Source organism: Gossypium hirsutum, chromosome A08, assembly GCF_007990345.1.
Source record: "Gossypium hirsutum isolate 1008001.06 chromosome A08, Gossypium_hirsutum_v2.1, whole genome shotgun sequence".
Lineage (NCBI taxonomy): Eukaryota > Viridiplantae > Streptophyta > Magnoliopsida > Malvales > Malvaceae > Gossypium > Gossypium hirsutum.
This window is the reverse complement of record NC_053431.1, coordinates 11,846,931-11,919,019: the sequence shown is the minus strand read 5'-3', so window position 1 is coordinate 11,919,019 and position 72,089 is coordinate 11,846,931. Positions and strand designations below refer to the sequence as shown.

General features: G+C 34.0%; 2 protein-coding genes across 2 annotated transcripts; one reads left to right on the top strand and one right to left on the bottom strand.

Annotated features, from left to right (window-relative positions):
• Positions 1 to 38,359: 38,359 nt before the first annotated feature.
• On the top strand, positions 38,360 to 46,356 carry LOC107951295 (uncharacterized). Its single transcript, XM_016886296.2, has 8 exons — positions 38,360 to 38,510; positions 38,608 to 41,346; positions 42,005 to 42,140; positions 42,289 to 42,371; positions 42,885 to 43,123; positions 43,778 to 43,864; positions 44,264 to 44,363; positions 44,752 to 46,356. Exons 2-8 carry the CDS (start codon positions 38,791 to 38,793, stop codon positions 45,793 to 45,795), a joined length of 4,245 nt encoding a protein of 1,414 aa, XP_016741785.1. The 5' UTR covers positions 38,360 to 38,510; positions 38,608 to 38,790; the 3' UTR covers positions 45,796 to 46,356.
• A 1,365-nt stretch (positions 46,357 to 47,721) lies between these two features.
• On the bottom strand, positions 47,722 to 48,649 carry LOC107889192 (transcription repressor OFP12). The gene is made up of 2 exons (XM_016813578.2): positions 48,170 to 48,649; positions 47,722 to 48,137 (listed from the first exon to the last, which is right to left on the bottom strand). Exons 1-2 carry the CDS (start codon positions 48,459 to 48,461, stop codon positions 47,863 to 47,865), a joined length of 567 nt encoding a protein of 188 aa, XP_016669067.1. The 5' UTR covers positions 48,462 to 48,649; the 3' UTR covers positions 47,722 to 47,862.
• Between the last annotated feature and the right edge of the window lie 23,440 nt (positions 48,650 to 72,089).

Here is a 72,089-nt window from a genome sequence, read left to right as displayed (position 1 = left end):
CAAATATGAACCCTAGGTTAAATTATTGCTAGAATAAGCTAAATCAAGTTATCGAGACTTCAAAAACGTAAAGAACATTAAAAACAGAGCTTGAAATCACTTACTATGAAGCTTGGAAGCTTGAAAAAACCCTAGCTATGGAGAACCCTTCAAATTTTGGCCTAATGAAGAAGATGGGCACATTTTTCCATCTTTTTCCCTTTTTTAATCTTTTTATTACCAAATGACTAAAATACCCTTCATTAAAACTTTAGTTATTTTTATCTATGTATGTCTATTTTTGTCCATGAAAACTTAATGGTCTAGTTACCATTTAAAGACCTCTACTTCAATTATACTCTTCAATTTAATCCTTTAGCATCTAAAACTCATATTTATCAACTTTTGCAATTAAGCCCTAGTAGGTAAATTAAGCATGCTATCTATAAAATTTTCCATCGATACTCTAACACATGTATCTAATCATTCGGTAAAATTATAAAAATTATTCAGAATAAAGTTTTCTATCTCGAATTTGTGGTTTTGCAACCACTGTTCCGTTTAGGCCCTATTTTGGGATGTTACATTTCTCCCCCCCTTTATGGATTTTCATCCTTGAAAATCTTACCTGTGAAAAGATTTGGATACTGTTTTCACATAACCTTTTCAGGCTCCCATGTAGCCTCATCTACCCCATGCCTATTCCATAATACTTTCATAAGTGTAATACTTTTGTTCCTTGGTTGTTTGACCTCTTGAGCTAAAATCTTTACCGGTTCTTCACCATAAGTCATATCTTGCTGAATCTCAACCTCTGTCTGTGAAATCACATGTGAAGGATCAGAACATTAACGACGTAACATGGACACATGGAACACATCATAAATCTTCTCTAACTCTAGCAGCAAAGCTAACCGATATGCTAATGGTCTAACTCTTTTAGTCACCTCAAACGGTCCAATAAAACTTGGACTTAGTTTGCCTTTCTTGTCAAATCTAAAGACTTTTTCCACAGGGATACTTTCAAGAACACTTTGTCACCAACTTGATACTCAATCTCTTTTCTTTTCAAGTCTGCATAAGACTTCTGTCTATCTAAAGCTGCTTTCAAGCAATCCCTGATAACTTTCACTTTCTCTTCAGTTTCTTTAACTAAATCAACCCCGTAAATCTGATTTTTTTTAAGCTCTATCCAATACACAGGTGTGCGACATTTACGTCCATAAAAAGCTACATAAGGTGTCATTTTCAAACTCAACTCATAACTATTATTATAAGCAAACTCTACCAACGGCAAATATTTCTCCCAACTACCTTAAAATTCTAAGACACAACATTTGAGCATATCCTCAAGTATCTGAATAACTCTCTCTGACTGACCATCGGTCTGAGGATGGAAAGTTGTACTAAAACTCAACTTTGTGCCTAAAGCTTCCTGTAACTTCTTCCAAAACTGCAAAGTGAATCTCGGGTCTCTATCTAAAATAATCGATAACTGTACTCTATGTAGTCTGACTATCTCTGAAATTTACAACTCGACCAACTTGTCAAGTGAATAATCCATACGAACTAGAATAAAACAAGCCGACTTCTTTAGCTTATCAATCACAACCCATACTGCATCTTTCTTTCTCGGTGTCAACGGAAATCCTGTCACAAAATCCATGGCAACTTGCTCCCATTTCCACTCAAGAACTAACACAAGCCGCAATAAACCTGAAGGTATCTGATGTTCGACTTTTACCTGCTGACAGATCAAGCATCTAGAAACAAACTCTAAGATCTCTCTCTTCATTCCTACCCACCAATACATTTTCTTCAAATCATTATACATATTTGTACTACCTGGATGAATAGACAAGGAATTGCGATGTGCTTCCTCTAAAATCTTTTGAATAAGCTCATCATTCTTTGGTACACATATCCGATTTCTGAACATTAAACAACCGTCAAAATTGATCTAAAAATATGACTCTATACCCGACTCACGCTGAGCTCTTTTGGCTTGCAACTCACTGTCATCTTTCTGAACTTCACAAATTTCATCGGGAAACATTGGCTTAGCTCTTAATTTGGCTAAGATAGAACCATCATCCGATAAGGTTAAACTAGTGTTCAAATCTCTTAATGCAAATAAAGATTTTCTACTCAAAGCATCAGCAACTACGTTTGCCTTACCCGAGTGATAATTGATCACTAGTTCATAATCTTTAATCAACTCTAGCCATCTTCTTTGCCTCAAGTTCAAATATTTCTGAGTCATCAAGTATTTCAAACTTTTATGATCAGTAAATATTCGGCACTTCTCACCATACAAGTGGTGTCTCCAGATTTTCAATGCAAATACAATGGCAGCTAGTTCTAAATCATGTATCGGATAATTTTTCTCATGAAGCTTTAGTTGTCTAGAGGCATAAGCAATTACCTTTCCTTCCTGCATAAGTACACAGCCTAGTCCATTCAATGATGCATCACTGTAAATCACAAACTCTTTACCCGGTTCTGGTTGTACTAAGACAGGAGCTTCAGTCAACAATGCCTTTAACTTGTCAAAACCCTGCTAACACTTTTCAGTCCATTCAAGCTATCATGGAAAACCACAATAACCGGCGAGACCAAGAAAACTTTTGACCTCTAATACATTCCTGGGAGGCTTCCTATCAACAATGGCTGAAATCTTGCTCGGATCAATTGTAATACCTTCACCTGAGACTATATGTCCAAGAAAACCAACTTCCCGTAACCAGAACTCACTTTTGCTAAACTTGGCATAAAGTTGATTATCTCTCAAATTCTGTAAAAATGTTCTCAAATGCTCTGAATGCTCAGTCTTATCATGAGAATAAATCAAGAGATCATCAGTGAACAGTAAGGTCTAAAAATTTGATTCATTAAGTCCATGAAAATGGCAAGAGCATTAGTCAAGCCAAATGGCATCACATGGAACTCATAATGGCCATACCTAGTCCGGAAAGCAATTTTCAGAACATCTGACTCTTTAACTCGCAACTGATAATATTCGGATCTCAAATCTATCTTGGAGAACACAGTCGCTCCCTTCAATTGATCAAACAAATCATCAATTTTAGGCAGCGTATACTTGTTCTTAATAGTCACCTTGTTAAGCTGTCAATAATCTATGCACAATCTCATCGAACCATCTTTCTTTTTCACAAAGAGCACCGATGCACCCCATGGTGAACAACTAGGTCTTGCAAAGCCTTTCTTTGTTAATTCCTGCAACTGAACTTTCAATTCTCTCAATTCTATTAGAGTTATTCTATAAGGATAAATAGAAGTGGGTGTTGTTCCCGGAACCAATTCAATACCAAACTCAACTTCTCTGATAGGAGGCAAACCTGGTAGTTCTTCCGGAAACACATCAGGAAACTCACGTACCACAAGCACTGATTCAATTTTCAACTCTGGATCCTTAGTATTCAACACAAAAGCAAGATAAGCTTTATATCCTTTTCTCAGGCATTTCTGAGCTGACATAACAGAAATCATGGCAATTGAACTATCTGAATCATCTGAATTAACCCGAAGAATTTCACTATTTTCGCATTTCAACTTAATGAATTTCTTTCCACAATTCACTATCACGTCATGCGCAGTCAACCAATCCATACCAAGAATCACATCAAACTCATCAAATGGCAATAGCATGAGATCGGCCAGAAAACAGTAACCTCTAATCATCAAAGGGCAATTTTTACATACTTTGTCTACTAATACATACTGATTCGATAGTTTAATCAAAAATCCCGTAGACTCTATGGACATGTTCATACTAGGCATCAATTTCATACAAACATAGGAATCGGTCGAACTCGGATCAATCAAAGCAATAACATTAACATCATGAAGAGAAAATGTACCCGTAATTACATCGAGAGAGGATGCCTCCTCACGAGCACGGATAGCATAGGTCCTTGCAGGTGCTCTAACATCTGATCTCGCTGCTGAATCTCTAGATGCACCTCTACTTGCCCCTATTCCCAAACTTCTCTGAGGTTTGCCTCTAACGGGGGCATTGCCTGGTCTTACACTCGGTATTACTTCTCTTTTAACCATCTCAGGACACTCCTGAATGAAATGATCTGATGCACCACATAGGAAACAACTAGTTTCAATTGCTCAACATTGACCTGGATGACACGACCACATTAAGGTCACTCGGGTCTATCAGACTAAATACTGCCAACACTCGCAATTGAAGTGGTCTGATCTTTCTGACCCATAAATCTTTTACTTCTATTTCGGCTAGAATACCCTGCTGGAAAATTAGATCTCGTAGAGAACTCTCTAGGCCTCTTGGATGTAGACTAAAACGATTTGCTCATCTATCTTTTCTTCATGTCTTGCATCTCAATTTCAACTTTACCCTTTCTTTTCAGCAACTCCTCTACCTTACAAGCTCTTTCAACTAAAATGACGAACTATTTTATTTCTAAAACATCGACTGACAGTTGAATATTATTATTGAGCCCATCCTTAAATCTCTTGCACATAATAGCTTTAGTAGACTCACACTCTCGAGCATAATTACTGAGTCTGACAAATTCACATTCATATTCAGTTACTGTCATCTTACCCTGCTTTAGTTCAAGGAATTATTTTCTTTTCTAGTCAATGAACCTCTGACTAATGTATTACTTACGAAACTCCTCCTGAAAGAAATCCCAAGTAACCCTCTCTTTCGGTACTACAGACACAAGTGTCTTCCACCAATGGTAGGCCGAGTATCGTAAAAGTGATACAACACACTTCATTCACTCTTCAGGTGTCCAGGATAACTCATCAAAGACTCTGATAATATTCTCAAGCCAAAATTCAGCTTTCTTTGTATTGTCATCTTTTGTAGCCCGAAACCCTTCAGCCCCTTGTTTTCTAATTTTATCAACTGGTGGCTTATCTCTTCTGACTGTATCTGTGACTGGGGAAGCTACATGGGTAGTCTAAGGATCATAAGAGGGTGGAGGTCTAACGGCCGGATTCGTACGAACGAACTCGGCAAACCATTCATTCATAGCTTGGAAGAAGGCCTCTTGAGCCCCTCCTCCCTGACTAACTGTAATGGGCCTTTCACTACTATCTAGTGGCACCGTCCCTTCTGCGGGAGTGGGCGCGTTACTTTCTACATCATCTACACTAACTCGTTCGAGATCCATGACTATGAAAGAAAAACATTTTAAAATCGTCAAGAGTTGTCACACTATCAAAATATAAGTATGGCATGTATAACTAGACTCTTACTCATACTGAATATACTGAGAATTGACTAAAATCTTGCTCTGATATCAATAAATGTAACACTCCTTACTCGAGACTGTCGCCGGAGTCGACCACTAGGCATTACCAGACTTATATTACCTATTCAGAGCATAAAAAAATTTACTTTTAAAAAAATTTAATTTGCTCACATTCATCCAATAAATCCCTAAAAAGGTCCCTCGAGGCCTAAAACATGCAATTTGAATGGTTCGGGACCAAAGCGAGAACATTAAAAATTTTTCGATTACTTACACAAATCAAAACAATTTATTTCACTATTCATAATAAAACTGTCCATCTGCGTAATAGTCACTAAATTAATTATAACTCGAGTTATGAAACTTGAAAATTTAAATCTGTAAATTTTTCCTAAAACTAGACTCATATATCTTCTTACCATAATTTTTCTAGAATTTTTGGTTTTTCCAATTAGTACAGTTTATTCATTAAACGTTCCCCTATTTTGTAGTTCAATAGACCTGACCTCTCTTCACTAAAAATCAATTATCTCATTATACAAAATTTGGATAAATTTTTGTTTGTTTCTAATGAAAATAGACTCAAACTAGGAAACTAGACATATAAAATTTGACTTATAATTCTTTTTTTACAATTTCTAGTGATTTTCCAAATTTGGAATAGGGGATCACGAAGTCACTCTGAACTAGTCTAACAGAAATTTAAATATCTCAAAATATAGACTTCCTTTGCTTGTTCTGTTTCTTTCTTATGAAAATAGACTCAATAAGCTTTAATTTTATATCTTATTCACCATTTAATTCCATTTTTAAAATTTTTTGAGATTTTTTTCAAAACCACGTCACTACTGCTGTTTCCTAACTGTTCCATGGTCAACTCTTATTCGTTCATAATTTCTTTACATCAAACCTCTTTTAGGTATACATAATACCAAAACATGTTCTTATTTATCTATATCATAAGTTAATAATTACCCAGTATTCACATGTCATTCTTTAATCATATCATAAGGACATACATACAAAATAGCCAAGTCCCTATACAAGCCATAACTTAAAGTATTTCTAGTCACAAAATACCGAGATAACTCATTGATAATGTGAGGCGATCTCTGATGTACTTATGATTTTTCGAGTTGGCTTTGCGATACTATAAAACAGAGAGAAAATAAAGGGAGTAAGCATAAAGCTTAGTAAGTTTTCATGTAAATAAATAACAACATTCTAAATGAATTATCAAGATAACATGAACCTTTCGAACATGGACTTATCTTTCCTTCCCTTTGGTACACTTTTTAAATTTTCCGTTGAACCACTTGGAATATTAAGGATGCACGGGTACCTTTCCTTTTTAAACTTACCAATGCCATGCCTTGACATGGTCTTACGTGGTATCATTGCGTTATGAACTCACCATTGCCATGCCTTGGCATGGTCTTACATGGGATCATTGCCGTATCGTAGTTTATCAATGCCATGTCTTGATATGGTCTTACATGATTTCCTTGCCTTGTAAAACTTACCAATTACATGCATTGGCATGGTCTTACTTGGTATCCTTAAACCCTAATGTCATGACATTTGTATCCTACACATTCCTAAGGTTCAACTGGGACTTTTAAGTATCATTTCTCCGTCAATTCTTGCTTGAATCATCAAGGAATAAATCTAAAAAATAAATATATAGATGCTGAAAGATAACATCATTAATTATAAATAATAAAACATTGCATTTATTTACCGCAAACTTACCTCGATACAAAATACAATCAAATATTTTGATTTAGTCCTCAACCTTTTTCTTTCTTCGGTCTAATCCCGAATTTCATTCTTCTTGATCTATAATAGCAAATTTAACTTATTTAATATTCACATTTATCAAAACAGTCCTTAACTCTAACTTTGGAAAAATTATGATTTTTCCCCTAAACTTTTGCATATTTATACTTTTGCCTCAAGGCTCGAAAATGAAACTTTATCCCTAATTCTTATGTTTTATGACATGCTGATCATTTGTTTATCTATAGCAACATCAAATTCCCACTTTAACATGTACTTATGACCATTAGGTATTTTTACCGATTATGTCGTTTTACTCATTTTCGCTTAAAATTGCTTAGCTCAAGCCGTTTAACATAATTTCAAGCTTCATATTATACCATAAAACATCAAAATAAACACATTTCACCTATGGGTATTTTTCCAAATATGAACCCTAGGTTAAATTATTGCTAGAATAAGTTAAATCAAGTTACCGGGACTTCAAAAACGTAAAGAACATTAAAAAAGGGGCTTGGAATCACTTACTATGAAGCTTGGAATCTTAACAAAACCCTAGCTATAGAGAACCCTTCAAATTTCGGCCTAATGAAGAAGATGGGCACATTTTGCCATCTTTTTCCCTTTTTTTAATCTTTTAATTACCAAATGACTAAAATACCCTTCATTAAAACTTTAGTTATTTTTATCTATGTATGTCCATTTTTATACCTAATGGTCTAATTACCATTTAAGGACCTCTACTTCAATTATACTCTTCAATTTAATCCTTTAGCATCTAAAACTCATATTTATCAACTTTTGCAATTAAGCCCTAGTAGGTAAATTAAGCATGCTATCTATAAAATTTTCCATTGATACTCTAACACATGCATCTAATCACTTGGTAAATTATAAAAATTAATTGGAATAAACTTTTCTATCTCGAATTCATGGTTTTGCAACCACTGTTTCGTTTAGGCCCTATTTTGGGATGTTACAGTTATGAACTGATTAGAAAGAATAAAGTGCAATACTTGACCCTTAGAGGAACATTAATAGAACGAGAGCATCAAATGATTTTAGATCAACTTTTGGAAGATGTTGGTATCACAAACTTATTGGAATATAGTTATATACTACATGAAGTTTATAATCTCTGATGGACTAAGGAAAATAACGAGACCAAGTGTAGGCTCACGAAAGTTGACTGGGAAGCAAAATGTCTTTAACATGCCATGGATGGAAAAGTTAGTTGTTAGGAATTTACCAAGAGAATTTATAGGTTCAATACCCGTTATAAAGATGGAAGAGGAAGAAGATCCTGAGAAATTTCCAAATTGGATCGTATAAAATGAATTTGAAGAGATTTTAGAACTTAATATAGAGAATTTTCTAGGGGAAGATACAGAATCAGATATGGAAGAAGACGCAGAAATAGATTTAAGTGGTTAAAAGTAAAAGTTAGGGACTAGTGACTGTGAAGGAAAATGAATATATATGTATATATAGTTGTACATGTACAGAATGAGAACTTAGAAAGTCAGAGCTTTTAAATGAAAAGTTTTGTATATTAATATAAGGTTAGTCTTTTTGAAATAGAAGAGATAATAGAAATATAAGAAGCAAAATAGAATAGTAATATTTTCCAATTATGAAGATCAGAAAATGAAATTTCTTTTAGAAAGAAATAAAGACCTTACTTAAGAAAATAATCAATATTAATAATAGAATAAAAAAATAGAGGTTCTTGAATGAAGAGTATATAATAAGTCTAAGAGATTGATTGTATATAATATTATAATGTATCAATAGAGATAAGTTCTAGTTAAGAAGCGTAGTATTTTTGTTAAAAAAATGTGAAAATTATCAATGGTATACTTTTAAGATATAAATTTGAGTGAGAAGATGAATTGGAGATTTTCTTGAAAAAATATGAAAAAAAGAGAAGAGAAAAGAATTAGGTAAAAGAGTGACGACAAGTTCAATTCTAACACGATCAACTAAGAAAGGAAAAGAAGCTTGAGAATTTGTACTTGTATACGAATATGAAGAGTAACATAAAATAGGGTCTCAAGTTAACTCCAAGGCAAATATTAAAGGTTTAAGGAAAAAAAACTATTCGACCTTGTGATAAATGCAAAAAAGAAAATCTTATTTAGGTAAATATTGGATATTTTCTGAAAGATGCTTTTAAGTATGGCTCTAAAAGACATGAAATAAAGGATTGTTAAGAATTGTTGAGAAAACCAAGAAATAGTCTGTAATAGGCATTAATAAGATGATAAATTGAATATAAAAAAATTCAAAATAGATTATAGCAGATAAGAATAGAATTAACCATGAAAAATAGTGTAAGTACTTTAGAGAATATAAAAAGGTAGCGAAATGATTTTAAGAATTAGTGAATAAAGAACGATCTACAGTGTGAAAAGAAGAAGAAGAAGAATAAATAACAAAGTTGAAAATTGTGTAATAAAAGAGGCAAACGTAAGAAAGAACAGTTACCTCGAGGAGACTATTGGCAACGGCCGGGCCAATAGATTTCTAAGAGGTTGGATTAAGAGTAATAACTCTGATCCATAACTGGAATAATCATTGTTTGCCTCGAAAAAGAGAAAGAAAAGAAAGGAAACGAAAATGAGAATATAAAAGTATAACAAAGTAAAGCCTAAAAAAAATTGTTAAAAATAATAGTGTCGTGATTTGTATAAGACAATTGTGATAAGAATAATAATAAAAAGAAATGAAAAGAAAGGATAGAGAACGAATATAAATGATAAGCTAGGTAAATATGTGCAAAAAGGAACTATAGAATTATAGAGATGATTTTATGAAAACTAAATGAAGAAAAACTTCTGGTTAAGTGGAAAGAAAAGAAATAAGAGAACAATTGAGTAAAAAGGAAATATAGGTTAATAAGAATAACTCCAAAGGTAATCTACTAAGGGTTTTCAATTCTTATGGAAAGAATTTTGTCATTTATATTGATGCTCCTTGAGCGGTCTTAGTTGTGTTTTGATGCAAGGCGAAAAGTGATTGCTTATGCATCTCGTCAGCTAAAAATGCATGAACCCAATTATTCGACACACGATTTAGAACTACCTGTATGGTGAAAATTGTTATATTTATACCGATCATAAGAGTCTCAAATATCTTCTATCTTAAAAGAAGTGAATTTAAGACAGTGTTGTTGGATAGAGCTTTTGAAAAATTTTGATTGTTTATTGATTATCACCCTGGTAAAGCTAATGTTATAGCTGATGCATTGAGTAGAAAAAACAGCGATTGAATTACAAACAATGTTTGCTCAGCTTAGTATCAATGATGATGGATGCTTATTGGCCGAATTAAAAATCAAACCGATCATGTTTGATCAGATTAAGTCAGCACAGTTAGAAGATGACAAATTGGTGAAGAAAAGAGAAATAGTTCAGAATGGTATATTAGAAAAATTCAGCATTAATAATTATGGTTGCTTGAGATTTCACAATTGAATTTGCGTTCTTGATGTTTCTAAATTGAAAAAGTTGATACTTCACGAAGCTCATGATAGTCTTTTTCTTTGCATCCTGGAGGAACAAAAATGTATCGCGATTTGCGAGAATCTTATTGGTGGCCAGGAATAAAAAGAGATGTAGTCGAGTATGTGGCTAAATGTTTAACTTGTCAGTGACTTAAGGAAGAATATCAGGTTCCTACCAGATTACTTCAACCTATTACTATTCCTGAATGGAAATGGGATTGTATCACAATGGATTTTATAACGAGGTTACCTTTATTGGCAAGAAAAATGCTATTTGGGTGATTGTTGATCGACTTACGAAATTGGCTCATTTTATTTTAGTCAGGACTGATTGGTCACTTCAAAAACTTGCTGAAGTTTATATTCAACAAATAGTGAGACTGCACAGTGTCCCTATGTCAAAATTTCTAATCGAGATCCGTGGTTCACTTCGAGATTGGAAAAAGTTGCATGAATCTCTTAGTACGCAACTTAATTTTAGCATAGCTTTTCATCCATAGACTGATGGACAATCTGAACATGTTATTCAGATTTTAAAAGACATGTTTTGTACTTATGTTATTGATTTTGACTCAGGTGTTGATCACCTGTTTGTTGGATAGAATTGAGTGAAAGAAAAATGATTGGGCCGAAATTAATTCAAGAAATAGAAGATGTTGTTAAGAAAATTCGAGATAGATTGAAGGTGGCTTTTGATAGACAGAAATCATATGTAGATTCGTAATGTCTATGTAACACCCCTAATCCGTATCCGTCGCCGGACTAGGGTTATGAAGTATTACCAATCATATCACAATTTTTACAAATAAGTATTTTATTTTACAATTCAAAATATTATTCACATCAATGCTCGTAGTATCATCTAAAATCAAATCTTAAATTTCATATCATTCATATGGTGACATAATTAAGATTTAATTTAGTATATATATAAAAACAAATTACACACATATATATAACATATAACAAATCATCTTCTTTAATTGCATATCAGACCAATTTATATATATATTTTTAAGTCCTACGCATGTACATATTACATATCATTTAAAACAAGTTTTCATGCTAAGCTTTACATTCATTTATACGGCATAAAAGAATTGATTAAAATGTACTTACATATATCATACATTAATACATATATCATGCATTCCATTCGAATATATATACATATATATATATAGGCATTTAATCACGTTCAAATAAAAATTTATGGCAATTCACATTATGATTAATATACAACCATCACATCAAAGATATAACCATGTTTCACCAATTTCAAATACATTTCACCATATTATCATGGACCACTTTTAAAACACAAATAATAACTCAAAACCAAACCATGCACAATTTCTTATATCTACTACCCGACTTTTAATCACAATTAACATATCGTTGTATACCTAATTTGCTTACATAATAACGAATTTAAAACTTTATATTGCACATGTTATCAAATCCTTTATTCGGTTATCAAATATAACCTCAAACGGTCACGCTAATACCAAGTCACATACCTAATAAGTAAACACACACCAAAATTGAATTTGGTACCACATATTTTTAGCACATACAATTATCAATCATTCGACTAGCAACTTGGCCTTTTAATACCAAATCATAAACATCACGTCATTGCATGTATATGTTTCATTCTTCATCAGCCAAATATAAAGGCACATCCCTTACTATTTCCAAGCTAACTCACAAGACAAAATACACATCCAATATAAGTCAATATGGTAAACAAATTCACATATGCCTCTATCTATGTAAAACTGTGGCTGAACCATTCCCATGTATATCTAAAATCACCAACCACTTCAAGCATATACTACCTACCAAAATTACCATACATTCATCTATGACACTTAGCACAATAACCAATATAGACTTAAACCATGATCAACCAAAACCGAATTCAAGCTAGGAAGTTAGGCCATTTTCGCATGGCTCATATACATGCACTTTCAAAATAAACTATCTCCAAGACTAGCCTATACATGCCATAATTCGAGTTTAACATATTAAATACCGAAACAGTAGATAGTGTGATGAACTTTGCTGACGATCCCCGAGCTCGTAACTTGATCCAAATTCTATAAAACAGAAGCAAATATACACACAGTAAGCTATTATAGTTTAGTAAGTTACAAGAAAATAAACAACCAAGTGACATATTCAACTTATTATAGTTAATCGAATTATACTAACATTAGCATGCTTGACCTCATAACCTCAAATGAAATACTTAAGATATTTCCATAGAACATTTCTTCCACCTAGGCCGAATACTCACATGATCATTTAAACATATTAACAATCAACTTTCAAAATAAACAACTAGTTATAATAAAATCATGCCTACGTATACTTATATACATAAGCTCGAAAAACATATCATAACACCACACACATATATATATCACCTATAAGGCCGATTATACATGGTCATACACACTTGCACTTAATTATGAATCATTTCATTGATACTCAACTTATTTAGCCACAAGCCGAATACACATGCCAATCTCACTTATATTCACCATTATCAATTACACATGAATAGAACAAATATCAAGTACATACTTATTTTATTACTAAAAGCCAACAAGCTAATTCATACCTGGCCATTTAGCTCGTATTACACATTTGTCCATGATTTACCTTTGCCCGATGAACCAATCAGAATTGGATAGGACACTCGGATAATCACACAAATCGTACAATGCCAACGTCCCAGACATGATCTTACATGTAGCCACATATCGATGCCACTCTTCCAGACAGGGTCTTACTCGCACACACATATCAGAATCACATACCGATGCCATGGTCTTACTCGCACACATATACCGGAATGTCATGACATATGTATCCTAAATTTTCTTAAGGTTCATATGGGGCCTTCGAACGTCACAACTCGGTCGAAATGAATTCGGAAATGTAGTAGCCAAGCTTATTCATATTCAGCCATAGCATGTATAAATTCATACATTTCATACCAGCATGTATATTTAACATTCAACTACAATGTAACACGTCTGTTTGATTATAAACTTACCTTGGACGATATAAAATGGAACAGGGCAGCTAGTCGACAACTTCCGTTTCCCCCGATCCAAATCCGATTTCTTTGGTTTTTGATCTTAATCTAGCTTGAACAAGGCCGAACCCTAGCTTTCTTTTTCTTTTCTTTCTTGTTTATGTTTCGGCAATAGTGAAAATAATATAAACCATGGTTTTAATTATGTTATTATAAGATATATTATAACATATTATTTCATTTACAATTTTAACCTTTTAATTATAATATAAAATCATTATAATCTAAGGTCATTACTGTCCACCACTCATAAGTTTGGTCTAATGGCCTTATAAATGCCTCCATTTATAAAGACAACTACAATTAAGCACTTTCACATTTAACCACCAACTTTTCCTTTTATGTGATTAAGTCCTTTTATCAAATCGGACACTCAAACAATAAAATTAAATCACGAAAATTTCACATATATAAATTCACACAAAATAAACACAAAAAATAATTTTAAAATATTTTTTTGACTCGGATTCATGGTCCCGAAACCACCGTTTCGATTAGGGTCTAAATCGGGCTGTTACAACTCTCCCCCCTTAGGGATTTTCGTCTCTAAAAATCTTCCCAGTAAATAGGTTCGGATAACGTTCTCTCATTGCATCTTCTGGCTCCCACGTTGCTTCCTCAACACTGTGCTTATGCCATAGTACTTTAACTAACAGAATTTTCTTATTTCGTAACTCCTTAATCTCACGAGCCAGAATGTGAATCGGTTCTTCTTTGTACGTCATATCAGGCTTAATCTCGATCTTAGACGGACTAATCACATGTGAGGGATCAGATCAATATCTACGAAGCATCGAAGCATGAAATACATTGTGGATCTTTTCTAACTCAGGTGGCAACAATAGTCTATAAGCAACCGGCCAAATACGCTATATAACCTCATACGGCCCAATAAATCTCGGACTCAATTTGCCTTTACGACCGAATCTGAGTATTTTCTTCCACGATGATACTTTCAAGAAAACTTTATCTCTGATCTGAAACTCTATATCCTTGAGTTTCAAGTCCGCATAAGATTTCAGACGATCCGATTCTGCTTTCAGACTTTCACGGATTACTTTCACTTTCTGTTCAGTTTCTCTGATCAAGTCGACCCCGTGTATCTTATTTTCACTGAGCTCTGTCCAGTATAACAGTGTACGACATTTACGACCGTACAAAGCCTTATAAGGTGCCATTTTGATACTCGATTGAAAGCTGTTATTATACGCAAATTCAATTAGAGGTAGGTATCGTTCCAACGTACCTTCGAACTCGAGAATGCAACATCTTAACATATCCTCAAGTATCTGAATGATTCGCTCAAACTGGCCATCTGTTTGCGGATGGAAGGCAGTACTAAAATGTAATTTCATAGCTAGTGCATCTTGCAGTTTCTTCCAAAACCGCGATGTAAACCTTGGATCTCTATCCGAAACAATAGATTTAGGCACAACATGTAATCTTACAATCTGAGAAACATACAATTCAGCCTACTTATCAAGTAAGTAGTCTGTACGTATCGGAACAAAATGAGCTGACTTAGTTAATCTATCCACAATAACCTAGATTTCATCTTTCTTACTCGGTGTCAACGGTAAACTAGATACAAAATCCATAGTAACTCTGCCCTATTTCCACTCAGGTATCATAATCGGCTGAAGTAATCCGGAAGGTACCTGATGTTCGGATTTTACTTGCTGACAGACTAAACATCTTGTAACAAAATTAGAAATGTCTCGTTTCATACCATGCCACTAATAAAGTTGTTTCAGATCATTATACATCTTTGTACTACCTGGATGAATAGATAACCGGCTGCTGTGAGCTTCATTCAAAATCATCTGAATCAACTCTGAATTCCTCGGGACACATATTCGATTCTTGAATCTCAAACAGACATCAGCATCAATTTTGAATTCTAAATCAGCATTTGTCTCACACTAAGCTCGTTTTGCCAATAATTCATTATCAACCTTTTGGACATCACATATTTGTTGAACAGATAACGGTCTAGCTTTTAATTTAGCTATTATCGAACCATCATCAGACATAGCCAAATGCGCATTCAGTGCACACAAAGCAAAATGTTATTTTTGGCTTAAAGCATCAGCAACAACATTAGCCTTTCTCGAGTGATAGTCAATCACAAGCTCATAGTCTTTTAACAATTCTAGCCAGCGGCACTGTCTTAAACTTAGATCTTTCTGAGTGATCAGGTATTTTAGGCTTTTGTGATCAGAATAAACATAACATTTCTCACCGAATAAATAGTGGCACCATATCTTTAATGCAAACACAATAGCTGCCAATTCTAAGTCGTATGTTGGATAGTTTCTTTCATGTGGCTTTAACTGTCTCGAAGTATAAGTTATAACTTTGCCTTCCTGCATCAAAACACAGCCCAAACCATTTAAAGATTCATCACTATAAATAACAAATTCTTTACTCGATTCTGGTTGAACTAGCACTAGAGCTTCAGTAAAAAGGGTTTTCAACTGATCAAAACTTTTCTGGCACTTCTCTGACCACTCGAACTTAACATCTTTCTGCAATAGCTTCGTCATCGGAGCTGCAATCATAGAGAAACCTTTCACGAACCGTCTACAATAACCAGTAAGTCCTAGAAAACTTCAGACTTTAGAAACATTCCTCAGAGGTTTCCAATCGAGTATACTTTGCTCGGATCAACCCGAATACACGATACTGACACCACATGACCCAGAAAACTGATTTCACTTAACCAAAACTCACATTTACTGAATTTTGCATACAACTGCTTATCTTGCAAAGTCTGTAACACAAGTCTCAAATGTTCGGATGTTCAGCTTCATCATGAGAGTAGATCAAAATGTCATCTATAAACACAACCACAAACCGGTCCAGATACGATCTGAAAATTTGATTCATCAAATCCATGAAAACAGCAGGTGCATTAGTGAGTCCGAATGGCAGAACTAAAAACTCATAGTGTCCATACCTCATTCGAAAAGTAGTCTTCGGCTCGTCTGAGTCTTTGGCACGTTTGAGTCTTTAACCCGCAACTGATAGTAGCCTGATCTCAAATTTATCTTTGAAAATACTGTAACCCCTTTCAATTGATCAAACAAATCATCAATCCGTGGCAAAAGACACTTATTCTTTATAGTCACCTTATTAAGCTGTCTATAATTGATGCACATTCTCATAGTTCCGTCTTTCTTTTTCACAAACAACACAGGTGCACCTCACAGAGAGAAACTCGGTCGTGCGAAACCTCTATCTGTCAATTCTTGCAACTGAGCTTTCAATTCTTTTCGTTCTGTAGGTGCCATTCTGTATAGAGGTATAGATATCGGAGTCATCCCAGGCATTAACTCAAAACCAAACTCTACCTCCCGAATAGGTAGCAAACTCAGTAATTCTTCAAGAAACCCATCTGGATACTCATATACAATTGGTACTGATTCTATATTTCTTTCAGCCACTTTACTGTCAAGCACGTAGGCAAAATAAACTTCACAGCCTTTTCTCACATATTTCTGAGCTAGCATCGAAGAAATCACTGCTGGTAACCCATCCAGGTCGTTAGATTCAATCCAGATAATTTCATCATTCTGGCACCGTAAATCAATAGTCTTTCTTTTGCAGTTTACAACAGCATTATGTAAAGTCAACTAGTCCATACCCAAAATTATATCGAACTCATCAAATGGCAACAGCATCAAGTCAGCCAAAAAGCACGAATCTCGAACCATCAAGAGACAATTCTTACACACTTTGTCAACCATAACACACCGGCCCAAGGGGTTTGACACTCTAATCACAAACTCAGTAGACTCAACAGGCAGAGTCTTGCTTATTACTAATGTCTCACACACATAAGAATGAGTAGAACCAGGATCAATCAATGCAATTACATTAGTATCATAAAGAGTGAATGTACCAGTAATAACATCTGGGGATGAAGCCTCCTCTCGCGCACAAATAGCATAGGCTCTGGCAGGTGTACGAGCCTCCGATCTGACTACTATATCTTTATTTCCTCTTTGACTGCCACCCATATTACTCGTATTTCTAAGTGGTCTACCTCGAGCCGTAGTATTACCCGATCTCTTGTTCTGCACTAGATTTTCTTCAGCTAACCCTAGGCAATCTCGGATATAATGATCTACCGATCCACATTTAAAATAGGCCTAAGCATGCAATCTGCAACTACCGGGATGTCGTTACCATAGTGTTTACACTCGGGTTGATTTGATCCCACACTAGCTACTGAGGTAGCTCTCGAGCTCACAGGTGGTCTATTCTGATCCCATCTATAGTAACCCGAAGTGGCTCTAGAATGACTGAATTCATCTCAGAACTTCTTTGGTGTTGACTGGATTAACTTGCTGAATGATCTCTTACGCGAGTCTCTAGCTTCAAAATCAGCTTTTCTCTTCTCTTTCCTGAGCTCTTCAGCTTTACAGGCTCATTCAACCAGTATTACAAACTCATTCATATCAAGTATGCCAACTAACAGTTTAATATCTTCATTCAGCCCATATTCGAATCTTTTACACATTATGGCTTTGATAGAAACACACTCTCGGGCATACCGACTGAGTCTCACAAATTTCAGCTCATACTCCGCCACAATCATCTGACCCTGTTTCAGCTCCAGAATTTCTTTTCGCTTCTGATCAATAAATCTTTGGCTGATATACTTCTTACGAAACTCTGCCTGAAAGAATTCCTAGGTCACCCGCTCTCTCGGAACCACTAATACTAGGGTATTCCACCAGTGATATGTTATGTCTCGAAGCAAAGATATGGCACACTTCAAACATTCATCTGGGGTACAGGACAGTTCATCAAACACACGGATAGTATTATCAAGCCAAAACTCAACCCGCTCAGCATATCATAATTCATAGCTTTAAACTCTTCTGCCCCATGTTTTCTGATTTTATCAACAAGTGGCTTATACAATCTCAACGGGTCACTTACTTGAGGTACAGCAGGCATCGAAGATGGATTAATCAGGGGTGGAGGCTGTTGTGCAGCCGGGTTAGTCCGGATATATTGAGTAAATCAGTCATTCATCATTTGGTAGAAGGCTTATCTAGCCTCTCCTTTCTGGTTACTCGAAATCGGTCGAGAATCAACCTGCGCTATCCCTTGCGCGGGAGCTGGTGCTACACTCTCGACATCATCAACTATAGCTCTGTCGGGATCCATTTACTATATGAAAACACATTTTCAATTGTTAGAAGTCATCACACTATCACAGTATATAATATGACATGTATAGCTAGACTCACACACGCTACGTTAGTCCTAGAACCGACTAAACCGTAGCCCTGATACCAATAAAATGTAACACCCCTAACCCGTAACGTCGCAGGACTAGGGTTATGAAGTATTACCGATCATATCACAGCTTTTACAAATAAGTATTTTATTTTACAATTCAACATATTATTCACATCAATACTTGTAGTATCGTCTAAAATCAAATCTTAAATTTCATATCATTCATATGGTAACATAATTAAGACTTAATTTAGTATATATATAAAAACAAATTACACACATATATATAACATATAACAAATCATCAACTTCTTTAATTGCATATCAGACTAATTTATATTTTTTTTAAGTCCTGCGCATGTACATATTACACATCATTTAAAACAAGTTTTCATGCTAAGCTTTACATTCATTTATGCGGCATAAAAGAATTAATTAAAATGTACTTACATATGTCATACATTAATACAAATTAATGCTTCCATTTTGAATATATATACATATATATAGGCATTTAATCACAAATAAAACTTTACGGCAATTCACATTATGATTAATATACAACCATTACATCAAAGATGTAACCATCTTCCACCAATTTCGAATACATTTCACCATATTATCATGAACCACTTTTGAACACAAATAACAACTCAGAACCAAACCATGCACAATTTCTTATATCTACTATCCGACTTTTAATCACAATTAACATATCGTTGTATACCTAATTTGCTTATATAATAATGAGTTTAAAACTTCATATTGCACATGTTATCAAATCCTTTATTCGGTTATCAAATATAACCTCAATCGGTCACGCTAATACCAAGTCACATACCTAATAAGTAAACACACACCAAAATTGAATTTGGTACCACATATTTTTAGCACATACAATTATCAATCATTCGACTAGTAACTTGGCCTTTTAATACCAAATCATAAACATCACATCATAGTATATATATGTTTCATTCTTTATCAGCCGAGTATAAAGGCACATCCCTTACTATTTCCAAGCTAACTCATAAGACAAAATACACATCCAATATAAGTCAATATGATAAACAAATTCACATATGCCTCTATCTATGTAAAACCATGGCTGAACCATACCCATGTATATTTAAAATCACCAACCACTTCAAGCATATAATACCTACCAAAATTACCATACGTTCATCCAGGACACTTAGCATAATAACCAATATAGACTTAAACCATGATCAACCAAAACTGAATTCAAGCTAGGAAGTTAGGCCATTTTTGCATGGCTCATATACATGCACTTTCAAAATAAACTATCTCCAAGACTAGCCTATACATGCCATAATTCGAGTTCAACAAATTAAATACCGAAACAATAGATAGTGCGATGAACTTTGCTGACGATCCCCGAGCTCGTAACGTGATCCAAAATCTATAAAACAGAAGCAAATATACACACAGTAAGCTATTATAACTCAGTAAGTTATAAGCAAATAAACAACCAAGTGACATATTCAACTTATTATAGTTAACCGAATTATACTAACATTAGTATGCTTGACCTCATAACCTCAAATGAAATACTTAAGATATTTCCACAGACCATTTCTTCCACCTAGGTCGAATACTCACATGATCATTTAAACGTATTAACAATCAGCTTTCAAAATAAACAATTAGTTATAATAAAATCATGCCTACGTATACTTATATACATAAGCTCGAAAATCATATCATAACATCACATATATATATCACCTATAAGGCCGATTATACATGGTCACACACACTTGCACTTAATTATGAATCATTTCATTGATACTCAACTTATTTAGCCACAAGTCGAATACACATGCCAATCTCACTTATATTCACCATTATCAATTACACATGAATAGAAAAAATATCAAGTACATACTTACTTTATTACTAATAGCCAACAAGTTAATTCATACCTGGTCATTTAGCTCGTATTACACATTCGTACACGATTTACCTTTTCCCGATGAACCATTCGGAATTGGATAGAACACTCGGATAATCACACAAATCGTACAATGCCAACGTCCCAGACATGGTTTTACATGTAGCCAATATCGATGCCACTATCCCAGACAGGGTTTTACTCGCACACACATATCAGAATCACATATCGATGGCATGGTCTTACTCGCACACATATACCGGAATCCTATGTCATGACATATGTATCCTAACTATTCCTAAGGTTCATACAGAGCTTTCGGATGTCACAGCTCGGTCGAAACGAATTCAAAAATGTAGTAGCCAATCTTATTCATATTCGACCATAGCATGTATAAATTCATACATTTTATACCAGCATGTATATTTAACATTCAACTACAATGTAACACGTCTGTTTGCTTATAAACTTACCTCGGACGATATAAAACGGAACAGGGCAGCTAGTCGACGACTTTCATTTTCCTCCGATCCAAATCTGATTTCTTTGGTTCTTGATCTTAATCTAGCTTGAACAAGGTTGAACCCTAGCTTTCTTTTTCTTTTCTTTCTTGTTTATGTTTCGGCAATAGTGAAAATAATATAAACCATGGTTTTAATTATGTTATTATAAGATATATTATAACATATTATTTCATTTACAATTTTAACCTTTTAATTATAATATAAAATCATTATAATCTAAGGTCATTATCGTCCACCACTCATAAATTTGGTCTAATTGCATTATAAATGCCTCCATTTACAAAAACAACTACAATTAAGCACTTTCACATTTAACCACCAACTTTTCTTTTTATGCGATTAAGTCCTTTTATTAAATCGGACAATCAAACAATAAAATTAAATCACGAAAATTTCACAGATATAAATTCTCACAAAATAAACACAGAAAATAATTTTAAAATATTTTTCTGACTAGGATTCATGGTCCCGAAACCACCGTTTCGATTAGGGTCTAAATCGGGCTGTTACAGTCTAGATATTCAATATTTTGTTGGCGATAAAATATTCCTTAAAGTTTCGCCTTGGAAGAAAATTTTGAGATTTGGTCAAAAAGAAAAACTGAGTTCTCGATTTATTGGACCGTATGAAATCACGGAAAGAGTGAGTTCAATTGCGTATCGTTTAGCTTTGTCTACGGAATTGCAGAAAATACATGATTTTTTTTCACGTTTCAATGCTTAGAAGATATTGATTGGATCCATCTCATATTATTTCGATGGAAGATATTGAGCTTCAACCTGATTTGTCATATAAAGAATAACCGATTAAAATTTTGGCAGGAGAAGTGAAAGAATTGCATAATAAGCTAGTTTCGTTAGTGAAAGTTTTATGGCGTAGTCATAGTGTTGAGGAAATGGCTTGGGAACCAGAAGAAACTATGAGATCTCAGTACCCTACCTCTTTTCAGTAAATTTCGGGGACCAAATTTATTTAGGGGGAGAATTGTAATGACCTGTAACGACCCGATAGTCACGGGTAATCGGAAAGTGTATTTTTGAGTCTCTATTTTCGTAAAACGGACTCGTAAATATTTATTAAAAATATTTACGAAGTTAGTTGTGTAGTTAACTAGGTTCTGGTTAGGTGAATTTGCTTGAATTAAGAGTAATTAGGTAAAAGGACTAAATTGCATATAGAGTGAAAGTTGAATTATAAATTAAAAAAAGTAAATGGACTAAAGAAGTAAATAATCTTTATCCTAACAAGTGTATGGTAATGGTAAATAACAAGTGTAAAAATAATATACATAAGTATAAAATAATAATATATGTATTACTTAATATTTAAGTATATATATAATATTATATTATATTATATTATTATAATAATACTAAGTAAATGAAATAATAAATAAATGAAATGAAATAAAAGAAACAAAAGAAGGAACGAAACAGAGAAGCAAAATGAAAGAAAAGAAAAAGGGAAAGAAAGGAGAAAAAGTTAGGGTTCAACGGTTCAAAGCTTAATTGGTAAGTCAATTTAGCCCATTTTCTTGTAATTTTTATGTTTTTAAAATTTCGGTATTAAATACTAAAAAACCTATGTTGAAATTTTAGAAATTATTGAGTTTTTAAATGTTGCCTATGTTGAATAATTAGAGTATTAGGGACTAAATTGATAGATTTTTAAAGTTAGAATTGAAAAAGTATTGAATTATGGAATAAATTGTAAATTTTGAGTATTAGGGACTAAATTGTGAGAATTTTGAAATTTAGGAATGTGAATGAAATTAGAGAGTTGAATTTAGTTTAAAGTGGAAATTAAATGAAAATATGAAATTAGTTTTGAAGAAATAAAGTTAGTCTCGGTTTAGGGATTAAATTAGAATTTAGGCAAATATTGAATAAAAATTGAAATATTTAATGTGAAATTGAATTATATTGTATTGATGAATTTTAATTGTTTTAAAACGTTGTGCCGAAAACCTCAATTAAGAAAGGAAAAGATAAAGTCGACGAGGAGTAGCTCGGAAGTTTTGGTTTGTATTTCTATAATTTGAATCTAATAATTAATTGTCGTATTTTGATTTAATATTTATGGTAAGTGATTGAGATGAGTAATTAGTATTTTGATATTAAATTGAATTTATATGAATTTGTGAAAAAAAAAGTGAAATATGGATAGTGGATAATGATTGTTTTTGAAATGTAGAATTAAACCCTATTAACTGTATCTAGTTATAACACCTCTAACCCGTATCCGCCGTCAAAACAGGGTTCCAGAGCATTTCTACCATTTGTAGATCACTTAAAAAAATTCACTTAAATATTTGTCGATTCAATGCATCAATAAATATATTATCATTCAATCAATGGCTTGGCACTTGCCTAAGCATCAACAACAACACTTGTTAGTGTACTTACACATATTTCATATAAATTCTTATTTTCTCAATATGTCATATTTGAATTTAATACTCATCTTAACTTACATATTTTCCTTATATTAACATATAAAAGATAATCTCATATGTACATGTCATGATACATATCATTCTCTTACCGTTTCTTTAATAACTTTCCACAGCATGTATCCATATAACATGTACAAATCATAATATAAATTCAATACAAAGATAAATGATTGATGAGCTCATTAATTCCATAATTTTCATGTTCTTCCATTTCTTATATTCATCCCGTTGAATTTCTCAGAATTTCGATAGATTTTCAGAGGTACACTTTTAGTGTACAATTTCTGGTCTGTCAATTCGTACACATGTGGATATACCCTTTTTCCAGAGAGCACACTCCCGCGAACCTCATCCTTACAGCGGGATTATCAGTCCAGGCTAAATCCCCTATAACATAAACTCATAGAGTATTGTCGGGATTACCAGTCCAGGCTAAATCCCCTGCAACGACAATTACTCTAATGAGCTTGGATCTGAATTACCAATCCAAGCTAAATTCAGACCCTAATTCGGATTTACCCGTCTGGGCTAAATCCATTTTCCACATATTCTTCGGGAGGGCTATATCAGGATAGGATCACCCGTCCGGGCTAGATCCTTTTTACCGTCTCGAGATATTTAACAGGAAGCTCATAAAGAGCAATATCGGGAAGCTAATCCGGGCTATAACGGGAAGCTCAATAGAGCCGAAATTAGGTATTTCACAAAGAACCATATCGGGAAGCTCACGAAGAACCTATCAGGAAGCTTCGAATAGCCATATATCGGGAAGTTCAAGCGAGCACTATCGAGAAGCTCACAAAGAGCCTATCGGGAAGCTCACAAAGAGCCTATCAGGAAGCTCACGAAGAGCCATATATCAGGACGCTCTTAAGAGCTACAGTGTGTCCACAACACATGCGACTCACAATCTATCAGGACGCTCTGAAGAGCTATAATGGGAAGCTAGCAAGAACCATATAACGGGAAGCTCGAGAGGGCTAATATCGGGACGCTCTTTCGAGCTATGGTGTGTCTGCAACATATGCAGAACTACAACCAATTCGGGATGCTTACATCCATCGATTTTACTTTGTTCAATAGGATTTATCATTTTATCGGGCATTATCAAATATATCCATATCAATTTCATATGCATGACAAAAATAAAATTCACAAGTATAATCATGAATTTCGTTCCATTCAACCGGGATTTATTTTCAATTTATATCGAGTATTATCAATATTTCATCAATTATCATGAATTGAACATTCAAAATCATATTTTCATCAAATAACCACATATTTCAAGTGTTTAAAAATACAATTCAAGTTATACAAACTTACCTCATTGATTGTTTGTGTTTATAATTTCATTAATCCGATATCTTTTCTTTTCCACGATTAAGTCCCGTATTTGTGTCGTCCGGATCTTTATAAATAAATTTGATCATGATTTTCATTCATTTCATATTCTAATGCATTTAATTAATGCTCTAGGCAAAATTACCATTTTGCCCCTAAATTTTAATTAATGACGATTTCATCCTTAGGGTCAGGAAAATAAAATTCTTGCAATTTAATCCTTATTTCCAGCTATTATTATCATACATATTGATAACAGTCCATGAATTCTATAAAATATCAGAATTTTTCCATAATTTCAACACTTTTCAATTTAATCCCTAAAATATGTTTTCCTTCGATCTTAAACTAAATTAATAATTTCATTAAATTTTGTAATTTAAATAATAAAATAATCCATTTCATACAATTTGGTCATTTCTGACATTTTTATAAAATTGCCCATAAATTTTTACTTTTATTCAATTTAGTCCTTGAGCCTAAAACATGCAAATTAGCCATGCTAAATGAATATTCATATATATTTTCCTCCTCCTCCTCTCCATTCCACATCCTTAATGTATATAACACACTTGTAAGTAACATTATCTGTAATTTTTATTATTTACTTTTATGAATATTCAAGCTGTCTATCTATGTCATAGTCACTAAATTATTTATATCTAGAGCTATATAACTCCAAATTAAGATCCATAAATTTTCCCAAAAATTAGACTCATATGTATTCTTACCATAAAAATTTCATAATTTTTGGTTGGGCCAATTAATATATTTTATTCATTGAAGTCTCCCTTGTTCTACTGTCTGACAATTCCGACCCTTCTTCACTAAAAATTAATTATCTCCTCGTACAGGATTCGAATGATGTTCTCGTTTCTTTATCTTGAAAATATACTCATTCAGGATTCTAAACATATAAATTTAAGCCCATAATTATTTTTATCCAATTTTTTATTATTTTACAAATTTAGAACAAGGGAACCCGAAATCATTCTGACCTTGTCTCACAAAATTCATTATTTCTCATGATTTACAATTCCATTGCTTACATAATTTCTTCTATTAAAAACTAGACTTAATAATATTTAATTTCATATTTTATTCATCCTATAACTAGATTTCTACAATTTTTTATAATTTTTCAAATTTAGACTACTGCTGCTATCCAAAACTATTTTAGTGCAAGATATTAATTACCATGTTATAACACCCTTATTTTCTTTTTCTACACCATTTCTCATCACTTTCTCTTACTCTTCACTAACATATCAAGAACATAGGACCTTATGTAAGAAAACTCTACTATAACATTATTTTCATGCTTTGTTAATAACAATAAACTTAAAAACATATTGAAATCTTGATGTACTTACCTTGTTCTGTTGATACTAATCTTTAACTTGATTTTCTCTCTACTCCAGCTTCTATTTCTTGAATCCAACTTGATATTCTAACTCCCCATGGTCTCCTTAACATTTTTCTCTCTTAGTAGCTATGGAAATTCTTTTGATTTGTAGGTGAAAATGGTGAATTTTTTGTGGAAGGACCAAATTGTAAAGAAAAGAAAATTTCTTTCTTTCCTTCTCTTCTAACGTTGGTTGCATGCATGGAAAGATGATGAAAATTCTTCATCTTTCCTTCCTTTTATACTAAATAATTAATAATAAATAATAAAATATCTCATTAAAATAATATATATCTAATTAAATAATCATAAAATATCATCAACATCATCATTACTTTCTAGATTTCTCTCTCTTCCAATTGACCATTTTTCCCTTTATTATCTTTTAAAATTCCATCCTTGAGTCATCATTTAATTTGGTAAAATTGTAATTTAGTTTCTCATAGTTCTTCACCTATTCAATTTGGTCCTAATTCATTCATTTTCCTTAGTTTCTAGATCATCCCACTCTTAAAATATTTACACTATTGGTCTTTCAAATTTTTCATATTTACACTTTAACCCTTCAAATTTTGAGTATTTACTCTTGTGCAACAAAACTTTTCTCACTTTTACAATTTAGTCCTTTCTTGAATTAATATAACCTAATATACTTCTCAATATTGACATAACTCAAAATTTCCCTTTTTGTCACTTTATTTCCTTATTTTACTATATCAATGATAATATCTTACTGTAAAAATTTTCAGGGTATTACACTAGTTGAGTCAGATATAGATTGTAATGCCCCAAAAATCTCGAAACCCAAAAATCCTGAAATCTCGAACTTTCTTTGTTTTCGGTTTTGATAAAAATTGTATTTTATGTTCCTAGCCATGTGATAATTATAATAGGTCTTAATTAAGGTTTGAGTTCGAACCTAGGAATAAATGAAATTATAGTTTAATTATTAAAAGAATCAGGGTTGGCAAGTAGTTGAGCTTTTAAATAAAAATAGGGGAAAAATAGCATCAAAAAGCCCTGCGGAGGAGTGGCTAAGTGACGTCACTTAGGGAGTAGAGAGGTGGCGTTAGTAGCTAGCAAGGAGATCCAAAGTTCGAATCCTAGCTTAGTATTTTTAGAAGTTCAATTTTGGCCTTCTAAAAGGATGGAAGTGGCGTGAAGATGGACTCCAAGGGGAGTGTTCAGAAGAGAAAATTAAGGAAAATATTAAGGGGTTATCAGGGAGAAAAACAAGGAGATGAGAAGGGAGAAGTGATGGAGCCGAATTGGGAATTAGGTATGGAAAATTCAGCTATAAGAGCTATAAATAGGGGCCAAATACAGGGTTGCCAGGCTAATGCCGAAATTCTTCTTCACCTTGTTGCCAGAAACCCCTTTCTCTAAAAGCCGAAAACCCTATTCTTTTCAAGATCCAAAAAGCCGAAAACCCTTTTGTTTTTCTTTCTTTTCTTCCTGTCGATTTCTATTCTTCTCTACACAATTTTCTTTGTTTCACTTAGCCAATTTCTTCTTCTACTCTTCTTCTTTAATCTGTACCAAATAAACCTTATTCACCATACTAAGTTTGAAAAGCCGAAAAGTCGAATCTCCCAAGGGCTGAATACTCTTTGACCGAATCTAGTGTAAATGTTGCTCTTCCAATCGATTTTCTTTGCTAGGTATCGATTATTTTTTCTCACTCTTTCAATCAAATTTGGTAGGGAATTAGTATCGGATCTCGGATCTTAGCTCTCTACCGAATTGCTCTTTAGGTGTTTGCAGTTTTGGTAAGTATTCCTCATCCATTGGCTAAGGTTGGCTAACTAGCCATAGTAAGGTAAGGGGACTTGTGTTGGATACGAGTCACCTATTATTCTGGTTTTAATAGTTACGATTGGTGCAAATCTAGGAGTTGATCGTGGTTAGTGAAGGGGTTGTTATACTTATCGCGCAAGGTAAGGTTAATGTGAGATTCTGGCTTTTGGTAAAGTATTCAATAAGTATGTAAGATTAATCTTTGAGTGATATCGATTGTAGGTTTGGGCTAAAGAGATCACGTCACGCTTGCTTACCAGGTGAGTACATACATTGCACACACATTATGTATCGGCAAAAGCCAAAATGCCGAAATACCGAAAAGCTGAAAAGTCGAAATGCCGAAAAGTCAAAAGTTTGGCTACGGTAGTTTTGCGAGTGCGCGAACACTCGTAAGGAGGAGACCGATAGGTTGCCTGAGGCTCACGAGTGATTCCGTGGACTTGGGTTGTGATTTGGCCATATGGGCCGGAATGGGCTAAATAGGCGCGATGGGCTGTTGGGCCCATAATAGGCAAAAACTAAATATTGATGCTATGTGATAGGAACTTGTATGTGAGCATGAATATGAATGTGACTGGGCCTAACGAGCCATATAAATGTGTTTTGGGCCTAATGGGCCAATACAGGTGATTTGGGCCTAATGGGTCATATGAATATGATTAGGCTTAATGGGCCAGATACAGGTATGTGAAATTGTTTAGGCTTTGTAAGAGGTTTTGGGCCTAGTATATGATATCCACATAAGACTTAATTAATATATTGCGACCGTGGACAAGTCAAAGGGTTAAGGTGTGGCAACATGTATATGCATGTCTAGGATTGGATCTACGGAGAGCTTGGTACTTAAGCTGTTTTAATGACTCACGTCCTCTTCTCTGGAATCCTACCTGGTGCATAGTGTTCGTTCATCTTAGCTCACGGGACTCGTTAACGAGCCAAGGTAAGTGAAAATCGTAATTAAGAAAAAATTACAAAAATGCCCCTAAGGGCAAAAATGACCAAAATACCCCTATGTGTAGAATGTAAGTTTTATGGATGTGACATGCATACATATGATATTCTACTTAGGTTGCATATGGGTGAGAATTATGGAACGGAGAAAGTATATGATGATCGCATGGTTGCTTGACAATCGTGGATTGACCGACGGCTTTTAAAGCCTAATATGTAAATGAAGGTAGTTCCGCAACCGGGCTACCATGGTGTGTGGGCTGGGTGGGTCAATATTTATATCCCCACATGGTGTGACGGGGGATAGAGCTGATGTGTAGCGGACGGATAATTTGGATGGGATTGCATTGCATGATTGATGAATGATGTTTTTTTTTAATGCTTGTTTTCCATCGAGGGTTGTACACACTGAGTTTGCGAAAACTCACCCCCCTCTTTTATTTTATTTTTAGGTGATGCTCAGTAGAAGGTTCGATGTTTGGAGGGACTCTGGGTAGCCAGCTAGCAAGACAACTTGGACTTGTTTCTCTTTTGAATGCTTATAAGTTCTTTATTTTATTAAGTATTTTTTGGACCGGAATGTAATAAGGCTTCCTTCTTCTTATTATTTAGATTATTATTATTTTCATTGTAATTACGAGAAGTTGAACATGGGATTCCTAAATTATAGTATGTTTTCTACGTTTCTGCAACTTAATTTTTAAATGATAAAGTTTTCTTAAATCAAATGTTTTAAACAAGGCTTTCGCAACTGAAAGGTGTGTTTATTTTTAAGTTAATTAAGGTTTCTTTTGTCTAAGAAGGGTTTTCAATGAAAACACGGTTTTCGCTAAAACACTTCAATGTAACATGCCAGATTCGGCCGTAACGTCTGGGCTGGGTGTTACATAGATGGCGTGCCATAAGACTGGAAGAGTTCAGGGATTACTTCGACTACGATTCAATGAGACATTAGTTGTCAATCTATTACTTTGAATTAATTCGATGAGGTATTGGGTACTAAGAAGTAGCTCAGAAGTTTTGGTATGTATTTCTATAATCCGGATCTAATAATTAATTGTCGTATTTTGATTTAATATTTATAGTAAGTGATTGAGATGAGTAATTAGTATTTTGATATTAAATTGAATATTTATGAATTTGTGAAAAAAATGTGAAATGTGGATATTGGATAATGATTGTTTTTGAAATGTGGAATTAAACCCTATTAACTGTATCAGGCTAAGTCAGATATAGATGGCATGCCATAAGATTGGAAGAGTTAAGGGGTTACTTCAACTATGAGTCGATGAGGCACTCGGTGTCAATCTATTACTTTGGATTAATTCGATGAAGTATTGAGTACCAATTTACTTGGTTTAGCCGATGAGACACTGGATGTCAAATTATTATTTTGAATTATCCGATGAGGCGTTGGGTGCCAAACTGGTGTGTTTTGGTTAGATCCGTGTATTCGTCCAAGTCCGATTCTTGTTAATAGGGGTAAATGAATAATAAAGTCTTACAATTGATATTGAAATGAAATGATATGAGAAATAAAAGTGATATAGTGAATTGAAAATAGAATGTGAAATATGTTGACAATACATGGAATATATGAGTTATATACTCATGAATTGAGTATGGTATGAAATGATGTATTCATGAATTGAGTATTGCATGACTGATGTCATTGTACGAATAAATATGGTTGACATGTGAATAATCATTTATATAGCAATTGTGTGAATTAGGATATTGTTTAATAAATGAAAAATGATAGTTATGATATGATACTAGACCTATATTATATTATATTATATTATATTATATTATATTATATTATATTATATTATATTATATTATATTATATTATATTATATTATATTATGTTATATTATTTTTAAATATTCGGATTATAGAAATTCCACTGAGTTTTTACTCAGCGTACGATTTGTTTTCCGTATACAGATTAGGTACAGTAATTTTGAAGAGTTGTAATTGAGGTTGTGAGCATTCATCTCATCACATCTCCAAGTGCCAAAAGGGTATGTTTCAAAATTTTAAATAGAATGGCATGTACTTAGGAAGATCAAGTATGTTCCAAGTAGTAGGGACTAAAATATAAATTATAAAAATTTATTATTATTATTTTAATGTTCAAATATATTAGTGATTAGCCAAAATCACTTTGGCACCAAATGTAATATTCCTATATCAAGTTCCTTGGGTCGAACAGGTATAGGGGTGTTACATAGAGACCAGTAGCCTAGTGTCACGGGGCTTCAACTTTAGTCTTGCAATTCGTACGGCCTTAGGCAATTTCACTGTTTCAAATTTACCTAAGTCAGCCTGACTCTCACAAAGTGAGAATTATTGATAGAAATTCTCCAAGGCACCGAAATAAAGCGGATGAAACTCAAAGATAAAAGAGCAACGAAAGAACAGAAAAGCCACAAGAAAGCAAAAGCACTCCAAGTGTTTGAATAAATGCTCTCAATAGTATTCAATTACTATGAAGGATTACAATTGAGTGTATTCCAAGTGAGGGAGAAGGCCTCTATTTTTAGTTGAGCTCCCACTGATCCAAAGATACCTTTTGTTTTACATCGATGACCAAGATTAAAGCTTTCCTACAATTGAGATTATTAAGGGATTGGCATAATCCTTTAAGATTACAAAATCAAATATTATCAAATTACAAATCTTCTAAGATTTCTTTTCATATTTATCAAGATAACCCTAATTTTTCTTAAGTGCTTTATTGGGCCACCAAGGCTTCAAATAGATGGGCTTCTCCACATATTCCACAAAACAAGCCAATTTAAGTGGATCGAATGAGCCCTATTTAATCAATTGACCTCCATGGGAAGTTCTTTATGCATTAGCCATGAGCTTTGATCCGCGACTTGTGACATTCTCCCCCACTCATTCTCATAATTCCCTCGTTATGGACTCAAAATGACACTTGGTTGACTCGCATCAAAACATTCTCGGTACCTCAGCTGAATCCCAACTAGTCTCTTTGTCAGGATGTCCCGCCCCTTGGAACATTTGTCTCGGCTTCTGTCGTCGCCTAAGTCGAACTGTTTCTCTCCTTAGTACATCTCATTCGCAAGAGCCCACTTTTCTTACTTGCCCATATTTTGACTTGCCTCGATCAAGATCCCAATGATCCTCACAATCAAGCTTCGGCACACCCACATTGAGCATTTAACCTTGAGTATTTCTACCAACTCTGGCTTATAAGCCTTTCGGTTTACCCATTTCAGAACTCTGAAAGGGCTATTGTGTCTTTATCAAGCCAATGGTAAGTCATAATGTAGAACACCAGATAAGTGTTTGAGATGTACCTCGTTCATTGTATTTACTCATTCTAATTGCCTAGTTTTTATCACTACTTTTGTAACGACCCGATAGTCAGAGGTGTCGAAAAGTGCATTTCCAAGACTCTGTTCCCATAAATTGGACTCGTAAATAGTTATTAAAAATATTTACGAAGTTAGTTGTGTAGTCAATTAGATTTTGATTAAGTGAATTTTGTGAAATTATAAGTTGTTAAAGTATCAAGACTAAACCATGTAAAGGTTAAAAGTGAATTATAGTTTGGAATTAATTAAAAGGACTAAAATAGCAATAAAACCAATAATTAAATGTAGTGTGGCCAGTCATGAGTTAAGTTATTAATGTTATGTATAATATATATTATATATAATTACATTACATTAACTTTAATACATATAATATACAATAAAAACAAAATAAAAGAACTAATAAAAAGAAAGTGGTGGCATGCAAATTGAAAGAAAAAGAAGAAAGAAAAGAAAGAAGAAAGGTGAACGACGATACCTTAGGATTTATAAGTTTCAACTTCAATTGGTTAGTCAATTTAGTCAATTTTCTTGTAATTTTTATATTTTCGGAATCCTAATGTTTAGAATTACCCGACCCATGTTGAAATTTTAGCATTGATTAAGATTTTAGATGTTGTTATTGTTGAATAGTTTTAGTATTGGAGATTAAATTGATAGATTTTTAAGTTAGAATTGGATAAGAACTAAGTTGTAAAGCAAATTACAAATTTTGAGTAATAGAGACTAAATTGTGAAAAATTTTAAAATTTAAGGGTATAATTGAAAATAGAGAGTTAAATTTAGTTTAAAGTGAAATGAGTATAAAAATATAGAATTTAATGTGAAGATTAAAAATTAGTCTCGCTTTAGGGACTAAATTAAAATTTAGGCAAATATTGAGTAAAAATTGAAATATTCAATGTAGAATTGATTTGTGTAGTATTAATGTATTTTAATTGTTTTAATTTTGTAGCTAACGTTGTACCAGAATCCTCGACTAAAAAGGGGAAGGATAAAATCGATGTCGAATAGCTAGAAATCCACAGTTTGTGTTTCTATAATCCGAACTAAGTCGTAAATTATTGCATTTTGATTTATTGCATATGGTAAGCATTAGAGGTGAGAACTATTTTGCTTTATAATTGAAATGAATTCATATTCAATTGAAATGGATTGAATTAGTATGTTATGAATTTATTGAATTTATAAGATTGAATTGAATGTATGTATATATGTGATAATATGCTTATAAGAAAATTTGACATTGGTTATATATTTGAAAGTGAAATGGAACCATATTAACTATTTCGGGCCAAGTCGGATATAGATGACATGTCATAGGATAGGAAGAGTTCAGAGATTTCTTCGACTTCGAGTCGATGAGGCACTGGTGCCAATTTACTTTGGTTTAACCGCTGAGGCACTGGGTGTCAACTCATATAACGCTGGGTGCAGTTATTACTTCCAATTTAACTGATGAGGCACTGGGTACCAAACTGGTGTGTTGGTTGGATCCATGTATCTGTCTAAGTCTGAGTCATGTTAATAGGGGTAAATAAATAATAAAGTTCTATAATTGATATTGAAATAGCATGATATGTTAATCGGAAATGAGATAGCAGATTGAAAAATGAAATATGAAATATGTTGTGATCAAATGAAATATATGAGTTATGTATTCATTACTTGAATATGGAATGAATAATGCCATTGTATAAAAAAATGTGGATTGATATGTGAAAATCTATTTACATAGCAAGTGATGTGAATTGAGATATTTGTTATAAACAATTAACTATGAAAACATGTAAAGATTGAGCATAGTATAAAATGATGTGATGATATGCATGAATTTGAAATGATGATATCTTGTAATTGTAAGCTTAGACAATAGTGTAATTGTATAATTCAATTTGAGCATTTAGGTATCATTATGTCTTTAATTGTTTGGATTATAAAAATATCACTGAGTTTTACTCAGTGTACGATTTTGTTTTCCGTGCGCAGGTTAGGTACTTCTCTTTTGATTGCCGACTCAACATCCAACAACAATCTCGATCTCAAGTGTGGTGATGTTACTTTTTGTAATGACATGTACTTAGGATGTCTTAGTTGATAATTATTTTGTGAATGGATTGTTAATTGAGTTATAAATATAATGTTGGTTTGAGCATATAAATATATGTTTATGTTTGAAGCCATAATTTGGCATGTTATTTTGGAACCAATGCTTGTTAGCTGTATGTGAACTTAAGTTTGATGTTTTAGGTAGTTATAAATTAGGTTGATTTGAATGAATTGGTATGCTTAAAATCTTGATTTGAATGATGAATTGATGATATGTTTTGATGATATAAAATGTGGTATCAATGAGGGTACATTGGTTAGGCACCTGAGATGATTGTTTTGACATGTTTTGAGTATGTATGATCGTATTTTGAATAGGTTAAATGATTGGCTTTTGAGTTGCTTAATATCCAAGCAAGTAGGAATTGGTAAACTTGTTATTTAAGGTACATTTTAGATCCACATGGCCAGACACATTGGCGTGTGACTTAGCCGTGTGAGATACACGACTGGGCGACACGACTGTGTGTTGTCTGTTGAGTGCTTAGGAAGCAAGTCAGCTAGCACACAGCCTGGCACATGAGCGTGTGAGGCCATTTCGAGAGTTACATGGCCTAATGGCCTAGCACACGGGCGTGTGGCTTGGTCGTGTGACCCAAGTCAAAGAGTTACACTGGAGCGAACATGGGCTGGGACACGGCCGTGTGATCCCTGTAGTTGAATTTTAACTTTTTCCTCAATATTTCAAATGTTCCTGATTTAGTCCTGAATCGTTTCTAGAGTGATCCTAAGGCCTCGAGAGCTCGAACAAGGGACAATATACATGTATAATGATGGATTATGTTATATTTATTGAAATGTTTAGAAATGAATGATTTAGGTTACATTTATTCGATAATGCTCTAAAATCTTATTTCGGCAACGGATACGGGTTAGGACTGTTACAAATTTTCCCCAAAGTCTGATGCATAACCCACCTCTCTCATAGGTGGTAGCCTCGCTAATAACTCAACAGACTCTAGATCAGTTTGTCGCACCTCTAACATTTCCAATAGGGTCTCATTAGCACTCTGATTTACCAATCTAATGTTCTCACCATAATGAATATCCTCAACTAGTTGGATTGTCAATAGTATCTTGGTTCAGCCTTTCTCATCACGACTCATAGACACCAAACATTATTGTTGATGAGTATCCAATATTTATATGCAATCGGTAAACAGAACCTAAAGAGAATTAATTTGGTTAAAGAAATTCAAGCCAAACACGATGTCATCATCATCTAAATGAATTACCTCAAAAATTTTCCTTACTTTTCCACTTTTCAAATTGTAGCTTAGCTCATTATGCTACTCCCACAGTTTAGACCTATTTGGAATTTACTACCTTAGTTTTCTTAATTGATTTCCTAACCAAGATATCAAGTTTACCCATGACTTTCTCCGATATGAACAAATCAAATGCTCATGTATCGACAATAGCACTTTTCCTTCATCTATAATGTTGATATCCACAAACATCAACCTTTTTTTGCTTGTAATCCCTCTTCGCTTTACCAGAATTGAGTGTCATTACTCCAAGCCTCAACATATTTTCCTTGTTAGGCTCTACTTCATCTTCTTTAAAGATAGCGAATAGCATGGATCATTATGGGTAGTCTCGTACCCTATGTGACCCACTGCATAAGAAGAACTGCATCTGGCTTCTTTTCATTCTTCTTGTCCCTCGGATAATTGTTGGGTCTCTATTTCCCGTTAGGTGGTTTCCCATTGTCATTATTGCCACCATTGTCATTTTTCACAAGTCCTTCATCTCCCCTATGATTGCCCTTCTCCTTAGACTTGGAAGACTCGAACTTGTCTTTCCTTAGAACAAGCTCAATTAAGGACTCTGCTATGGTTATGAATTTGGTAAGTTCCTTGACTCTACAGTGTTGCAACTCTTGCTTCACCTATGACTTCAGCCCATCCATAAAGGGGAAAAATGCCTCCTCACCCGAATTGAAAATTTGGAGTATGAGTTTGCTGAACTCCCACACATAATCTCTAACCATGTCTTATTGGTAAGCCAACGTAACTTAACTTGAGCCTCATCCTCGACATATTCTAAGTAAAGCTACCTATTGAGTTCTTTTCAAAACTCCACCCAAGTCTCAGTTGTGGCCTGACCACACCTTTCATCTGTGGACCTTCGCTGCCACCATAAAAGAGTGAAATTAGTAAAATATCTAGCACTAGTATTTACCTTGGCAATATTGTCCTTGATGCCTATGGCACAAAAATATTACTTTATCTCTCCTAAGAAGTTGTCCACATCTCTTATAGACTTTGCCCCCTTAAATTTCTCCGGTTTAGGGACATCTATCTCTCGATTCAGTGTTGTATGGAGCACTCATTTACTCACGATAGCTTTATGCACAACAAGCTCTCTTTCAAGCTCCTCAATTCTAGTGTTCAAAGCTTTCTTCATTACCATTGTTTCCTCCTTCAAAGCCATCACCGTGGCTTTGAGGCCATCATCCCTTATTGTTAGCTTATCCACAGTGGGATCGAGCATCCCTCGCATCCTTTCCACATTGGAACTGAAAGACTCCAACACAAATTTACTGAGTTGCTCTTCCATCAAGTCCAACTCTGTAATGCGTCCCTCAACTTCCTCGAGTGTCTCCCTTACATCGCCCATAAATTCCTCGAGATTAGCCACCCGATTTTCCAAAGTCGAAACATTTCCCTTGATTGACTAGCTTTTCTAGCCCTTATGGGGATACTCTTGAGAAGTGCTAAAACTAGGTGTCCATGGTTGAACCGTGAGATATTGTTTGAATATTACCCATGACCCCCTATTAACACCTTAGTATAATAATCAATGGGTCGAAACCTAGCCATATAATAATTTTTAACCAATTCTATAACTGAAAAGGTAGATAAACTTTCCAAAGCTATAGTTTTGCTATGTAAAGCATCGAAGCCAATTCTCCTGCCAATGAGTTTGATAATGACAAACTTAGACATACTTTCACCAACCAATTTATAGATAATTTTTGACAACTTAATTGCAGGGATACCATTCTCCATGCTTGTGATTACATCACCTTCAAAAAGTTTGATATAATCTCCTTCCATATTTGCCTTTCCTCTATTCGTCTAGTATCATTGAACAATATATTCAGGGTAGCTTAAGAAACCACCTCTTCATCCGTTTCGCCTGAAGGATCCTCTTCTCTCATGTGAACCTTCTTTGTGGCACAGTCGCCACCCCTCCTGCTACCGCTAGCACCACTACTACCACTTATAAATAAAAAAAAAAAGAGAATATTCTGGAACACTTCTGTCTTAATCACTATTAAATTTACTTCTTTTTAATTCTTTTATTCTTTTTATTTATAGTATATTTATCATTTTTCCTTTTTTTAATTTAATGTTTGATTTAATAATTAATTTTCTTTCAAAAGTATGGAAACCTCATTTAAAGTATTTTTTATTAGAATTTTCCATTTAAATAAGGAAAGAACTTTTTATTTTCCTTTTTTTTATTATAAATTTTTAGATAAAACAACTTTTAATTTTCAATTTAAGGAGAAAGATAAATTGTGCGCAAATATGGAGGGAAAATGAAAATGAATATACAATTGGAAAAGACAATCTTACCCATCTAACTTAAAGACCTTAAAAACCAAAATCCCAATTCTCTCTTTCTCCTTCTCTAAAACCCCCAATAAATACTTCCCAAAAGATTTGAAACGCCATTGGAATGACCTTTGCCTTTCTCTCTCGATAGTATAGTACGACGCCGTCGGACGACAGGATTCCGTTCAATCTGCTGCATTGGGGCAAGGTTCGTGATCACTTTCTGTTGGTTTTGATACGATTCTCTGGCACTTTTTTTTATAAATAATTATTTTTATTGATTTCTCCTGGTTTTTAAATTTCAGGGTCTGGATTTTAGAGTTTTTTTCTAGATCCTGTTGGGTAGTTTGGGCAGTGAAAATTGCTATTGTCAAAGTGAACCCCATGGGATTTGTTTACTGTTTTGTGTTGATATGTAATACAGTGAGATGATTTTGTGAGCGTAGAAAAGAAACAGCAACCTTTTTGAATCTAGGGTTTTGTAGGAAATGGGAGGGAGCTTAGAAACTAGCTGTTTGCAGTTTAAACCTGATGAAAGTGAGGTTTTGCCAAGGCAAGACGTTGAGGGAAATAAAGGGGATGATCTGAAGCTAATGGTTCTCGATTTAAACAATGATCCGTTAACAAGTTCTTTGAAAGAGGTTGAATTTGAGAAAAAAGAGGAGATTGAAGAATGTAGGGAAGATGGTCAGGTGGGTAATCTAAATGTTAGTGAACTGAATGAGGATGATAGGAAAAAAGAGGGAATGGTGGAGGATGATGAAGTTGATAAAGAAGACTGTGTGAAGAAAACAGTCAACGAGGAAGTCTTACAAAGTAAAGTGCAGTTTTCTGGCAGGGTTTTACGGTCAAGGTCTGCAGTGAAGACTAGGAGTGTGATTGAAGATGATAAGGTTGAGAGTAGGGTTGATAAAATTGAGGATGGCAATACTTCTGAAATGAAAACAACTGAGGTGGTTAAGGAGGGGGATGATCAGATGAAGAATGTGCAGGGAAAGGTGGGTAAGATGGGAAAGCGTAAGCGTGGGAGACCACCCAAGTTTCTGGAGAAGAATGGGTTTGAAAAGAAGACACCTCAGCTGCAAGTACGAGAGAATGATTACCCAGATGGTGAAGTGAGGAAGGAGCTCAAGCGCAAGCCTGGCAGACCACCCAAGGTACTAGGCAATGGCGAGTCTGTAAAGAAAAGATTTACGATAAAAGCAGTGGAAAGCAATCACGTGGACGGGGATGTAAGTAGGCCGTTAAAGCGCAAGCGTGGAAGACCAAGGAAGGTGCTGGAGAATAGTGGTTTTGAGAAGAATGAAATTAATGTGGAAGCAGGTGAGAGTGATCAGTTTGATGATGTTGGCATTAATAAGGCAAATCATAAACGTGGGCATGGGAGACAAGTGAAGGGACAGAAGCCTCAGGTGGCCGAGAAGGAAGCAGATGAGGTTAAAGCAGGAGATAGTTATCACTCTGATATTGAGACAAGGAAAGAAGCAAACCACAAGCACGAGGTGCCACTCAAGATGGATGTCAATGATGGGTTTGAGATGAAACCTGTTGATATGGAAATGGGAGAGGGCGATCGCTATGATAGTGAGTCAAGGGAGGAGGTCAATCATAAGTGTGAAAGACCACCTAAAGTGCAGGGCAGTGATAGGAGTGATCAATATAATGGCAAGGTAAAGGAAGGTATGATCCGTAAGCGTGGAAGACCACCCAAGCTGCAGGGTGGTGGTAAGGGCTTGAAGGGTAGGCTTATAGATGGGAGAAAAAAGTTGGGTGGGCTAAGAAGAGGGAGAAAGAAGTTGAGAGGGAGTTCAAAGTTTAATATGTCTGCTAATACTTCATTGTCAGAGAAGAAACTGATTGGGAAAGAATCAAATCTTAAGAGGTTTATATCTGCCAATAAGGATATATTTGATCATATGGAAAAGAATGATGGCAAGGCTTCACTAATATCAAGACCTAAGGCTGTAAATGCAGAAGGCAGGAAAAAACAGGTAAAGAAAGCAAGGGATGAAGGGAAACGGAAAAGGTCAGAAGCAAAACAAGCTGTGAGAGACAAAATAGTGGATCTGCTGAAAGCAGCAGGTTGGACAATTGATTACAGGCCTAGGAATAAGAGAGAGTACAATGATGCAGTGTATGTTAATCCTCAAGGAAGGACGCATTGGTCAGTTACCTTGGCATACAAGGTGCTTAAAAGGTATTATGAGAATGGTGGTTGTGACTCTAAGGTTTGTCCAAATGGTTTCATATTTACTCCAATTCCTGAAGAAGAACTTAGCATCCTAAAAAGAGTAGTTCAAAAGAAAAGGGTTGGAAAAAAGAAGCGAAAAGGGGAAGATGATGATAGCGATGATGATGGACAAGTTAAAAAGAAAATGAATAAACAAAAAAGGAAAATGAAGGAGAATGAGAAAAAGAAGAAAAAACAAAAGCTGCTCAAAGAGAAGCTTTTGCTTTATGAAGAGGAAAATTCTGATGGTGCATTACAAAGGGGAACACATGTGTCAAGCAGGAAGCATAAGTTACAGCAGACACAAAAGAGAAAGCGGTATGGCTTGTTGGTCCGTAATTCAATGGATGGAGCTGAATCTGATAATGATGGCTATGTCCTATATGATGGAAAGAGAACTCTGCTTTCTTGGATGATTGATTCAGGCACTGTTCCACAGAATGGGAAGGTGGAATATTTGATTCAAAGAAGAACACGAACTCGTGAGAGTAAGTCTGGTAGGATAACTAGGGATGGCATCCAATGCAACTGTTGTTGTGTTGTCTTCACCATTGCAGAATTTGAAATTCATGCAGGGAGCAAACCCCATCAACCTTTTCTGAATATATATTTAGAAACAGGTCTTCCCCTCTTGCAATGCTTATTAGATGCATGGAACAAACAACAGCAGTCTGAACGTAAGGGCATCCATTTTGTGGATTTTGGTGGCGAGGATCCAAATGACGATACCTGTGGTATCTGTGGTGATGGTGGTGACTTGATCTGTTGTGATAGCTGCCCATCAACATTCCATCAAAGTTGCCTAGATATAGAAGTAAGCAATGTCTTTATTGCATGCATATGGTATCTAACTTTTATTAGATCATCCCACCCAGACCTTGCATCCTTTCCCAACTTTTAATTGCTCTGCATCAGTTTTTCAGTTCTAGAGCACATGAAAGAAAGGAAAAAGGGTTAATAATTTTGGTATACATTGTCATTCAAGTTAGCAGACACTGAAATCTTTTGATTAATGGGATTGGGTGCATAAGGATGGCAATAAAGTTCTGTTTATTCTTGTTAAGACTTTATCCATTGAGATCAACCTCTGCTACAATATTGTGTTATTCTTTTATTTACAGCTCGAAGTCTGGCTGTAATTTATCTTTGAGTTCATTCTTTTGTTTTCCTTGCTTTTCCCATGGGCCTTGCTAATGAAGAGCAAAGAGTGACTGAAACATAGGGCAATGAGCTAGATTATAACTTATGCTCTGAATTCTTTGTTGACGGGAAAAAGGAATTTCTGTGTTGAAGTTACTTTCTTGTTACATATCATTTGTGAAAAGTAGCCAAAAACCTTTTTGAGAATTCTATTTCAATAGTTTTTCCTTTTTGGAGTTATAGAAAGAAGTAGGTTTTAGTTTCAGTGAAAACTGAAATCTTGATTATGCTTAATCTACTTTTTTTTTCTGATATTCTTTTCTTTGCCACAGGCATTTCCTTCAGGTAACTGGAATTGTGTGTACTGTACATGCAAATATTGTGGGATGGTTGGAAATACATATCAAGGGGGCAAAAATGAGGATGCAGATCCTACAGTTCTAACATGTCATTCATGTGAAGAAAAATGTATGCATCTGTCAAGTTCCAAGTTGTGTTTATATATCAATTGTGGATTCCCCTTGACCTTTTTATTTTTAATTTTGTTTACCTATTATTGTTCTTGCTATTATATGCCATTCATTTCAGAAGGACCTTTTGTTTCTTCATTTTGTAGATCATGAATCATGTATTCAGCCAATGGATGCTTTTGATGATGGTTCGAGTAGTGCATTCTTTTGTGGGAAGAGATGCAAAGAGGTATACTTTTAGTTAGCAATCGATATAATTCTGCTGTGGGGAATTTGTAGTGGTTTGCTAGATTTGTAAATATAGTTTTAATTGCTATTTGTTGCTGTCAATTAAGCTGTCTGCTGGTATGAATTGATTGTGGTTCTCGCTTTATCAAATTTAAGGGTTGTTGTCTCTGTTTCTTAACCAGGAGCCTAACTCTATCTACTAGAGATGTTTCTTTTTCCAATTAAGAGGTATTTCAGTTTTTTGAACTCAACCACTAAGTTGATCCTATCTTGTGAACTACATTTAGCAAGAATGGGAAGGGAGCTCTATGCTCCTGTTTTGTGCATTCAACTGATTTCTGGCTCTCATTGGGAGCTACTCACATGCACGAATGTTATGATCTGACTTGCATAGAATTCCAGAACATTGCACCCTTTAGAAACAAGTGGGAAGTTTTTGCTTTTTATTTTATTTTGTGTTCGCGTGTGTGCACGTGTTTGTGTTTGGAAGTTGATCATTTAGTTGTTTTTCTAGTTGTTTGAGAGACTTCAGATGCTAGTTGGGGTTAAACATGAACTGCCAGAAGGATTCTCATGGACTCTTGTTCAGCGCTTTGATATCAGTTCAGATGTTTGTCTCAGTGAAGCATATCAGAAGGTTGAATCAAATTCAAAGCTAGCTGTTGCACTATCTGTGATGGATGAGTGCTTTTTGCCTCTTGTTGACCACAGAAGTGGGATCAATCTGATTCATAATATTGTCTATAATTTTTGGTATGTGCACCTAAACTGGTCTATCAGAAGCATCATTCTGTTGTAAATTAATTACATTCTTCAAGAGAAGTTGACTTTTCCTCTAACTATGATGTGAAAAGTATGGTTTGATATTTTGGCTCGCTGCTCTATGCACTTCTTTATTTTTGTAATCGTATTTGCCTTTTGGCAACAAAGATGTGACCAGTACTAACCTTCTTAAAAAATCCTTAATTTAAAGTTTGATATGTCTGAAGAAGTATGTTTTGTTGAATAACAGTTACCTTACTGCTTAGAACTTTTGAGCAGAATCTTGTGCAATGTTAACCTTGCCTGACTGCAGATAGGAGATAAAAACAATCAAATCTGTCAACATATGTAATGTTGGCTGAATGGGACATTTATACATTATAAGAGTTTATAACCATATGAAATGTTTAGGAATCAAACAAAAAAAAAAAATTTAAAGGATGATATTTTATAGATGGGCATGTATTAATCTTTTGTGATTTGAGTGGCATTGCTAGTTAATATCTGAAATACAACCTAATGCCTATATTTATGGTGAGGTGATATTTGATTTTTCTGCAGAATTATTGTTGCTGTGCTTCTGAAATTGAATAAAACGAAGGCATTCTTGTTTCAAGTGAATTATTATTCTCCTTTTGTTCTCAGGTCAAACTTCACTAGGCTAAACTACAGTGGTTTTTACTCTGCAATTCTAGAAAGGGGGGATGAGATTATATGTGCAGCATCCATCAGGTAGTACTTTTGTTCTTAGTTCTTTGTGAATTATAGTATAGAATATGTGGAAATGTCTTCACATTTGAAGAGTGATTATACGGTAGCATCCATAAGTGTAAACACTCTTGGTCGCCATCCTTTTGTTCCTCTGCTGTTCATTTCTAGTACGTGTTTAAATTTTAAGCTATTTTGTTCAGTTATTCCCCAATCCAAAATGCGGGAAGCCCATTTATGTGTGAATACACTGAGATTGAAGATTTAACACATTACAGTTTGTTTCAATACAACTAATGGTACATAATCACCATTACTGTAGGTTTACCAATCATAAACTGATAAATCTGCCCACTCACCTAACTGTTGCACTTGTTTCCTTAATTCCTAATGATTACTATTATTTTCTTATTGGGTTAATAGGATCCATGGAAACCAGTTAGCTGAGATGCCTTTCATTGGCACCCGGTATGCTTATAGGCGTCAAGGGATGTGTCGCCGGCTTCTTTGCGCAATTGAATCTGTATGTCTGAATCACTGATCTCTTTGTTTTATTTTTATATTTGTATTTCTTTGTTATATTGCTGGAGTATTAATTACATTTTTAAAATTTGACATTTTCAAGTTTATATGTACAATATCATGGCACTTTCTGCCACAATTTTTTTTGGAGAAATACTTAAGAATTAGATTATTCTTTCAAAAGAGAAAACCAGATATCGATATTTCCTTCAATCTAGTGATACAGGATAATTCATGGTTAATAGTTGTTTATTCAATGATCTGTATGCATGCCTGAAAAGAGTAATAGAGCAATAGAGTGATATCAAATGGGGCTATTTTTATTTTTATTAATGTAATTCGCCCTGATTTTGTTTTTCATGTTTCATTTTCTTGTCCCTTGATTTCAGGCCCTAAGATCCCTGAATGTTGAGAAATTGGTTATACCTGCAGTCCCAGAACTCAAGGAAACATGGACTTCTGTCTTTGGTTTCCAACCACTAGAAACTTTAAGCAAGCCAAAGATGAGGAACATGAATATGGTGGTCTTTCCTGGTGTAGATATGTTAGAGAAACCATTGCTGACGCATATTATGGAGGAGCAGATAATGGGTGAGGTGTCCGATAAATCTGTGGAGAAGTGTTCAATTGTGTTTGATTTGAATGTTTCTGCTGAGAGCCCTGCACCTGAAACAGATGATAGAAATGATGAACCTGCTGTTGTCGAATCTACAGCGCCGCATCCTGAATGCACCTTGAAATGTACTTCTGATATAATGGTTGAGACTGTCAATTTTCCAGAGAATGCTACTGTTTCTTCCTCTTGCATTCCAGCACCTGAAGAAAGCAAGCTGGAAGTTGACTCTCAAAGCATATATTCAGAGGAGAAAACTGATGACAGCATTGTTAAACAGAACCTTGATTCTAACCATGTCGGTTCTGTCAAACATTCTGACAATATTGTCCATGCTGACAATGAAGTGGCAGTTCCTGTACAAGTGTCAAATGATTCTGGTAAGGATGTTGTTACTAACTGCTTTCATGGTACAGTTCAGATGTCTGAGGAAGCAAATGGCATCAAGCATCATGAAAATTCTAAACTAGAGATGGTAGAATGTGTTTCTGATTTTGTTAAGACAGTCGTTCAGTCTGAAGAAGCAAAAATTTGCCTTGCTATTGCTGAAGAAGCAACCAACCAAACTTCTCCATCAACTACCCTAGATGCTCAGCATGCTGCAAATGGCCATTATGATGTTGCAACTGATGACATTATAAGTGGCCCTTCGAGACAGGGAGTCAAGATGGATGCTTCTGGAGAAGTCTCGGCTACAATTGATGTAAATTCTATTACTCACGAGGTTTGCAATGATGCTTCCGAGAGAGAAAACATGCAGCAGCGCGTGTGCAAGTCCGCAGAGGTTGTCTCAGCTGGTTCTGAGGTTTGCCATGACTAACATGCATGATCAGAGAAACATCAACTGCAACAGTCTGATATCTGAAAAGGTAATATAGTTACTAATATGGCTCAGGTGAATGCCAAATCTCCTGAGGACCTCATATTGAGTTCTCAAGTTGACCGCTATTATGGTTCTTAACTCATTCTAATTCTGGAGTGGCTCGTAACCGTGCATCTGTGAGGAGTGAATCACACGCAAAACTGAGGTGATGTTTTTGTCTATACTGAGCTCCCTTTTTCCGTTATATCCTTTTGAGTTCAGATGTCTCTTTTGAATAGCAGCTACTCATTAAGGTGCTAGATATCCGTATGGTTAGTATAGAAATTTTGATGATGCGAATTACGGAAAAAATTAACATGTGGTGCCTGGATGATGGATCCATGGTAGACAAGCTTTAGGGATGCAAATGGTAATTCTTTTAGCTTTATGTACAGTATAGGCCAATAGTATTCTCTAGAGTAGCTTCACGCCATCGAGGTTTTCCTTTTTCTCTTCATTTTGTATATTTTGGCCTTTTCATGCACTTTGTTGAATGCAAGTTTCCATCGTTGAGCTCTAGTACTAGTGTTTTTTTTTCTTTCTAATTAATCAAATGCGGTGAAGGCTTTGATGGTAAAATGACTCTTCAACTATATCTTGTTCTTAGGTTGACTTAAAATATTATGTCAGAAGTCGTCACTAAAGTTTTGTTGTTATATGTTTTGGATGAATGAAATTATGACACGTGACACATAATTCCACATCACTAATGACGTGAATAATATTTTATTTGTGTAAAGATAAAAAAAAATCTCGTGAAGAAATAAAAATATACTTTATTTAAAATTCTAAAATAACCATGTATTGTCCATGTCCTTTTTTTTGGGCCATAAATGGAATTACGTAATTTCATTGGGCCAAAGTATCATATATATATAGTTATATTTTGGGTCAAAATATGAGTGAATAAAATTTGAAGGACTTATTAGGATAAAAAGAAACTTAAAAGGAGTTGAGATAAGGGTAATCTTACTATTAAAATAGGGTATTTTTTGTATTACTAAATTTTTATGGGTTTGCCTTTACCCTATTCAATTCATGTTTACAAGTTGATAATTATGAACGATCTTAATCCAATTTTTACCTCATACGTTTAATTAAAAAATTTGTATAATCGACTGTTTGTAAGGTTTATTTTTCTTAATGGCATTCTTGATGGTCCCTAATTTGCAAGGGATTGAATTAATGTTGGGTTTGATGCAATTATGACATCTCAAACTCGATTCTTAATAATTAAAAAACAATTACCATATAAATATTAAAGGATGATTTGTGATGTATTTGATAACTAAATACAACTATTAAAGACATATGATCCATCATTAATTCAAAACTGTAACAATCTCAGTTGCAAGATGGACCTATGTACAAAATTATTACTCACATGCTTTGAATAAATACATCACACTTGTATTGGGACAAGTAGAGGCAATGCATCACACGCTACAGTTTATTTAAATTTTTATTTATTTAAGTTCTGTAAAAAAAACATTATTGTGTGAAATTTATATTTCAAAATAATGGATTTTTATATAATTTTATTATTTTGAGAATTTAATTAAAAAAAAAACCAAAGACATTTTTTTGAATCTTGAGTGTAGCTTCTATCTGAACAAGTGACCGCTACTTCAAAATGATTAACCTTACAAATTTAGGGTGAGTTTGGATGGGCGGTGCGTTTAGCTGCGGTTAGTGTAAAAACAGCGGTGGCGGTGAAATTAGATACTGTAGCGATACTGTAGCGTGAGACAAAAAGTAAGTTAAACGCACCGCACCGCAGTCAATCGCCCATCCAAACGAAGCCTTAGTTTGATACAATTCATTGGTAAGGGTAACTATATACTTTTTCTTTTCTTCTTCAAATGATATTTTTCAAATTGAAGTACATAATTAATTATATCATTTGCATGTCATCAACAATACTAAAATTTAAATATAATGATCCAACATCCAAACCTAACATATATAAGATCAAAGTCCGATCGGCAAGAAAACGGTAGCCTTAGAATCCCACCGCTGGTGATCTCAGTGACGTCTCCGTTGTGGGGTACTAGCATTAGCCATTAGGCTAACAACAAGATCAGCAAATGCTTCTACGATAAACTTGTGAGTGCTTTTGGGGTTCAAACCAAGGTAGCACAAAAGGAGTTCATGCAAGTTGTCCCAGTTGGCCTTGACGTCCATTAAGTCACGTGCCTCCACCATTTCCTGCATGGATTGCCTGAAATCCATATATGGGTTCGGAGACAAAGTTGGGACCGCTACACCGTCTTTAACGGTCGACCTTGTTTGGTGGTGGCCTTTGTTTGAGGTTTGATTCACGGAGGTTGACGTCGGTTTTGATTCAATGATGGAGTTGAGCTGCCCGGAGAAGTGAAAAAGAAGCGCTGCGAGGCAAAAATGGTGGCGAAGTCGGGTTCGGAGTGGGATTCAAGCTCTGGGTTGGGGTCGGAGGAAGAACGGGTACTCAAGGAATTGGAAGGTGATAGGAGGGATGATGGGGTGGCGGCGGAGGAAGAAAGTGGAAGGCCGTTATCAGCGGCGGTTAACAGGGAGGAGGACGTTAATGGGAATCTGATCTTGATGAAGCAGAGATTGATGTTTTTTCCCCCCGAGGTTGGCATAATTAACTGTTTGAGACAGGAAAAAAAAAAAGAGAAACTCCATTAATATATATACTTGCCAAATTGTTTCTTGACAATGAAGTAATTAATCACTACTATTAATTATCCTAAACATAATTTCTTTTATATTTAAAACAGAACAACTTTTCATTGAATAAAATTTTATAATCAGCCATGTTATCAAATAAAATTAAAAAGAAAAAAAGAGAGAGAGAAAGCGATGGATCAAATGAGCATATGATTATTATTTCTCACTTTTACAAGATACCTCCCCCCACAAGACTTGTCTTCTTTTCTGGTCCCACCCCTGCACCATCTTCCACTTACTTCACTTCACTATAATAAATTATTGTATGTTTTAACTTTTAAAATTATTAAAATAGTTATTTTTATTTATTTCATGTTATGTTTTAGTTATTTATATTATTATTTTGTTACGAAATGATTATTCTACCGTTAAGTTCTGTTATCTCTCAAATGACAGTCCGACGTGAATTGAGAAAAAGAACCATTGGTCTCCTTTTTCTTTTAGTTTTTTTTTCTATTTTGATTGAAAAAACCATCAATTTTCATAGTCATATTTGTTGAATTGAAATAGTAGAAATCAAATTGAGTGCTTCATCAATCGGTTAGATTTTTTTATTCAAAATAGAAAAATAAAAGATCAATTCAATGGAGGACCCAAGCATGGATTATAGTAAATAATAAATTTCTTTTGTTCTTTACATGGGTTTTGGTTAAGATATTATAGTTTTTTTTTCAAAAAGGTGGTCCATCGTTTCATATTTTTCTGGATATGTGACAGACAAAAATGGTATGCTTTATCTTTGTTGATTTGTGTATTGTGGGCAACTACAATAACAAGCAGGTATAGAGATTGGTGTGTTCATTTCTTCTTCTTCTTCTTCTTTGTCGTTTTGCTTTTCTCTTCTCTTCTTTGATCGTAACAAAAAGAACCCAACAGTTGTATCTTTATAAATTAGAGAAATTTGAGTTTTAGGGTAAATTTTGTATTCTATTTTCATAAATTTTTTTAAACTTTTCTCATTCTAGCTGGACATCTATGCTGGCATTTAAAACTTATTTTAACGGTCACGTCGAACTGTTGTTTGGGAGGTGCAAATCTTAACGGCAGAGTGACCATATTGTAATAAAATAATAACGTATATAACATAGCATTCCAAACATAAATAAATAAAATATAACTTAAGGCAAACAAAAATAACTATTTTAATAGTTTACTCTATCTTTTAATATAAAAATAGTGGATAAAATGTTGTTATTATTATAATAAAAATTTTAAAAATATAAAATTGAATGTATTTAAAGGTGTAAAATCATTTAAGAAATTAGATATAATTAAGGAGAGAAAAGGAGAGGTGAGATGAGTTAAAGGGATGTTCCAACCGAAGCAAAGCAATATTAGAACTTAGCAGGAAGATAGGTAGCACATGGTGGGGGAGCACAGAGGCAGAAGCAGCTCCACCACCAGTACCAACTAACGTTTTGCTTATGTTTCTGTCTAAACCACCCCCAACCACCCTTTCAGTTGCACTTCAGTTCAGTTAACTGTATGTATCATATCATCCTATATTTTCGCCCTAATTCACACATATTCGTTTCTTTTATATTTGTTTTTTTTTCTTTGTGACATTATGGATTTATTTAGTTCATAACTTTGTAAGATATTTTTTTATTAATAAAATTAGAGGAACGTAAAATTATTTAATATACTATAATATATGTTTTATTATTATATTTGATTCATTTGATTGGAATGTGATATTTTGTTATTAATTGACGGAATTTAAGATTTCTTAAAAATACATTTTACTAAAATTTACCATACTAATAGTCTAATAAATAAGTGAGAAAAATATGTTTTTTAATTATTAAAACTATTATTTATTATGGTTTGAATGTAATTTTGATGATAAAAATGAATGGTAAGCTTGTTATAAATGTAATATTTCGTACACAATATAATAGATAAATTGTAATATAATAGATTAAATGTTGAAAATTCTCAACTTATAGTAATAATAAAATAGATAAAGTTGAAATGTTATTTGAACAATATATCACATAACTGAAAATTTTGATTTAAGGAAAATACAAAAATGAATCGAAGTTATTAAAAGTGGATAAATTTGTAAAAAAATAATAATAATAAGTGCCAGTGAGGTCTTAGCTCAGTTGGCAAAGACAGGTTCTAAATATCTAGGTTTGAGACCTACCATGCATAATTATATGCATAGTTCTCTAAGTGTCATCATGTGTGAGAGTTTTAGTTCAATTAGTCCAAGTTAGTTGACTTAAATCTAGATTGGATCAGGTCTTAGTCTGTTTGTACTGTAATAGTTTGATTTTAATTGATGGTTACTTGTACCATCTTTTTGTAATAGTTTGATACTTGTAATTAGACCTGCTCATGGGTCGGGCTACCCGGCCCGGCTCGAAGGCCCGCCAGAAATGTGGGAGGCTTTGGGCAAAAATATAGGCCCGGAAAATAGGCTTGGACAAAAAAATAAGGCCTGTTTAAAAAATGGGTCGGGCCTCGGGTAAGGTATTTTTGGCCCGGGCCTGGCCCAAATACACTAAATGACAAAAAAAATATGCTATTTTTTTTGTTTTTGAATGTTATTTTCTTGTTGTTTTCTCTCTATTTTGCTACCATATTACTATTAGTTGCTACTATTTTGTTGTTATTGTTTGGATATTGTATAAAACTTATTTTATTATTAATTTTGTTATTATTTTAAAGGCATTTGTTAATTTTGTTATTATTTTAGAGGTATTTGCTTGTTAAGTTGCATCTATCTTAGTGCTATTTAAGTCTACATATTTTTTAAAATTTATTTTTAATTTGTTAGAAAATATTTATTTTGATTTTTTTTAATATTTTTGATGTATTATATATATTTAAAAATTATATAAAAATAAATACGGGCCAGGCCCAAGTTTTAGTATTTTTATTTGGGTCGGGCTTGGGTAAAATTTTAGGCCTATTTTTTGGGCCCGGCCCAAGCCCAATGAATGGGCCTAATTTTTTAGTTGAGCCCGGCCCATGAGCACCTCTACTTGTGATTACTTGGACTTGTATTTGTAATTGTACAATATTTATTACATTTAATATATATATTACCTAAGGAAGATGTGGTATTGAAATTAGCCCATATATTACCAAATCTTAACACTATGAGTAATACCATATTACCAACTCAAAGTGATCTTCTTTATCCAAACATAGGAATGTAACTCCAAATTGTAAAATTACCACTACTTACCTTAGATTCCATGACTAAATATCATTTAAATTGTTTGCAGGGCGTAACTAGGGGGCCTGGCAAAGCCCCCCTAAGATGGAAATTTTCCATTTAGTCCCTTTAAATATTTTAAAATTTTAAATTGGTAAAGATAAAATTTCACTTTGCCCCCAAAAAATGATAAAAAATTGATGTAATCCTTTAAAAATTATAAAGGTATAGGCTATTAAAATGGTGAAATTGCATTTTTACTATCGTAAAGATTACAATTTAATTTTGGCCCCCCTAAAAAGATTTTCTAACTTCACCCCTGATTATTTGCATACAAAAGTTAAATGATTGTATTCGATGAGTGGTAATTATGCCAAAATTTTGTACCATTTTGAAAGAAACTAGTCAATTTGCCACTAGTTCAAACTATTGTATAAACACATGTTCAGACACGTGTAACAACCCGATTTTCAATGGTGTCAAAAAATAAGGTTTTGAAACCTATTTTCGCAAACCGAGTCCATAAGGATGAAATATAAAGTTTAATGAAGCTATTATGAAAATATATTAAAGATCGATTAAGCAATTTAACTGAGAAAATTGTTAATTAAAGCTCAGGGACTAAATTATAAAAGTTCAATCGCTATTGAGTTTTAATTTTGAAAATGCTTGACGACATAGTTAGCAATTATTCAAAGAGATTAAATGATTATTAAACCATTATTTTCATATTGTTAGTGGGAAATGATGATGATTACTATTAATCTTAATAATAATGATTAATGAATAAAAATTGTTAAATTAAATTAATAAACATGATTAATTAACTTAACTAAATATTAGACTTAGTATATATAATAACTAGTGGATGGAAAGAAGAAAACTTTGTCATCTTCTTCTACGTCCACCTTAGAAAAAGAAAGAAAAGAAAGAAAATCCATGGTTTTGAACTTTACATTCGGCCATACTAAATTGCAAAGGTAATCAAGCTATTTTTATAAATTTTTTTATAGCTTCTTGATCATGACAACTTGAATTAGCTAGCCCAAGTATCAATTTGTTCAATTAGTTAATATTTAGCAAGTTTCGATTATAGAAGATTTGATGATTTTGAGCTTGTTTTGAAGAAATTGATAGTTAATAAGCTTAGATTATGATAATGACTAAATTGGAAATCTAATTGAATTTGTTAAATAACTTTGTAACATTAGAAACTGAATTGAATAAATTGAAAACTTTCATGAGATTATGTTGCAAATGAAAAGTATAGGGTCCCTAATGAAAGAATGCGAAATCAGATTTTGATCCGATGTTAGATATAAAAAAATATGTGTATCTCGAGTATAAGGACTAAATTGAATAAAATGAAAAATATGCTTGAGTATGTATTTGGTTGTGAATTGGGTGTAAATTAATACCCTTTTTTTATTGAATTATTTAACATAGCTAAAGACGACATCAGCCTGTCGCAAGAGTAGGGAAAGTAAAAAATCGTAAACGAGTATAGGACAACTTTGGTTTGTATTTTTCTGATTTGAGTTCAATACATATATATATACATATGCATATATACACAGATTTGATTGATGCAAATCAACTTATTGAGGTAAGATGATTAATTGTCTAATGAATTGATTCGAATTTGGTGATTTGAAATGTCGAGAATTTGGATTGAATTGAATATAGTAGAAATAAGTATGATATGAATTGATAAATGATATGTGATGTGAATTGATGGTGGAATGGTATGAGATCATGATATATGAATTGTTTTATAATATGAACATATATGTATTGATTCATTGATACCCTATTAATTGTTTGAGCAAAGTCAGATATAATTGGCATGTCATAGAATTAGATTGTGTACAAGATTATACTACTGTTTATCCGATGATGCACTATATAATACCCCATACTTGAATCGACCGTCGGGTCTGAGCAACAGGATGCCATATTCATTATCGGAGTAACTAGATCATTTGCATTTAATTTGTACTATTAGATTATTAGATTCAACCAAAACATGTTTCAATATGATATACAATCATTCATAAGCTTTAGACATAACTCGAGATAAAAGTAGGACCAAATTGTAAAATCTTCAAAATTTTAGGTTGATGTCGCGACGACAAGGGTTCTTCGTTGTGATGCAACATTTTGTTTGGGGCTTGTCTCAATGACCTATGCAAAACATCGCGTCGTGGCATGAAAACCTAATCTTATCACGACGACATGTACCTGACGTTTGACGACATGTACCCGACGTCGCGACGTGACATTCTATTTCTGCAATTTTTCCATGAATCACAACTTGAAATTTTCCAACCAAATTCTAAGTACATTCAAATATTAATAAGCCAACATACACAACTATAAAGCATCAATTCGTGCCATTTAATTCCTTATCCAACACTAGGCCTGTAACACCTCGAATTTTGAGGCTAGAAGTTTTGAGTTTTGGTGGCTAGGGTCTGTGTGTGAGGTGTGCTATTATGGCTAGTTGCGTGATTAGATGACAGAATGGGCTTGCTGGTCTAGTGGTTTAGGGGGTGTTAGTATAACTGGGACGCATGTTTGAGTCCTTGTGTGTGCACTTTGGAAGAATATTTTTTTCGTCTTGTGTTGTTATGTTAAATATTTTAATTAAATTGTTTAGTTTTAGTTATTTATTGATTTTAATTTATTTTATTATTATTATTATTATTTTGGTTACACGTTCTCCTCTCCCTCTCCCTCTCTTGGCTTTTCCTTTTGCTCTTTTTTTTCTGCTAAATCAGTTTTTGTCTGCGGTATTTGAAGAGCTTCGTTTCCTAGTCTTTGAGTCGGCATACGAACTTTTTTTATCACAAAACAGGTGTGGGATTCCAATCTTGACCATTTCTTTTTCTTTATTCTTGTGAATTATTGTTTCAACATTCTCGAATGTTCTATAAATTGTGGGTTGGGTATTGGTTGTTGAAATAGTATGGGGAAAATGACATATTTTGATGTACTCTTGTTTCCTTAAAGGTTGGGGGCTATTTCGATGGCTAAATCGATGATTTTGGCTTGTTTCAAAGTGGTTTTGTAACCATATGGTGGCCACACGGCCGTGTGCCTGTTCACACGGCCTTGTGGAATTAAGAATTAGGGTTTCGGGCAAGATTAGGTGCCACACGGCCTGGCCACATAGCCATGTGGCCAAATTAGGGATTCTTGTCGATTTTCACACGGCCGTGTTCCTTGGGCATACGGGCATGTGCGATTGGGAATTTAGGATTTTCAATGATTTTTGGTACCACGGCCACACAGGCATGTATCCCACACGGGCGTGTGAGATCTCCACACGGTCGCGTCTCATCTGTTCTTATTTTTAGCACTTTTGGACAGTGAGTTTCACGAGTTGTTCACACGGGTGTGTGCCCCTCTACACAGGAGTGTGTGGGCTCTTCATAGGCGTGTAGACCCCCACATAGCCTAGGCAATTCCATACGGCTGAGGCATACGGTCATGTGATCCTGCCTTGTGAAATGTTTGTATTATGTTAGTTTATGATATGTTTGTGGTTCTGTGTGTTCCAACCCTTAGCTAAACCTTAGTAAGGGTAGTTAAGACTCTGATTTGGGCTACGGCTTATGTGTTAATTGTAATTTTTGGGCGAAATGTCTAACTCTGAACTCGGTTATCTGGGTGTGTTTGTGTGCATATCTGCTCTGTTTGATTGTCTATTAACGTGGTCATTATTTCTGTGAGATTAAATGCATTCATTTACTTGCATAAAGTGTTTTGGGTGGGTTTACGAAGAGAAAGGAGACTGAAACTAAACTGAACTGGTAGTTTATCTGCTTACTGTTAGCCTTAATACCCAGAGGGTCGTGGGCAGTCCCAATACCCTGAGGGTCGTGGACAATTATTTTACCGGTATAGCGGGTTACCGTATTGCACTGTACCGTTTGGACGTCAGCTTTGCTGAATGCCATATTCTGATCTAATAGTATAAACTGCAACTTGACTGTACAGCGGACCACCGCATTGCATTGTACTGCATATATTTCAGCTTTGTTGCGTATTATATCTGAGTGGCCTAGTCCACATATGTGGTGTGTAGGGTTGGATTGGCCTTCAAGGTCCTATGCGGTGTGTTTTGGTTGGATGAGCTTAAACAGCTCTTATAGGGTGTGATTGGGGGACGGAGAGGTGTGTTGACTAGATGGGCGGGTTTTATCACTCAACTGCATTTCATCCGCATCTGTTTAAGAGTGCTGACTGTAAGATTATCTGTCTGTATTCTATTTATCTAAACTGCATTTGTGCTGAATCATCTGTGTGAATTTGATATGCTCTGATTGTTAAGTTCCGATGAGACGTTGGTTCCAGGTATGTTTTCTGCCTCTAGCAGTATTTGAAAATATGTTGCGCTACTGATTTGAAATTTGTAATTCTATTTCTCGTCTTGTTTCGAACTCGCCCCAAGCTCGAGTAGCTCACCCCCTCTTAGTGTTTCCTTTTCAGGTAGCTTTTTTGAATTCTGACGCTGGGCTCGGTACGCGGAGGTCTCGGACAGTTTTCATGGAAAATAAATTATCACTTTGTGTTTCAATTTCTATTTTGTTGTTCTGTTTTTGAACTGTAAGATTTTATATAACTATGGTACATGTAACACCCCCTAACCCTTATTCGTCCCCGAAATAGGATTACAGAGCATTACCAGTCAGTACAGTTCAATCACTTTAAATCATATTCAAACCTACTCGAAACATGACAAATTAGACATTTTACGTGCTTATATGATGAATCATTTTAAGTATTTCACATACATTATCAAATAGTTCAAATTTCTTACCAAATAAGCCAATTCCTACCATGTACTATTACCAAATCTAAGTTTACTTATTTCATCCTTACCTTGACAATCCAAAATGACACACACAGACATTTTAAGTAGATGCCTTTACCAATAATTAATATACTTCACCACGTTGAGTTCGGGATCGACCTGGGATGTTGATTCAACTGTCTGACTTTAACCTATCCTGTGCACGGAAATAAACCGTACGCTGAGTATGAACTCAGTGGTATTTCTATAATCTGAACACTTAATAATATAACATACACTTAAAATCATATGCCAATCACAATTATATATTTGTTCACTACAAAAATAAATCCTTTGTAACTCACTCAATTTTTCTCATCTATTAACTCGTTTAGCTTTTCAAAATAAATTTACAAATCATTTTAACAATAATATTTTCCATTCATATCTAGTTCAGAGATACATAATTCATATGTCTCACTCATACTTCAGTTCACTATTCAATATCAATAAGTAATATTCAACTATTCACTTCTCAATCAATATTTTGTACTTATTCATTTTAGTAATAGTCAGTATTTTTGGGTAACAATCAATTGATCTTTATTATTCAGTAACAGTCAATCATTAGAGAAATCAGTTATTCAGTACTTTTATTTACCCCTATTAACATGACTCTGACATTAACGGATACACGGATCCAACCAACACACCAGTACGGCACTCAGTGCCTCATCGGCTTTGCCGAAGTAAACAGTAACAGTACGGTACTCAGTACCTCATCAGATTAAGCCGATGTAACAGTAGCAGTATGACACACATGGTGCCTCATCAACTCGAAGTCAAAGTAACTAGTGCCTCATCGACTCAAGGTCGAAGTATCCCTGAACATTTCCAATCCTATGGCATGCCAACTATATCCGACTTAGCCCAATACAGTTAATAGGGTATTCAATTCACTTTCAATTTTTCCAATCAATACACATTTTAATTAATCACATAAATTCATAATTCAATACAATTCAATTCACTTTTCAATAACAAATATTCCAAATTCCACATTAATCACATATTCATATTTATTTCATCACATTCCCAATCAATTTGATTTTCAATATAACATACATTTAATATTCAATTTCCACATCAATCACACATACCCATATAAATTCAATAAATTTATTGCATACCAAATCAATCCATTTCAATTGTAAAACACAATACAAATAATTCTCACCTTAATTACTTAGCATAACATTTAATCAAAATACAATAATTAATAATTAAATTCACTTTTCAATTTCGACTATTGTTCACTCCAATTCAAACAATCATTTCAATGCATTTACCATATATATTAAATAATAATTTTAACAATTAAATCTTAAGTTTGGATTATAGAAATACAAAACGTAATTTTCGAGCTAACACTCGTTGACTTTTGCTTTTTCCTTCCTTACTCAAAATTTTCCGGAACAACATTAGCTACGGAAATTAAAAAAAATTAAAAATTATCAATACACTACCATTCAATTTCACATTGGATATTTCAATTTTTATTCAACTTTTGTCTAAATTCCAATTTAGTCCCTAAACCGAGACTAATTTTTATTCTTCACATTTAGCTCAATATTTTTATTCAATTTCCACTTTAAACTAATTTCAACTCTCTAATTTCACCATAAAACCATAATTTTGAAATTCTTTCAATTTAGTCCCTACTATTCAAAACTTATGATTTATTCTACAATTCAATCCTTATTTCACTTCTAACTTGAAATTCTATCAATTTAACCCCTAATTCTTCAATTTATTCAACATGAACAATATCTAGAAATCTAATAACTTTCAAATTTTCCACTTAAATCAAGTAGTACTTTGTTCTAGGATTCTAAAAACTCAAAAATTACAAGAAAAGTAACTAAATTGACTTATCAATTGAACTTGGAACCTTGAAATCCCTAATTTCCCTTTCTTTCTTTCTTTCCTTCTTTTCTTCTCTATTTTCGTTTCACATTCTGTTTCTTTTCTATTCTTTCATTTCTTTTATTCTTTTGTTTATTTACTTTATTATTAGAATATAATAAAATATATATTACTTAATTATTATTATTATTTACATATGTATAATATTTTTGCAAGTATATGTACATAAATACTACACATGTCATTGCCTACACCATACACTTGTATTTACTTTATGTTTATTATATTAATTTAATATTATAATAACATAATAATTATTATTTCTTAAATAATAAGTAAATACATATATATTACAATTGTATGCATGTATTTATTACAATTGTACATTTTTATTACCATACAATTGTATTAATTTAATTTATTTATTTTATGTTTATAATAATAATAATAATAATATAATATAATATATTTACTTATATTATAAGTAAATAATAATTACTAATATATGTATTTAATTAATCCACATGTCACCACCATCACCATACACTTGTCATGTTTTGGTTTAATTACTAGTTTAGTCTTTTGACTTTTCTCTATTCTTTAATTCAACTTTTACCCTACATTCAATCTAGTCCTCACACTGAATTTAATCTTAATTCAAGCTAATTCACTTAACCAAAATCTAATTAACCTTACAATCAACTTCGTAAATATTTCTAATAAATATTTACGAATCCATTTTTCAGAAACGGAGACCCAAAAATTCGTTAATCATAAATTTTGGGTTATTACAGTACAAGTTCTGTTTTAAGATTTATTTGTTTTTATTATTTCCAGTTTTATATATTAGAATTAACTGAAATTCTACTAATTGAACTTTAAACGATTAAATGTTTTGGATTGATGTGATAACTTAGTTTTTTTTTTTAAATTTACCTACGATCACTTCGGTGATCAATGTGACATCTGAGATTCGGTCTAAACTTCTAGGCCGAGTTTAAGGTGTTACAATGGCAATACGTTATCATCTACAAGCTATCTATCCAATGCAAGTTATTCAAATCATTTACACTCTTACCTAATTTACCAAGTTCATCTATATTTACAGCATTTCAACCATTTTAAATCATATTTAACTCTATTTACAATTTATATTCATTTAACCAAATACATGCATTAACCATTTTAAAACAAAAGTGCAATTAAACATAGTTTTGTACCAAAATTGACCCAACCTAAGTACATGCCGTATAACCAACAAATGAAACCTATACAAAAATTATTAAGTCTAGGATCTTTGGCTGGATGCTAAAGTCAATGCTTGTAACCTTGAAATTGGACCTACCCTGCACATGGAATACAGACCATACGCTGAGCAATAAAGCTCAATGGTATTTATGAGATTCAAGTCAGTATAATGCAAAATTCAAACCAAATGTATATACCTAATCTCAAGTAAAAATGTTAACTAATTCACATACAAAATATGCGACATTCGAACCAAATGTATATACGTTGAAGGTAGTTTCTCACTTTCTCTATTCTGCTCTCTATGTTGCGACATTGGATTTCCCATGTGGTGATATAGTGTCCAATATTGGCCTGAAATATCTTTTAATAGTCTCTTGCACACTCACGAAGTACGTTAACTCTCCCTTAGGCCTCGTTCGGCCCTTAAGATCAATAAAAGACTCGATGTGCATATTTTATTAAATGTAAGTAAAACTAAAGAAACTTAACTAAAACATAACAAAAATACTTGTATTAAAGCTCCTTAAATGTGAAAACTATTTTAATCTGCTACGCTAAATTATGGCAGATCAATTAGTCTCGGATTAACCAGTGAGATCGGAAGATAAATCAGACCTAATTTGTATAAGTTGAGATTGAAAGATAAAATGGAGCCATTTGGTAATTTACGCGATTTAGGTCCCTTATCTGAGGTTCGGTGAACCATATTGAATTCAATCAACCCCCATTAGTTTTTTTAGATAGTCCCTTAGTTTTATATTTTTTGTAAGTTAGTCCTTAGAATAGAATATTTAATTTTCTTGCAAATCCTTCTTGTTATGGATTGTCGTACTATAAAATTGTGTTAGTAGCCTCTTAAACTCTATTGTGTATTCTAGCTATTGCTCAATCGCCTCTTCCTTTAGGTTTGACCCATTGGAATACTTTATGTTCCATCAAAACTATAAATATTACAACTAACATTGTACGCTTGCAGTAAAATCAGACTTTAAAAATAGTTTTATAAATTCAATAAATGCACATGTGCGCAGCCAATCACCAACCGAAGCGTACACCTCAGAATATGACAGAGCATGACGCGCATATCAAATGTATAAAAAAATACCGGGAGATTAAATCGTCTTTAAGAGCACGCCTTATGAGAGTTACCAATAGAGGTATGGTAACCCGGTTTGCTCGAATACTGTGCAAAGTGGGTTTTGCAATGGGATTGGTTGGGAGTCAACTGAATGGATTGACTAGTCAAATGGTATCTATATTCAGATTTCCTTTTTATATTTTTCCCAGTTTTTGTAGGGAAATTAAGGGGCAATTTGTGTATGTATTCGATACTTGTCAAGATCCACTAAAAGGAACTGAGTATATATATGGTAAGAAAAGAACATTCAGATGGTTTTTCTTCCTTCCTTTCTATGCTTTAGTTCTTCTTAAGACTAAATATTATTTTCTTCTTCATTAAATTGGAAGCTAAGGTCTTTGGATGAATTAGTGGATGTTTCAACTTCCTATTAAGTCTGATAGCTCTGCATGTTGTGATTTTGAAAGAGTAAGGATGTTAAGAGGCATAAAAATAGTAGGGTGTGAATAGGAGGCCCTACATGGGGTGTAATTAAGATGTTAGTAAATTGTTTGCAAATGGGATTTTAATGGTGATTCCATGTCCTTTTAAGCAATCGTTGTTACTAGTTTGGGTAGGACTATCATAATATGATCTTTGACCTAAAGTACAAGTGGGTTCAGATGAGTCTTTAACCTGTCTCATGGATGTAAATCTACAATGGTCATTCAAATATTGATGTCTTTTCGGATAGTTGACGAGTGTATGTGCAATTTTAGTATCACGAGGCTTTTGCATGTTTACAAATAAGATATACGATGTGATGCATGAATAAAATATTGTTGCTGTCTTATGCATATTTATGGCCAAATGTTGTTTCGTTAACTAATTCCAGTACTTGAAAAATTTAGGATATGTAAAAAGGTGAAAAAGGGATTCGTTTGTGTTGCCTCCAATAGGACAGTTGTAATACTAGTCGGACTAGTAGATCATGATATGACAATACGTGTAATACCATATGGTGGAGACCCATGGGATTTTATAGTAATGAGAATAATCATGGTGTAACCTCCAGTGAGATGTAAACCAAACTAGCAGATCACGACATGATGATATGTATAAGACCATATGGGAGAAATCCTATGGTACCCACAGTGATAGTCTATCTGGATAGTAAACATGGAATTCTGTGAAACCTTTGTAGCATATTTTGTGAAGCCTTTGTGGCATATTCTGTGATGCTTTTGTGACATATTATGTGATGCCCTTGTGGCATATTCTGTAATACCCCTGAGGTGAAGTTTGGATAACCGCCTTTGTGGTGATATCCGGGTAAGTTTTTAGACTTCTCCACTAATTGACTCTGTGGCAGAAATTTGGGTAAGTTTGAAGATATTCCTGTTTGGATAGCCTTATGAAGAAATTTTGAATATAACCTAAGGGTATTTCTTGAAAGAGTTCTCAACAGTGTTTCTGAAGGGTGAATCCACCATAGTAGTTCGTTAGTACAGAAAATTTGGCGGATTTGTAATTAAGGGTGGTTTAGTGTTTGCCAGACCTAAGTTTGTCTACACTATGCATGTAAGTTATTTAAATTCTATAATATCCACCAAATTTGAGCGTTTCACACTTTATATAAAAGTTATCTAAAGTTTAGGTTGTCTGCCAAACTGAATGTTCTCATTATATGTAATATGGTTGTCTGGGGTCTTGGGATGACTTAGAATGTTGTATCCACCAAAACAGGTTGTAAGTTGGGTGGTTTTGAGATATGATCTGACTGGTCCCTGATGGTTGCTAATTCCAGTATGAGAATCTGCCAAAGATAGGATTCGTTTTAAGTTCATCTTAAAATATCAGTTAGTATAAGTATCTGCCAAGAACAATATCGGAGAGTACACCATTCTGGGTGAAGTGCTCAATGCCTGTATATGTGAGAATCCGTCAAAAATAGATTTTGCATGAATATCCTTCAAAGGAATACATCCATTTTTAGAAAAAAAATGAGATCCGTATTGAGTAGTGAAATCTATAATCTGTCTAAGGAGTGAATTGTGTATGTGGTGGTCAAGTATGAAAGTTGGCGCATATGTATAAGACTGATATTAGAAAAGTATCCACTAAAGACTGAAAAGAAATCTAGAATCTTCAAGTTGAGGAATGCAACGATAAATATGCCAAGGTGATTTGGGTTAATATTCACTAAGTTTGTTTGAACTTATAAATGTCTATTTTTAATGCAGGTTCTAATTCAAGTGTTGCTATGCTAGGAGGAATTAAGTCAGGAATTTGCCAAGGTAGCAGTTCAAGTTGCGATATTATACATACAGAGAAACCATAGAAATGTGGTGCTTAATACTCTACACCATGAGAAGTTTTTCTTTAATAAAATTTTAAATTGTAACATCATATGCTGTATTTGAAAATCTGATGTACTATTAAACATTCTCTTTTATTAATCTCTTGTATTATAATGGAAGAAGAAATATGTTTTAGAATGGCTTTATACCGATTGTAAAATTTTGGCTAAGTTTTTTTGTGATGTAACATTCGATATTCGGGTATGGGGTGGTCGCATGGAGACTTTTTCCCCATAGGAGTTGTCAGCCAATACACCATTAAGAGTCATACTTGGTGTAACACCCCGTACCCGAGACCGTCGCCGGAGTCGAACACGAGGTGTTAACAGACTTAATTCATTACTTAAACAGCTCAAACAATTTATTTTTAAAATTTTCAGTCAAGTTAACAATCTGCATCACAGTCGCTTAAAAATTCATATCTCGAGTTATGAAACTTGAAATCAAATTCCGTAAATTTTTCCTGAAACTAGACTCATATATCTATTTACTAATTTTTTCCTAGAATTTTTGGTTGGGAAAATTAGTACAGTTTATTAGTTAAAGTCGCCCCTATTTCAGGGTTCAACTACTCTGACCTCTGTGTATTACGAATCAGATATCTCCCTGTACAGAGCTTCAATGACTATAACGTTTGTCTCTAATAAAACTAGACTCAATAAGGAATCTGTACATATAAATAATGACTTCTAATTATCTTTGTAAAATTTATGGTGAATTTCCAAAGTCAGAACAGGGGATCCAGAAATTGCTCTGGCCCTGTTTCACAAAAATTTAAACATCTCATAAAGTATAGCTCATATACCTATTTCGCTTCTTCCATATGAAAATAGACTCATCAAGATTCGATTCCATAACTTATTCATTATTTAATTCCATTTCTAATATTTTTAGTGATTTTTCAAATTCACGTCACTACTGCTGTCTGAATCTATTTTATGGTAAATTTTACCTATTTCATGGTTTCCATGGATTAGCTAGCAATTTGAAATACATAACACCAAATATGATCATGATTAGCCATTCCAATGGCTAATCATTACCAAGCATTTCCATACCACTCAATAACCATATCATAAGACCATATATACAAAATGATTATAATGCTATACATGCCATACTCAAAATATACGAGCCATTATGCCAAGATGGTATATGGATAGTGTGAGCGAGCCTCCGACCGTTCCCGATTTCTGAGCTGGCTTGTCAAAACTACAAGGAATGAAAAGGAGGGAGTAAGCATAAATGCTTAATAAGTTCACATGCAAATAGCAAGTAACATAACCATATAAGCAAACATAAAACATCATTTGCATAATCATCACCAAGACATTCATATCACATTTTTATTTATCATCTTACCATATTGTTGTTATATCGAGTTTTCAACCCGAGGGTTAAGTACATACCTGTTCAAAGTATCCATTTCACAACACTTACCAATACGTCCCTTTCATCTTGAGTATTCCTCCATTTGAGTAGAACTTTACCCGTTGAACACATCGGAATATAATTCAGATAGATAGAAAGTTTGCACATAAGTGCCACATATGTAGCCAAGCTACTATGTAACCCGCCCATAAGCGAACTCGGACTCAACTCAACGATCTCGGGCGTTCGCATCCATGAGTGAACTCGGACTCAACTCAACGAGTTCGGATGCCTAGTTACATCTCACGAACTCGGACTCAACTCAACAAGTCCGGACATTTGCATCCATAAGTGAACTCGGACTCAACTCAACGAGTTCGGATGCTCAACCATCCTAGTGACATGTCACTTGTATCCTAATCCATTCCTAAGGTTCAACGGGACCTTTTTCCCAATCATGTGTCTCAACCATCTTCTACAGAATGCCGATACCGATACTCGGTAGTATTTCACATTTTCCAAGTATATCACATAATTTGACATATTATCAAACAATTATCACAAGTATAATATTTCATAATAATTATCATATCATTTAAAAAACATAAAAACATTTAAAATAATAACTATGTTACCAACATTTACATATGAACTTACCTCGTATGCGAAAATGGCTACTTTTACCATTTCGTCCACAACTTGGTATTTTCCCCATTTTAGTCCGAATTTCAGTTTTCCTTGCTCTATCATATAAAATATAGTCTAATTAGGACTCACATTATTCAAATTGACCCAAAATCATATTTTGGCAAAATTATAGTTTTGCCCCTAAACTTTTGCATATTTACACTTTTGCCCCAAAGCTCGTAAATTAAACTTTAGCCTATTTTCTTATGCTTTATGACATGCTGATCATTTTTCCCTTCTATGGCAACGTCAAATTCTCACTCTAACATGTACTTATGACTATTAGGTATTTTTACCGGTTAAGCCCTTTTGCTCGTTTTCGCTTAAAACCGAGTAGCACAAGTTGTCTAACATAATTTAAAACCTCATATTCTATCATAAAACACCAAAATACACAAATTTCACCTATGGGTATTTTTTCAAATATAAACCCTAGGTTAAATTATTGCTAGCATAAGCTTAATCGAGCTACCCGGACTCCAAAAACGTAAAAATCATTAAAAACGAGGCTAAAACGGACTGACAATCGAGCTTGGAAGCTTGAAAAACCCTAGCCATGGTTTCTCCTTGCCATATTCGGCCATGGGGTTGAAGATGAGCAAAATTGGCTTTTAATTTTGTATTTTAATTCATTTTGCCCTTAAATGACCAAAATGCCCTTACTACTAAACTTTCCAAAAATTCCATCCATGTCCAGTTTTTGTCCATAGACTTAGAAATTGGTAAAATTTCTATTTAAGACCTCCTAATTAATATTGCAAAACAATTTCATACTAGAAACTTCTAGAATGCAAGTTTTGCAAATTATTCGATTTAGTCCCTAATTTCAATTTAAGCACTTTATGCATAAAATTTCTTCACGAAATTTTCACACAATCATGCAATCATATCATAGACCTCAAAATAATCATAAAATAATTATTTCTATCTCGAATTTTGTGGTCACGAAACCACTATTCTGACTAGGCCTAAAATTAGGATATTACACTTGGACTCGAATCCCTCCATTTTAATTAATTTAGAACTCCAAATGAGAATTAAATTTTTGCTTAAATTCCTCTCTAAATATATTAGCCTAAGCAAAATTTACAAGTGATTAAATACTAAAGGAAAACTTTGCAAAAGTTCAGTGATATTTTATTTTAGTATTTTTTTGTACTCAAATAATTCTATTTTCTTGAGTTTGGATTCTAGATTAGGAGCAAATATAATTGCAATCATTCAATAATTATAATTCGGATGTAGAAGTTGAAAATTTTAGTTTTGGTTATATATGTTTGCGCAAAGGGATCTTTTTAAGGAGAGTCTCAGTTTTATTCTATATTTGGTTCGTTGAGTTCACTCTCTAAGCAATCATGAGTTCTAGAATAATGGAGAAAATCAATTGGTCAAAAGATTAAGACATACTAGCTTCGATTTTAGTTTATTTACAAGTCTAGATATAATGACAATGATTTGTTTTAGAAAATTTTTAAAATTCTACTACGCCAACTCTGACACATTTTCCAACTAGGTCTCGGGCATCCATTAGTCCACTAAAGCAAAAAGAAATTGCAACATGCAAAAGAACTTGACTATTTGAGTACCTATGTAAAAATAAGCAATCTGTAACTAATCAATGATTCACTTGTCCAGCTCATTTAAAGCCAGATTTTGGTAACACCAAAACATCACTCTTCATATGTTGTTGTTATAATGGAAGTGATATGTCATTATCGCAATCTCAATAAATCTATTTTAAAATTTTGAAACTCCTTTTTTTTAATTTTGTAAGGAGATAAATAGATAAAGATAGTTTGGGGTATATATTAGAAGAATTTATGCTTTTGTGTAAATATATAAAGAAGGAGAAGGTACTTACAACATGCAACTTGCGAAAGGATTTGCTCATTTGAATAGCTATATAAAAATAAATAATTTGTAAATGATCAATGATTTACTCGTCTAACTCATTTAAAGTTTTGATAACACCAAAACATCAACTCTTTATGTGTTGTTGTTATAATAGAAGTGATATGTCGTTCTTGTAATCTCAATAAATCTATTTTAAAATTTCGATACCTCAAGTTTAAAATTTTACTTTTTATGTAATTTATAAGGAGATAAATAGATAAGATACTTTGGATATATATATTAGAAGAATTTATGCTTTTGTGTAAATATATAAAGAAGGAGAAGATACTTACAGAGTTTAGGACATTTTAATAAGAGCTTAACACCATAAATTTTGAGATATCACTTTTAAATTAATATTTCTTTTCTAATATTTAGTGACTTGATTTTTTGTAAAAAAATTTATTTTAAACTCTTACCATGTTAAAAAACTTAAAAAGTACATTTTAAGGAATAATGTAAAAATCCCTCTTTTTAAAGTAATAAAAAAGGTATATTTGAATCGAGTAAAGTATATTTAAAATCACTAAATTATTAATAAATTATATGTTTTGGTATCTTAACTTCAAAAAATTTAAAAATTGTCATTAAACTACTCGAAAGTTTTTATCTGAGTCACTAAGCTGTTAATTTTTTTTAATTCGACTAACAAACTCTAAGCGGTGATCAGTATAGTGGATTAGTACCCATCAATGAATAGAAAGACATATCTTAAGTCCAAGTCAATTTGATGATCGATAAGGTGTTTCAATCCTACTAGAATATGGCTTTACAAGCCTATAAATAGACATAGTCTATTCCTCTTGTATTGATTTAAATTTTCGACATAGTGAATTTTCTTCTCCTCTGCCCGTGGTTTTTTTTCTTCGAAAGGGTTTCCACATAAAATTTGTGTGTTATTTTATTTTATTTTATTTTATTCACAAATTGGTATCAGAGCTTCCGGGTTGTTCATCTCAATCACAGTAATGGCATCTTTGAAGTATGAAATTCCGCTGTTGGATCGCAACACCAGATTTGCATTGTGGCAGATTAAGATGCAAGCAGTTCTTGCGCAGATGAATCTAGAGGATGCCCTGCTAGGGATAGATAAGATGCCTTCGATATTAACAGATGAAGAAAAGAAACGTAAGGATCAAAATGCATTAACACAATTACATCTGCATTTGTCCAACGAAATTTTGCAAGATGTAATGAAAGAGAAGACTGCCGCTGCATTATGGAAGAGGCTAGAACAAATATGTATGTCGAAAACTCTAACAAGCAAGTTGCATATGAAGCAGCGTCTTTATGCTCATCGTTTGGAGGAAGGTGCGTCTGTACACGAACACTTAACAGTGTTTAAAGAAATTCTCTCAAACTTGGAGGCCATGGAGGTTCAGTATGATAAGGAGGATTTAGGGTTGATTCTACTTTGTTCGTTGCCCCCGTCTTATTCAACCTTTAGAGGCACGATTTTATATAGCCGCGAGTCTCTCACAGTTGATGAGGTTTATGATTCTTTAACCTCGTATGATAAGATGAAACATCTTGTGGTTAAACCCGACTCTCAGGGAGAGGGTCTCATTGTTCATGGGAGACAAGATCGGAATGCTGATAATGATCGTGGTAGGACACAGGAGCAGAATCCTTGTGGTAAATCTAAGGGTAGATCGAAGTCTTCAAACAGAAGTAAAACTTGTAACTTCTGCAAGAAGAAATGGCACATTAAATCTGAGTGTTATAAGCTACAAAATAAGATTAAAAGAGAGGCTGCGAATCAAAAGGGAAAACAACCAGAAAATTCCGGTGAAGCTGATGTTGTAGAAGACTACAGCGATGGTGAACTTCTAGTCGCTTCTGTCAATGATTCTAAAGTAAGTGAGGAGTGGATACTTGATTCAGGTTGCACCTTCCACATGAGTCCCAATCGGGATTGGTTTACAACTTACGAAATAGTGTCTAAAGGTGTTGTTTTGATGGGAAATAATGCTTCGTGTAAAATCGCAGGTATTGGAACAATTAAAGTTAAGATGTTTGATGGAGTTGTCAGAACACTTAGCGACGTACGGCATGTTCCAGAATTGAAAAGAAATTTAATTTCGTTAAGTACTCTTGATTCAAAAGGGTACAGATACACAGCTGAAAGTGGGGTTTTAAAGATTTTCAAAGGGTCCCTTGTTGTGATGAAAGGGCAGAGAAAAATTGCCAAGTTATATGTTTTGCAGGGTTCTACTGTTACTGGTGATGCAGCTGTCACTTCCTCTTCCTTGTCAGATGATGATATTACTAAACTTTGGCATATGCGCCTAGGGCATATGAGTAAGAATAGCATGGCTGAATTGAGCAAAAGAGGACTTCTTGATGGGCAAGGAATTTGCAAACTGAATTTCTGTGAGCACTGTGTTTTTGGGAAGCAAAAGAGAGTTCGATTCACTAGAGGAATCCATAACACGAAGGAAACGTTGGAGTATATTCATTCTGATCTGTGGCGGCCATCCAGAGTGCCTTCGAGAGGTGGAGCTAATTATATGCTAACCTTTATTGATGATTTTTCCAGAAAAGTTTGGGCGTTCTTCCTGAAGCAGAAAAGCGATGTGTTTTTCGCATTTAAGTCTTGGAAAATTATGATTGAAAAACAGACGGGAAAATAGATAAAATACCTCCGTACAGACAATGGCTTAGAGTTCTGTTCTGATGAGTTTAATAGATTGTGCAAGTCAGAAGGGATCATAAGACACTTGACAGTTCGTCATACTCCACAGCAAAACAGCGTTGCAGAACGAATGAATAGAACGATCATGGAAAAGGTTTGATGTATGTTGTCAAATGCCAACTTACCGAAGTCATTTTGGGCAGAAGTAGCCTCTACTGCATGTTTTTTGATCAACCGATCTCCATCCGTTGCCATTGAGAAAAAGACTCCACAAGAGGTATGGTCTGGTAATCCTGCTAATTATTCTGATTTAAAGATTTTTGGGTGTCCTGCGTATGCTCATGTTGATAATGGAAAATTGGAACCGAGATCCAATAAATGTGTTTTTCTTGGTTATAAAGCTGGTGTAAAAGGCTATAAGTTATGGTGTCCTAAAAATAAAAAAGTTGTGATTAGCAGAGATGTTGTTTTTGATGAAACTGCTATGCTACCTAACTTATCTCTTAAAGACTCTTCCAATAAAGAAAACCAAAAGCAGGTGGAGCATCAGATTAATACAGAATCAACTCCTCAAGCTAGTACAAAAATTGAGAATAGAGTTGCTTCTTCACCGCAATACTCTATCGCCAAAAACAGAACAAGAAGAGAAATTAAACCTCCAAAGAAGTATGCCGAGGCTGATCTTGTTGCTTATGCTTTAAATGTGGCTGAAGATATAGATGCGAATCAAGAGCCATTTAATTATTCTGAGGCGATTAGCTGTGAAGACTCAGAAAAGTGGATGTTTGCTATGCAAGAGGAGATGGAATCACTCCACAAAAATAGAACATGGGATCTTGTAAAACTTCCTAAAGGTAAAAAGGCTGTTAGTTGTAAATGGGTGTTTAAAAAGAAAGAAGGGACTCCAGGAGTTGAAGAACCCAGATATAAAGCAAGGCTTATTGCAAAGGGTTACAGTCAAATTCCAAGAGTGGACTTCACAGATGTGTTCTCCCCAGTTGTTAAGCATAGTTCGATTCGAGCTTTGCTTGGTATTGTGGCCATGCATGATTTGGAGCTTGAGCACTTAGATGTAAAAACTGCATTTCTGCAATGGAGAACTTGAGGAGGATATTTACATGCAACAACCAGAGGGTTTTACAGTCTCGAAAAAAGAAGACTATGTTTGCTTGCTGAAAAAGTCCCTTTACGGTTTGAAACAGTCACCAAGACAGTGGTACAAGAGGTTTGATTCCTTTATGACTTCTCATGATTTCAAAAGAAATAGTTTTGACAGTTGTGTCTACTTTAAGAAAAACAGTGATGCTTCTTTTGTGTATCTACTTCTTTATATTGATGATATGTTGATAGCAACAAAAGATAAAGTAGAGATAAGAAAGGTCAAAGCCCAACTAAGTGAAGAATTTGAGATGAAAGATTTAGGACCAGCAAAGAAGATACTTGGTATGGAGATTCTTAGAGATAGAAAAGCAAGTAAATTGTACCTAAGTCAGAAGGGGTACATTGAGAAAGTTCTTTGCAGGTTCAATATGCAGAGTGCTAAGCCTGTTAGTACTCCTTTAGCAGCTCATTTTAGACTTTCATCAGCTTTGTCTCCACAATCAGATGATGAGATTGAGTACATGTCACATGTTCCATACTCTAGTGCAGTAGGATCTCTCATGTATGCTATGGTTTGTTCACGTCCAGATTTATCATATGCAGTCAGTGTAGTTAGCAGATACATGGCGAATCCTGGTAAAGAACACTGGAAAGCAGTTCAGTGGATTTTAAGATACTTACGAGGTACTACTGATGTTTGCTTACAGTTTGGAAGAACTAGAGATGGAGTCATTGGGTATGTTGATGCTGATTTTGCTGGAGACCTTGATAGAAGAAAATCTCTCACAGGTTATGTCTTTACAATCGGAGGTTGTGCAATCAGTTGGAAAGCCACTTTGCAAACTACAGTCGCTTTGTCTACCACTGAAGCTGAGTATATGGCGATTACTGAGGCTTGTAAAGAAGCTGTTTGGTTGAAGGGACTCTTTAGTGAACTTAATGAAGACCTTCAAATCAGCACAGTATTTTGTGACAGTCAGAGTGCCATCTTTCTTACAAAAGATCAAATGTTTCATGAGAGAACAAAACACATTGATGTTCGGTATCATTTTGTTCGTGATATTATTGCTCGTGGTGATATTGTTGTGAGCAAAATTAGTACTCATGAAAATCCTGCAGATATGATGACTAAGTCACTTCCTATAACCAAGTTTGAGCATTGCTTAAACTTGGTTGGTGTTCATTGTTGAAGTTAAACCCTTAAGGGGTTTTATGGAAGCGGTAGAGAACTTGTTTATTGAAAGTTCGCGATGAAAAACTTGTTCATTGAGAATTTGTGTCAAGGTGGAGAT

What these genes read in the sequence shown, in the direction of transcription:
- LOC107951295 (XM_016886296.2), top strand. Translation starts at nt 38,791, where the DNA reads ATGGGAGGGAGCTTAGAAACTAGCTGTTTGCAGTTTAAACCTGATGAA. An exon ending in TCATTCATGTGAAGAAAAAT is followed by an intron (nt 42,141 to 42,288) that starts GTATGCATCTGT and finishes TTCATTTTGTAG; the next exon opens with ATCATGAATCATGTATTCAG. An exon ending in GTGGGAAGAGATGCAAAGAG is followed by an intron (nt 42,372 to 42,884) that starts GTATACTTTTAG and finishes TTGTTTTTCTAG; the next exon opens with TTGTTTGAGAGACTTCAGAT.
- LOC107889192 (XM_016813578.2), bottom strand. Translation starts at nt 48,461, where the DNA reads ATGCCAACCTCGGGGGGAAAAAACATCAATCTCTGCTTCATCAAGATC. An exon ending in ATCATTGAATCAAAACCGAC is followed by an intron (nt 48,138 to 48,169) that starts GTCAACCTCCGT and finishes CCTCAAACAAAG; the next exon opens with GCCACCACCAAACAAGGTCG.